Below are 72,089 nucleotides of genomic sequence, written 5' to 3'. Positions count from 1 at the left end.
TCCATGAAGATCATGGAGAACTTTGTATTGAAGATCCAAGAGAGAGAAAAGGCCATCTAGCTACTAGCTATGGACCCGAAGGTCTATGGTGAACTACTCATGCATCATCGGAGAGGTCATGGTGTTGATGAAGAAGCCCTCCATATTTGAATCCCCCTCCGGCAGGGCACCAGAACGTGCCCCTGATGGGATCTTGCGGAGACAGAAGCTTGCGGCGGCGGAAAAGTATTTTCGTGGATCTCTTCTTCAGTTTTGAATTTTTTCTGAATTTATAGGTGGAAGAGGTAGAGCAGACGAGCCACACGGGGCCCACAAGCCTGCTAGGCGCGCCCCCTGGCTGCGCCTAGGGGGCTTGTGGGGTCCCGTGTTGTCCCCTGCCTTGGTTCTCAAGTCTGGTGGGTATCTTCTGTTTCGGAAAAAATCTTTTCGGAAGTTTTATTCCGTTTGGACACCGTTCAAAATCCTCCTCTAAAAAGGGTCAAAAACACGGAAAAAACAGGAACTCGCACTTGTCACTGAGTTAATAAGTTAGTCCCAAAGAAGATATAAAACGCATTCAAAACATCCAAAGTTTGAAAAGATAATAGCATCGAACCATAAAAAATTATAGATACGTTGGAGACGTATCAAGCATCCCCGAGCTTAACTCCTGCTCGTCCTCGAGTAGGGAAGTGATAAAGAGTGAATTTTTGATGTGGAATGCTACCTAGCATAATTGTCCTTTGTAACTTCTTTCATGTGACATGAATGTTCAGATCCGTAAGATTCAAAACAATAGTTTGCTATTGACATGAAAACAATAATACTTCAAGCAAACTAGCAAGATAATCATGAACTTTCAAAATAACAAGGCCAAAGAAAGTTATCCCTACAAAATCATATAGTCTGGCTATGCTCTGTCATCCTCATACAACTAATTTAAATCGTGCACAACACCGGTATTGGCCAAGTAATTGTTTTTTGCACTCTTACTTTCTCAAACCTTTTACAACTATCACGCAATACATAAGCGTGAGCCATGGATATAGCACTATAGGTGGAATAGAGTGTGGTGGTGGTTGTGAGACAAAAAGGAGGAGATGGTCACATTGACTCGGCATATCAAAGGGGGTGGAGATGCCCATTAATAGATATCAATGTGAATGAGTAGGGATTGCCATACAAAGGATGCACTAGAGCTATAAGTATGTGAAAGCTCAAAAGGAGAACTAGTGGGTGTGCATCCAACTTGCTTGCTCACGAAGACCTAGGCCAATTTTGAGGAAGCCCGTCATTGGAATATACAAGCCAAGTTATATAGTAAAGATTTCAACTAGTATATGGTGGTGACAAAACGAGAGGCTCTCAATCATGAAGAACATGGTGCTATTATGAAGCACAAGTGTGGAAAGAGATAGTAGCATTGTCCCTTCTCTCTTTTTTTCTTTTTTTTGTTCGGGCTCTTTGGCCTCTTTTTTTATGTGGGCAACTTTGGCCTCTTTTTTTTATTTCCTCACATGGGACAATGCTCTAATAATGATGATCATCACACTTTTATTTACTCATAGCTCAAAGCTTAAAACGATGATCACTCTATAGGAAATGCCTCCGGCAGTGTACCGGGATCTGCAACGATCTAGCTTGGCGCATGACGTTGAAACATCTCGCTAGTTATCTTACGATCATGCAATGGCAATATGAGAGTGACGGCACAAGTCATGAGACGGAAGGTGGGAGTTGCATGGCAATATATCTTGGAATGGCTATGAAAATGCCATAGTAGGTATGGTATGGTGGCTGTTTTGAGGAAGGCATATGGTGAGTTTGTGCACCGGCGAAAATTACGCGGTACTAGAGAGGCTAGCAATGGTGGAAGGTGAAAGTGCATCTATACCGTGGACTCACATTAGTCATGAAGAACTCACATACTTGTTGCAAAAGTTTTTTTAGTAATCGAAACAAAGTGCTAAACGCATACTCCTAGGGGAAGGGTTGGTAGGTGTTAACCATCGCGCGATCCCGACCGCAACACAAAGGATGACAATCAATAGATCAATTATGCTCCGACTTCCTAACATAGCGGTTCACCATACATGCATCTTACGGGAATCACTAACTTCAACACAAGTATTTCTAGATTCACAACACCCTACTAACATAACTCTTAATATTACCAAATCCACGTCTCAAAACTAATTGAGAGGAATCAAACATTTCTTTCTACTCAATGCACATGAAAATGGAAGTTTTTGTATCCTATTTGGGTACCTATCACCTTTGGGACTACTTTCATAGCACAAACCAACTACCAAGTCATGCACCGACGTGCTCTAAAGATCTAAGTGAAGCACATAAAGCAAAATTATCTAGCTCAAAAGATATAAGTGAAGCACAATGAGCATTCTAGCAAATTCACGATGAGTGCATGTCTCTCTAAAAAGGTGTGCAGCAAGGATGATTGTGACACAACAAAAAGAAAAAACTCGTACGATACAAGAATCCCCAAGCAAAACACATATCATGTGGTGAATAAAAATATAGCTCCAAGTAATGTACCGATGGATTGAAGACGAAAGAGGGGATGCCTTCCTGGGGCATCCCCAAGCTTAGGCTTTTTGGTGTCCTTGAATTTGTCTTGGGATGCCTTAGGCATCCCCAAGATTGAGCTCTTTCCACTCTTTATCCATTTGTCCATGAGAACATCACCCAAAACTTGAAAACTTCACAACACAAAACTTAAACAGAAACTCGTGATATCATTAGCACAAGAAAACAAACTACCACCTCTTTAGGTATTGTAGCAATCTTTATTTCTATTTATAGTGGTGTTAGATTACTATATTCTCACTTTTCCATGGCTAATACCCCCCCCCCCCCCGCCGATACTATCCATAGTTTCATCAAAACAAGCAATCAACTCAACAAAAACAGAATCTGTCAAAAACAGACCAGTCTGTAGAAATCTGTATACTTTGTATACTTCTGGTACCTCAAAAATTCTGAACAATTACGACTGCCTGGGTAAAAGGCATATCAACCAGCAGCAAAAAGAATCAACTCGAAAGCTCTTTCTTAATAAAAATGAAAAATAATCTCGTGAGCGAAAATTTTCTTTCTTTTTCCAGCAGGATCAAAAAATCATCACCAAGACTAGTCATAAAGGTTTTGCTTGGCTCAAACACAAAAAGAAACACAAAAGACACAATCGTAACATAATTATGATGGTGTGACGCAACAAAACAGAAAGAAAAAGATAAATTCATTGGGTTGCCTACCAACAAGCGCTATTGTTTAACGCCCTGAGGCCCGGCCCTGGGGCAGGGCGAGCGGGGCGGCCGCCCTGGGCCCCGACCGTGAGGGCCCCCCAGCTATCACGTCAGCCTTTTTAGTTCTTATCGGTGTTATCCTCTGGGCTGCGTTACGAAAGAAATACTGGGCCAATACACTTGACTTGGAGCAATCTACGAGGAGCCTAAACGGAGAAAGAAAGTAGATCGAGGAGCACGCGCACGCACGAGGCGGGACGTTTGGTTCTTTCCCGATATGATGCCCTAATCATCTTCGTCGGCTCGTCTCAGCGGTTGTGCGCCTTCGCCTCAAGGTCGTAGCATCCGACGGGACTAGCGAGTTACGCGCCAGGGTCCCCGCTCACGCCAAAACTTCAGTCAAAGACGCCCCATGCATGTAACTCGTCAACTTGCGGCCACGATTTCCCCCTAATTAACTTGTGCGATGGGGATTTTGCCATGGTACCTCCGTATTTTTCAGTCATTGTAGTACTATGTTAGATATAGCATGTTTATTGTTAGATAATTAAGGTTGCCTCTTCCTTTGTTCGGTGTATCAGATTCGAATTTAATATCAATTTGCTACAGAGATGTGCACCTCACGATGTGGATTGAAAGAAGGCTTTCTAAACAATTCAAGACTAAGTTTAGAAAACAAAATGCACAAGACTTACTAATGCTTACCATTAAGACGAAGAGATTAACATGATTCGCGAGGTATAACATGTTAAGCTTCTATTCCCCCAAAATCTTTGCCACATTTTTTTATTTAGAATCCATCATGTGAAACTCTCACATGACCCTCAAGGTTGTTGTTGATTGCCGAGAATTTTGCTAGATGTTACAGTTTTTAGCATCCCAAACTCTAGAAAAAATTTAGGTCTCCTCATGGCTGGTTCTTCTTGATTAATAAATAAATATAGTTCTTAACATGCCCAATTCATTCTGTTAAAACTACTAGCTTGCGTTACCTCATAAGTAGTACTAGTAGTTAGGAATTGCACCGGTTGATACCCTTTATGGGGAAATGTGACAAGATAGGTAAAATTTTGCATGAAACTTAACTTTCGTTGCTTTTTCCCATCATTTCTTGACACAATGATGCTTTGTTATTTTAAGTGTTTATATTATGGGCCTCATGTTTAAGTTTTGCCCTGGGCCCCTCAAATCTCACGACCGGCCCTAAACGCCCTTAGCTAGGCATAAGGCGATAGAATCACGTATCGTCGTCTTTGGTGCTCAAACCATAAGTAGCCCTCATCATAGATTCATAAGGCAATCTTATTTTCTTTCTAGGAAAATGCTCCATGCCCTAATTTAAAGGAAATTGAAATCTAATATTCCCTTCCTTCATATCGATGATAGCACCGATAGTCCTTAGAAAGGTTTACCAAGAGTGATAGGGCATGTAGGATTGCAATCAATGTCAAGCACAATGAAATCCACGGGTACATAGTTCCTATTTGTAATAATAAGAACATCATTGATCCTTCCCATGGGTTTCTTGACAGTAGAATCCGCAAGATGCAAATTAAGAGAACACTCCTCAATCTCATGAAAACCCAGAACATCACATAAAGACTTTGGAATCGCGGAAACACTAGCACCCAAATCACACAAAGCATTGCATTCATAGTTTTTGATTTTGATTTTGATAGTAGGTTCCCACTCATCATGAAGCTTTCTAGGGATAGAAACTTCCAATTCAAGTTTCTCTTCAAGAGATTTTATCATAGCATCGACGATATGGTCGGTAAAGGCCTTGTTTTGGCTATAAGCGTGTGGAGAGTTTAGCATGGATTGCATCAAGGAAATGCATTCAATCAAGGAGCAACTATCATAATTGAATTCCTTGAAATCCAAAGTGGTAGTTTCATTACTACTCAAGGTTTTAATATCTTCTACTCCACTTTCAATGCTTTTAGCATCAAGAAAGATGGACTCCGAATCATTGGGGCATTTTTCAACCAAAGTGGATTCATATCCAGCCCCATCATCATTAGGTTTGACACAAGAAAACAAAGATTCAATGGGAGTCACACCAAGCACCTTATGATCTTCGTGATTCTCATCACAAATTTCAGGTTTAGCAGCCATTTTATTGACTAAGGTAGCTTGTTTATCAGAAATCTGGCCTACCAATTTTTCAAGACGAGCAAACTGAGAATTTAGCGCAAGGAATTCTTTGGCCATATCATCAACTTATTTATTCATAAAAGCCAAAAAAAATTCTCCTTCAATTCCCTACGGAAGTAACAGTTATAATCAAACTGTGTAGACATGAAGCCTTTAACACAAGTTTCAAGCTCTTCCAACCTCGCATTGTAAGCATCAAAATCCCTTGGTTGGCCATACAAGTCTTAGCAGGCATACAAGCGAACAGAAAGCAAGCGAGAGAAAAAGGGCGAACGAAAAAGGCAAACGAAGAAAGGACAAATATTTTTGTAATTTTTTGTTTTTCAGAAGTGGGGAGAGGAAAACGAGAGGCAAAAAAAAGTAAATGCAAGAGAAGAGTTTGCGACACTTACTTGGATGAGTTCTTAACTTGATCGTCCCTGGCAACGGCGCCATAAATTCTTCTGCTACGGCGACAGAAATCCTTCTGTTACCTCTTGACTTGCGTTGGTTTTTCCCTTGAAGAGGAAAGGGCGATGCAGCACAGGAGCAGTAAGTATTTCCCTCAGTTTGAGAACCAAGGTATCAATCTAGTAGGAGAATCGCATCAAGTCCAGAGCATCTGCGCAAACACAAAAGAGCTTGAACCCAACGCTTTAAAGGGGTTGTCAATCCCTTCAAGATTGATTGCAAAGTGGGATCTGAAGGCGGAAAGTGCAACGAAGTAAAATTGAAGGCTGAAAATATGGTGTGAAGTAGACCCGGGGGCCATAGTGTTCACTAGAGGCTTCTCTCAAAATAGCAAATAATACGGTGGGTGAACAAATTACTGTCGAGCAATTGATAGAATCGCGCAAAGTCATGACGATATCTAAGGCAATGATCATACATATAGGCATCACGTCCGAGACAAGTAGACCAATACTTTATGCATCTACTACTGTTACTCCACACATCAACCGCTATCTAGCATGCATCTAGTGTATTGAGTTCATGAAGAACAGAGTAAGGCCTTAAGCAAGATGACATGATGTAGAGGGATAAACTCAAACCAATGATGAAAACTCCATCTTTTTACCCTTGATGGCAACAACACGATGCGTGCCTCGCTACCCCTTCTGTCACTGGGTGAGGTCACCGCACGGTATGAACCCAAACCAAACACTTCTCCCATTGCAAGAATCATAGATCAAGTTGGCCAAACAAAACCCACATCTCGAAGAGATTTACAAGGATATGAAATCATGCATATAAGAGATCAGAAGAAACTCAAATAAGATTCATAGATAATCTGATCATAAATCCACAATTCATCGGATCTCGACAAACATACCGCAGAAGAAGATTACATCGGATAGATCTCCATGAAGATCATGGAGAACTTTGTATTGAAGATCCAAGAGAGAGAAGAAGCCATCTAGCTACTAGCTATGGACCCGAAGGTCTATGGTGAACTACTCACGCATCATCGGAGAGGTCATGGTGTTAATCAAGAAGCCCTCCGTATCCGAATCCCCCCTCCGGCAGGGCACCAGAACGTGCCCCAGATGGGATCTTGCGAAGACAGAAGCTTGCGGCGGCGGAAAAGTATTTTCATGGATCTCTTCTTCAGTTTCAGAATTTTTCTGAATTTATAGGCGGAAGAGGTAGGGCAGACGAGCCACAAGGGGCTCACAAGCCTGCTAGGCCCGGGCCCCCCTGGCCGCGCCTAGGGGGCTTGTGGGGTCCCCTGGTGGCTCGTGCCTTGGTTCTCAAGTCTCGTGCGTATCTTCTGTTCCGGAAAAAATATTTTCGGAAGTTTTATTCCGTTTGGACACCATTTAAAATCCTCATGTGAAAAGGGTCAAAAACACGGAAAAAACAGGAACTGGCACTTGGCGCTGAGTTAATAAGTTAGTCCCAAAAAAATATAAAAGACATACAAAACATCCAAAGTTTGACAAGATAATAGCATGGAAGCATAAAAAATTATAGATACGTTAGAGACGTATCAACCACCTATCGAAGAGATCCATTCTCTTCATAGATTCAATGAGAGTGATATTCCTTTTGATAAACCTGCTAGCTTATGCCTGGATGAATTTGATAACTTTGTTGCCAAACAAGAGGGTTTCAATGATTATGTTAGCAGACAATTGGAACAGAATGCTCGTATCCTTAGTCATTTAAGTGCTTGTGTGGACAGAAACATCAATGTTCTTAAACTCTTGAGTAAACATGCCTCTGTGGTTACTACTCAAGTAGAACAAGTACTTAAGGCTCAAAATGACTTGCTCAATGAGTTGAATGACAATTATGTTAGAGTCATCACTAGAGGCGGTAGAATGACCCAGGAACCTTTGTATCCTGAGGGTCATCCTAAGAGAATTGAACAAGATTCTCAAGGAGTTAGCACTCATGCACCTAGTCATCCTAGAAAGAAAAAGAAAGATGACAGGAACTTGCACGCTAGCAACCCTGTTACACCTGAGAATCCAAACAATGTCTCTGTTTCTGATGCCGAAACACAATCTGGTGATGAACATGAGCCTAATGATAATATCGATAGTGATGTTCATGTTGATGCTCAACCTAGCAATGATAAGGATGTGGAGATTTAACCTGCTGATCTTGATAACCCACAGTCTAAGAATAAGAGATACGATAAGAACGACTTTGCTGCTAGGAAGCATGGTAAAGAAAGGGAACCATGGGTTCAGAAACCAATGCCCTTTCCTCCCAAACCATCCAAGAAAAAGGATGAGGAGGATTTTGAGTGATTTGTTGAAATGATTAGACCTGTCTTTCTGCAAATGCGCTTGACAGATATGCTCAAAGTGTCTCCGTATGGTAAGTACATGAAAGATATTGTGACTAGTAAGAGCAGGATAACTGAGGTTGAGATTTCCACCATGCTCGCTAATTACACCTTCAAGGGTGGAACTCCTAAGAAACTAGGTGATCCCGGAGTGCCCACCATACCTTGCTCCATTAAAGGCAACTACGTTAGAACTGCTTTATGCGACCTTGGAGCCGGTGTTAGTCTTATGCCTCTCTCTCTTTATCGTAGACTTGAACTGGATAAGTGTTGGGGAACATCGCAAGGGAAACAAAAAATTTCCTACGCGCACGAAGACCTATCATGGTGATGTCCATCTACGAGAGGGGATGAGTGATCTACGTACCCTTGTAGATCGTACAGCAGAAGCGTTTAGAGAACGCGGTTGATGTAGTGGAACGTCCTCACGTCCCTCGATCCGCCCCGCGAACAATCCTGCGATCAGTCCCACGATCTAGTACCGAACGGACGGCACCTCCGCGTTCAGCACACGTACAGCTCGACGATGATTTCGGCCTTCTTGATCCAGCAAGAGAGACGGAGAGGTAGAAGAGTTCTCCGGCAGCGTGACGGCGTTTCGGAGGTTGGTGATGACCTTGTCTCAGCAGGGCTCCGCCCGAGCTCCGCAGAAACGCGATCTAGAGGAAAAACCGTGGAGGTATGTGGTCGGGCTGCCGTGGAAAAGTCGTCTCAAATCAGCCCTAAAACCTCCGTATATATAGGTGGGAGGGAGGGGGGCCTTGCCTTGGGGTCCAAGGACCCTCAAGGAGTCGGCCGAGCCAAGGGGGAGGACTCTCCCCCCCCCAATCCGAGTTGGACTAGGTTTGGTGGGAGGGAGTCCCCCTCCCTTCCCACCTCCTCCCCTTTTTTTTCCTTTTCCTTTGATTTCTTATCCTTGGCGCATAGGCCCCTTTTGGGCTGTCCCACCAGCCCACTAAGGGCTGGTGCGCCACCCTTATGGCCTATGGGCTTCCCCGGGGTGGGTTGCCCCCCCCCCCCGGTGAACTCCCGGAACCCATTCGTCATTCCCGGTACATTCCCGGTAACTCCGAAAACCTTCCGGTAATCAAATGAGGTCATCCTATATATCAATCTTCGTTTCCGGACCATTCTGGAAACCCTCGTGACGTCTGTGATCTCATCCGGGACTCCGAACAACATTCGGTAACCAACCATATAACTCAAATACGCATAAAACAACGTCGAACCATAAGTGTGCAGACCCTGCGGGTTCGAGAACTATGTAGACATGACCTGAGAGACTCCTCGGTCAATATCCAATAGTGGGACCTGGATGCCCATATTGGATCCTACATATTCTACGAAGATCTTATCGTTTGAACCTCAGTGCCAAGGATTTGTATAATCCCGTATGTCATTCCCTTTGTCCTTCGGTATGTTACTTGCCCGAGATTCGATCGTCAGTATCCGCATACCTATTTCAATCTCGTTTACCGGCAAGTCTCTTTACTCGTTCCGTAATACAAGATCCCGCAACTTACACTAAGTTACATTGCTTGCAAGGCTTGTGTGTGATGTTGTATTACCGAGTGGGCCCCGAGATACCTCTCCGTCACACGGAGTGACAAATCCCAGTCTTGATCCATACTAACTCAACTAACACCTTCGGAGATACCTGTAGAGCATCTTTATAGTCACCCAGTTACGTTGCGACGTTTGATACACACAAAGCATTCCTCCGGTGTCAGTGAGTTATATGATCTCATGGTCATAGGAATAAATACTTGACACGCAGAAAACAGTAGCAACAAAATGACACGATCAACATGCTACGTCTATTAGTTTGGGTCTAGTCCATCACGTGATTCTCCCAATGACGTGATCCAGTTATCAAGCAACAACACCTTGTTCATAATCAGAAGACACTGACTATCATTGATCAACTGGCTAGCCAACTAGAGGCATGCTAGGGACGGTGTTTTGTCTATGTATCCACACATGTAAATGAGTCTTCATTCAATACAATTATAGCATGGATAATAAACTATTATCTTGATACAGGAATTATAATAATAACTATATATTTATTATTGCCTCTAGGGCATAATTCCAACAATAAGTTGGCACCCACTGAAATCTCTCTGCAAATGGCCGACAAATCAACTTCTTTCCCTATCGGCATTTGCGAGGATGTGCCTGTTGTGGTTGCAAACGTTACCATCTTAACAGACTTTGTTATTCTGGATATTCCCGAGGATGATGCCATGGAGGTCATCCTTGGAAGACCCTTTTTAAACACTGCAGGGACTTTATTGATTGAAACAAAGGCAATGTCACTTTCCATGTCAACGGTAATGAGCATACGGTGCACTTTCCGAAGAAACAATATCGAGTACATTGCATCAATGCTATTGAAAAAACTTCATCGATTCTTATTGGGAGCTTTGAATGCCCTATACCTACTATCAAGATGAAGTATGATTTGCTTGTTGGGGATATGCACATCCCCATTGAGGTAACCTAGTGACTATTCGAAAATTCTCCGTTCCTTTTTATGCGATTCAAAAAAGTTTGTCAAGGAGACTTGATCAACCTCATTGACAGATTTCTTTCGATGACCATGGGATGGATGAATCGAGGAGTCACAACCCTCTGTTCCAAGCTTTCACCTTCGGTTGCTTAGAAGAAAAATGATAGATTTAGCTTTAGTTTTCCCTGTTTTCTTCTTTTAGCGTCGCGTAGAAAAGTACCGTGAAAAGAAAAGTTCTCCGAATGTCCTGAAAATCAAGTATGATTTTTTCTGGAATTTTTGAAAAATTCTAAGACGGAGAGCTAGTCAGGGGGCTGCTCCAGTGGGCCACAAGCCTCGTAGGCACGGCACCCCCCCCCCGGTCGCGCCTACCAGGCTTGTGGGGCCCACGTGTACCCCCTCCACTTATTCTATCTCCAATATCCTTATCCTACCTCCAGAAAAAATCGTTTCGCAGCTCAAACCCGTGTTCTTGCTCTTCTTGCTGCGATTTTTGATCTCCTTGTGCAAAGCCCCATTCACCAAACTATTTTGGGGAAATTGCTCCTTGGTATGTGACTCCTCCATTGGTCCAATTAGTTTTTGCTCTAGTGCCTTATACATCGCGTATTTTTGCTGCCTTGGTGACCCTGTCTTGAGCTTTGCATGCTAATTTTGGCTGGTCCCAAGTAGTTTTGATGCATGATATGGCCTCTAGGCACTTGTCGGAGTAGTTGCCATGAGTTTCGTTGGGCCTTGTTCACTTTTCCTTTAAGTCACTGAAAATTTCAGAAAAGGAAGATGTTCAGGAGAAACTATCATGGTGGTTCCTCAAGCAAGAGGGGTCCCCATCTCACGATTCGGGAACCCGATCCTTACCAACCGAGGAATGCACACGTACAACCATGTGAATGGCCTTCTGATGAATTCATGATTGATGCAGGTATCAAAGACGAGTTTGATACACTTGTTCACAATGTTGGACTTGAAGAATTCATCTCCAATATATGTGAACAGTATGCTACTCTCACTGCCTCTTTTGTTCGTAGATTCAAATTTTCAGCTGGTCGTGACACATCCGTACTGTTTGATCTATGTGACAAATCGTATACCATGAATTTAGAGGACTTCAATAGAATTTGCAAGATACCTGTTTAGGGTAGTCTCAATGATCCTCCTAAATCTTCGGTTAGAGATTTTTTATCTAGTATAACTATTGGAGAAACTAGAGATATTACGCAGGCTACCATGGGGAGCATTCATTTTCCTGCCTTGCATTACTTTGCCCTCTTCATAGGTAGATGCATTAACGACAAGATCGAGCAACTTCACCTCTGCGCACCTGACCTCAGTATTCTTAAGAGCGCAGTAACGGGTGATAGAAGTTTCAACATGGGAGCTATAATAGCAAGGAGGTTGAATAATAATGCTAATGAAGGGGATTTCTTTGGTGGGATCTATGCCACTCGCATAGCAAATTTTCTTGGAGTACCCATCCGCGAAGGAGACCCCCCGCTTCATACAACTTTCCTCGATCGCGCCGCTATGACACGCTATCAGTTCCTTGAGAAGGATAATGAATCCCTCCTATACTGGTTAATATTTAACCGATAGTGTGTTTTCCATATTACCCTTCCTCGTCCTGCCTTCTTTGACTTTCAGGTAAAACTAAGATATTACATAACGAGAGGAGAGGCAGAGGAGTATGAGAGGGAGGCAAAGGTTGCTCGCCTCCGTGAGGCAACTATTCAGGCAGTGGCTGCCGCCCTCCCGTACAACCCCCATTATGATTTTGGTTATCGCCCGGACCATCCTTGGGAGTAGACCAACTTAGGCCAAAAGCCTAAGCTTGGGGGAGTACGTGTTTCTCACCGACTTTATATTCTTGCTCACACTTTCACTTTGTTAGTCGGTGTTCACACTTTGCCACTGTATCATCCATGCTAGTTTATTTCTTTTTCTCGCTTTCTTCTCGTGTGTTTGTCTAATTTGAGAAAACCCAAAAGATTTCATGTTCTTCTTTTGCTTGTTGGGAGCTTTCCGTGTAAATAGTTTTTTTGGGGTCAAGGTAGAAGACCATGGTTACAATATTTAGTGGCTCTCGCATGCATATCTGTTTATCTGTCAAAGAGCCATATTACTTTGTCTTCTCCTTTGTGTTTGCTTGCAGATTCCAGCTTAGTCCAATGCACGAGCACTCTTATTATTGTTCACATCATTTGGTTGTGCAAGTGAAAGGCAATAATGACGATATATGATGAAGTGACTAAGCCTGGAAAAGCTGGTATGAACTCGACCTATTTTGTTTTTGTAAATATGACCAGCTCATTGATACGTCTCCATCGTATTTACTTTTCCAAACTCTTTTGCCCTTGTTTTGGACTCTAATTTGCATGATTTGAATGGAACTAACCTGGACTGACGTTGTTTTCAGCAGAATTGCCATGGTGTTGTTTTTGTGCAGAAATCAAAGTTCTCCAAATGTCCTTAAAATTTACGGGGAGTATTTTTGGAAAATATGAAAAATATCTGCGCCAAGATCCACCTGAGGGGGTGGGCCAGTGGGCCACAAGCCCTGGCTCTACCACTCCCTGGTGGCGTTGGGCAAGCTTGTGGGGCCCACACGGCTCTGCCGCCCCCAATCTCAGCTCTATAAGTTCACTTTCGCCCCAGAAAAAATAAAAAGAGAAGATTTCATCGTGTTTGCGATACGGAGGCGCCGCCACATCCTGTTCTTCATCAGGAGGGCAGATCTGGAGTCCGTTTTGGGCTTCGGAGAGGGGAAATCGTCGCCATCGTCATCATCAACCTTCTTCCCTCTCCAATTCCATGAAGCTCTTCGTCGTTCGTGAGTAATCTATTCGTAGGCTCGCTGGGCAGTGATGAGTAGGATGAGATCTATCATGTAATCGAGTTAGTTTTGATGGGGATTGATCCCTAGTATCCACTATGTTCTGAGATTGATGTTGCTACTACTTTGCCATGCTTAATGCTTGTCACTAGGGCCCGAGTGCCATGATTTCAGATCTAAAATTATTATGTTGTCACCAATATATGTGTGTTTTAGATCTGATCTTGCAAGTTGTAGTTACCTACTATGTGTTATGATCCGGCAACCTCGGAGTGACAATAACCGGAACCACTTCCGGTGATGACCATAGTTTGAGGAGTTCATGTGTTCACCAAGTGCTAATGCGTTGGTCCAGTTCTTTATTAAAAGGAGAACCTTAATATCCCGCAGTTTCCTTTTGGACCCCGCTGCCACGGGAGGGATGGACAATAGATGTCATGCAAGTTCTTTTCCCTAAGCATGTATGATGACACACGGAATGCATGCCTACATCACATTGACGAACATGAGCTAGCCACATATCTCTCCGTGGTATAACTGTTGCATGATGAATATCATCCAAACAAATCACAGACCCATTGCCTACGAGTTTTTCCTACTACTGTCTTGCTCTGCTGCTACTGTTGCTATTACTTGTCTTGCTTTGTTGTTGTTACTTGTCTTGCTCTGCTGCTGTTACTTGTCTTGCTCTGCTGTTGTTACTTGTCTTGCTCTGCTGCTACTATTGCTCGTTACATTGCTACTACCTGCTACAATACTTTTTCGCTGGTCGTTGACGGGAACTGACAATTTCCGTCAACGAGGCAACTTGGCGCCATTGATACAATCGTTAGAAATAGTCTGCCGTGTCAACAGATCGTTTCTAACACCGTTGTTATCATACTACTTTGATGTTACTACTTTGCTTGCAAATACTAATCTTTCAGGTGTGGTTGAATCTGACATATTCAGCTGCTAATACTTGAGAGTATCCTGTCACCTCCTATAGGCGTTCCAACAAATTTGGGTCGAATACTCCACTCTCGAAAACTGCTACGATCCCACGCGCTGGTGAGCCGTCAACAACATTCTTCTAGTTTCGATTGTCGGAGAGTGCTAGCAGCATTCTTCTGGTGTCGTTGCAAGGGAAGTTTCTGGCACCGTTGCCGTGGAGGTATTGCTATATTCTCTGAGTTACTTGGGATTTATATCTGCTGATCACTATGAAGAATCTGAAGGATCTGAAAACCAAAGTCTTGCCCTCAACTACGAGGGGAGGTAAGGAACTGCCATCTAGCTCTGCACTTGATTCACCTTTAGTTATGAGTAAGTTTGCGACATCACCTCCTGCTAGAAATCTTGATATGTCGCATGTGCTTGATGATGTTTATGATGCTACTGCTAGAGATGCTATGCTTGATACTATGCCTGATACCGCTTTGCCTGATACTGCTAGAGATGCTAAGCCTGATGATACTATGCTTGCTACTGCTAGAGATGTTATGCTTGATACTGCTTTGCCTGATGATGCTAGAGATGCTATTTTGCCTGATACTGCTTTGCCTGATGTTCCACTATGGGTATTCCTTGATGCACATATTGCTAGAGTTACTGCCAATGCTCGTGATGCTTCTGAAACTGCCGTTACTATTGAGATAGAACCTGCTTTTGCTCCTGCTAGATCTAGCTCTCCTAGATATGAATTGCCTGATATACCTGAGGGTTACGTTATGGAGGGAGAGATAGCTGAGGATTTTCTTGCGTGTAAGGATGCCTATGACGCTGAGAAATTACTTCTCAAGTGGAAGGAAAAATCTTTGAAAGCTAGGATGAAATACGACCCGAAGTTTGCCACTTCACCTATCTTTATCACCGATAAGGATTATGAATTCTCTGTCGATCCTGAGATAATCTCTCTAGTCGAATCTGATCCTTTCCACGGTTATGAGTCTGAGACGGTCGTAGCCCATCTTGCCAAACTACACGATATAGCCACCCTTTTCACTAATGAGGAGAAGAGCCGCCACTACTATATCCTTAAGTTGTTTCCTTTCTCTCTAAAGGATGATGCTAAAACCTGGTTCACCTCTCTTGCTCCTGGATGTGTGAGTAGTCCCCAGAATATGGTCTATTACTTCTGTGAGAAATATTTCCCTCCCCATAGGAAGCAAGCTGCCTTGCAGGAAATATACAACTTTGCTCAACTCCAAGAAGAGAGTTTCCCACAAGCTTGGGGGAGGCTCGTCCAGCTACAAAATGCTTTGCATGATCACCCTCTTAAGAAGAACGAGATACTTGATATCCTCTATAACGGACTTACCGATGCCTCTAAAGACCACCTAGATAGTTGTGCCGGTTGTGTTTTTAGGGAACGAACTGTAGAACAAGCTGAGACCCTACTGAATAACATCTTGATCAACGATAATGCTTGGACTATTCCCGAACCACCTCCTAAGCCAACTCCGAAGAAAAGAGGTATTCTATTCCTCAGTCCCGAAGATATGCAAGAAGCCAAGAAATCTATGCAAGAGAAAGGCATTAGATCTGAAGATGTCAAAAATCTACCACCTATCAAAGAGATCCATGGTGTTGATAACCCGATACAGGTAGTAGAAGTGAATTCTCTGCGTAGGGATGAGAGTGATATTCCTTTTGACAAACCTGCTAGCCTATGCTTTGATGAATTTGACAACTTTGTTGCCAAACAACAGAATTTCAGTGATTATGTTAGCAGACATTTGGAACAAAGTACTCGTATGCTTAGCCATTTAAGTGCTTGTGTAGACAGAAATGTCAATGATCTGAAGCTTCTGAGTAAACATGCCTCTATGATTACTACTCAGGTAGAACAAGTACTTAAAGCTCAGAATGACCTGCTCAATGAATTAAATGACAACTCTGTCAGAGTCATTACTAGAGGAGGCAAAATGACTCGGGAACCTTTGTATCCTGAAGGTCATCCTAAGAGAATTGATCAAGATTCTCAAGGAATCAATGTTGATACACCTAATCATCCTAAGGAGAAGAAGAAGGATGATAGAAGCCTGCATGTTAGTTCACCAAATACTGTCACGCCTGAAGAACCTAATGATATTTCTGTGTCTGATGCAGAAACACAATCTGGTGATGAACATGAACCTAGTGACAATATGGACAGTGATGTTCATAATAATGCTCAACCTAGCAATGATGAGGATGTGGAGATTGAAACTACGGTTAATCCCGATAACCCACAACCTAAGAGATACGATAAGAATGACTTCACTGCTAGGAAGCATGGTAAAGAAAGGGAACCACGGGTTCATAGATCTATGCCCTTTCCTCCTAAGTCATCCAAGAAAAAGGATGATGAGGATTTTGAGCGTTTCGTTGAGATGATAAGACCCATCTTTCTGCAGATGCAGTTAACTGATATGCTCAAGATGTCTCCGTATGCCAAGTACATGAAAGATATCGTGACTAATAAACGGAAGATACCAGATCTTGAGATCTCCACCATGCTTGCCAATTACACTTTCAAAGGTGGAACTCCTAAGAAACTTGGTGATCCCGGAGTGCCCACTATACCTTGCTCCGTTAAAGGAAACTACGTAAGAACTGCCTTATGTGACCTTGGAGCCAGTGTTAGTGTTATGCCGCTCTCTCTTTATTGTAGACTTGAATTGGATAAGTTGACACCCACTGAAATTTCTCTGCAGATGGCCGACAAATCAACTGCTTTCCCTATCGGCATTGCGAGGATGTGCCTGTTGTGGTTGCTAATACCACTATCTTAACAGACTTTGTTATCTTGGATATTCCCGAGGACGATGCCATGGCTTTCATCCTTGGAAGACCCTTTTTTTAAACACTGCAGGGGCTGTTATAGACTGCAACAAAGGCAATGTCACTTTCCATGTCAACGGTAATGAGCACATAGTGCACTTTCCGAAGAAACGATATCAAGTACATTGCATCAATGCTATCGAAAAGACTTCATTGATTCTTATTGGGAGCTTTGAATGCCCTATTCCTCGTGTCAAGATGAAGTATGATTTGCTTGTTGGGGAGATACATATCCCCATTGAGGTGACTTAGTGGCTACTTGAAAATTCTCCGTTCTCTCTCGCGATTCGAGAAGGTTTTGTCATGAGGACTTGATCAACCCCATTGACGGATTTCTTTCGATGACCATGAAATGGATGAATCAAAGAGTCACATACCTCTGTTTTGAGCTTTCATTTTCTGTTGCTTAGAAGAAAAATGATAGAGTTAGTTTAGTTTTTCCTGTTTTCTGTTTTAGCGTTCTGGAGAAAAATACCTCGAAAATAAAAGTTCTCCGATGGTCCTGCAAATTTAGTATGATTTTTTCTGGAATTTTTGAAAATTACTAGGCCTGAGAGCTGGCCTGGGGGCCAGACCAGTGGGCCACAAGCCCTGCCACCGCCACCCCCTAGTGGCAGAGGGCAAGCTTGTGGGGCCCACAGGGACCCCCTTCACTCATTCCAGCTCCTAGCCTCTTCTTCCACCTCCAGAAAAAATTGTTTCGCATCTCAAACCCGTGTTCTTGCTCATTTGGCTGTGATTTTTGATCTCCTTGCTCGAAGCACCATTCTCCGAACCGTTTTGGGGAAATTACTCCTTGGTAAGTGACTCCTCCATTGGTCCAATTAGTTTTTGCTCTAGTGCTTTATCCTTCGCGTATTCTTGCTACCTTGGTGACCCTGTTCTTGAGCTAGAAATGTTGATTTTAGCTGGTCCCAAGTAGTTTTAGCGCGTGATACGGTCTCTAGGCACTAGTAGGAGTAGTTGCTACAAGTTGGGTTAATCTTTATTCACTTTTCCTTCAAAGTCTCTAAAAATTTCAGAATTTTTCAGAGCTAGAAAAAGGAAACGATGAGGAGGTTCTTGAGAGGCTCTTCAAACCGTAACCCCAAGGAGGATGAGAAGAACCACCCCAAGTACGTAGTCCCTCGAGTCACAGAAGTTCGAGCGTGCGAGTGGCCAAGTGATGAATTCTTGCGCGCCGCTGGGCTTTATGAAGACTTTTATTACTTGGTGGAGAACGCAGGTCTTACTACGTTCGTTGAAGATAAGTGCTCACAATACCTCCTCCTCGCCAATATTTTCATTCAAAGCTTCAACTTTTATCCGAGGAAGAATCCTCCCATGGTTGAGTTCATGATATACGACGTTCCCCAGTGCATGACACTACAGGATTTTTGCAATGTATGCAAATTACCTTATGTTGGGGATATCCGTGACCCTCGTCCACGGGACTTGGAGGATTTCATTGGTTCTATTGATGTTGGAGAGGAGAGAGGAGTGTCTCGCGCTAGAATTTCTAGCATGCATTTTCCTGTGCTTTGGTACTTCTCACTATTTGTGGGAAAATGTTTGATTGGTCGTGGGGAGGCTGGATCACTTAGTTCTCCAGACCTTGCGGTTTTGCGTGAAGGCCTTTATAACGATAAGACTTACAACCTAGGTGCTATAGTGGCCCAGCGGTTGAACATCAACCGTTCCAAGGGTGTCGTCTATGGAGGTATCTATGCTACCCGTCTTGCCAGACACTTTGAGATACCCATTAGACTGGGAGAGGAAGGAGAGATGCTTCTCCCCGAGAAATATTTGGATTATGACAGCATGGTTCGCCATGATTTTCTGGATAGAGATGCTAGTAGACGGATGATTTATAACCTGGTATTTAGTCAGGGTACTCGAGAGACTATTACTTTGCGTGCTCCTTCTTTGTTCGATCCTCATTCAGGCAGGTACACTATTATGCCCTCGGACATCTATGCATATTGGGGCTTGGCCCAACCACAGGCGCCCGTGCTCGAGCCGCCAGTCGAGTACCAGACGCCAGTTTATCAATGGGAGCTAGAGCAGCTCACACAGCAGTGGCATCCACAGTCTGCTCCGGAGTATCCTCGAGTTGGTGATTTGCCACCATGGGAGTAGACCAAGCTAGGCCAAAAGCCTAAGTTTGGGGGAGTACGTGTTCTCACCGACTTTACATTCATGCTTATGCTTTCAGTTTGTTAGTCGGTGTTTACACTTTGCCACTGTATTATCCATGCTAGTTTATTTTTGTTTTCTTGTTTTGTGTCCTTCTGAGAAAACCCAAAAAGATTTTTCTTTCTTCTTTTGCTTGTTGGGAGTTTTCCCGTGTAAATAGTTTTCTTTTTCTTTGGGTCAAGGTAGAAGATATTGGTTTCAATGTTTAGTGGTTCTTGCATGCTTAACTGTTTAGCTTTCAAAGAGCCATATTACTTTGTATTTTCCTTTGTGTTTGCCTGCAGATTCAGCTTAGTCCAATGCACGAGCACTCTTATTATTGTTCACATCATTCGATCGTGCAAGTGAAAGGCAATAATGATGATATATGATGAAGTGACTGAGACTGAAAAGCTGGTATGAACTCTATCTATTTTGTTTTTGTAAATATGACTAGCTTGTCGACCTAGATTCAGCTTTGTTGTGAGAGAACCATGTTTGCAATGACAACTTAGAAATCATAGTTTCTGATGCCATGCTTATTTACCGAGAGTTTATAATGGTTTGTCTTGAATGCCAACATAGATTTTGCGATGACTATGATGTAGTATGATAGGATGGTATTCTCATTTGAATGATTCAAGTGGCTTGACTTGGCGCATGTTCATGCATGTAGTTGAAACAAAATCAACATAGCCTCTATGATGTTCGTGTTCATGGTGATTTATATCCTGTTCATGCTTGCATTTAATGTTAGTCAAACTCATTGCATCTTGATGACTGTTGTCGCTCTCTAGTTGGTCGCTTCCCAGTCTTTTGCTAGCCTTCACTTGTACTAAGCGGAATATTGCTTGTGCATCCACTACCATAAACCCAAAAGTTTTTCCATGAGAGTCCACTATACCTACCTATTTGCGGTATCTACCTGCCGTTCCAAGTAAATTTGCATGTGCCACTCTCTAAACCTTCAAGAAATAATCTGTTTTGCATGCCCGAACCGCTCATGTGGTGACAGGGGGCTATTGGTATCTTCCATGCTAGGAGTGTTATCCTCGACATGTGTTTATTCACTGTCATTCACGAGAAAGGGGCCGGTAATTGGAATGCCCAGTTCCACGCTTAAATCAAAAACATAATTGTAAAACAAGACTCCCCGCGGATTGATGTTAGTATGGACGATACCCGAGGATTCGGCTAGCTGTCAGTGTGTTTGATTGGTGGTGGGGGAGTTAAAACTTTACTTTTCTGTTTGGGAACCGCCTATAGCATGAGTAGCATGGAAGATACTGAGAACTCTTTTTCATTGCGTTGACAATGAAAGCATGCCACCCAAAATTATTATCTCTGTTTTCAAAGCTTGAGCTCCGGCACCTCTACAAATCAATGCTTCCCTCTGCGAAGGGCCTGTCTATTTATTCTCCTGTCGAGTCATCCTCCTCTTTTACAAGCACCAATTAGAGAGCACCTTTGTCATTTTTATGCTTTGCTTTTGATTGATATTGAGTATGACTATGACTGGATCTTCGTTGCTATGAATTACAATGTTTAGTCAGCCCTTGATCTTTGAAAGTGCTCTGCATTTATGTTTTGCGGTCTCAAAAAGAGCTAGCGAGATACCACCTATTCATATTGCTTCATGCTTGTTTTGATTGAAGTGTTGGTATTTGAAACTCATTATTATTTGCTCGTTATCTGATTATGCCATTGATATTAGTTTACCATGAGACCTTTGTGTCACTTGCTTATGTGGTTAACTTGTGATCTTGCTGAAATTCTGGTTATGAGTTAGACATAGTTGCAACAACAAGATCAAACAGAGTTTGTCAAAGTTTTTCTTTCTCTCTCAGTTTGTCCACTGAGTTGCTTGAGGACAAGCAAGGTTTTAAGCTTGGGGGAGTTGATACGTCTCCATCGTTTCTACTTTTCCAAACTCTTTTGCCCTTGTTTTGGACTCTAATTTGCATGATTTGAATGGAACTAACCTGGACTGGCGCTGTTTTCAGCAAAATTGCCTTGGTGTTGTTTTTGTGCAGAAATCAAAGTTCTCCAAAACGTCCTGAAAATTTATGGGGAGCATTTTTGGAAAATATGAAAAATATCTACGCCAAGATCCACCTGAGGGGGTGGGCAAGTGGGCCACAAGCTCTGCCTCCACCACCCCTGGTGGCGGTGGGCAAGCTTGTGGGGCCCACACGGCTCTGCCGCCCCCAATCTCAGCTCTATAAGTTCACTTTCGTCCCAGAAAAAATAAAAAGAGAAGATTTCGTCACGTTTGTGATACGGACTTCATCGTGTTCTTCATCTAGAAGGCAGATCTTGAGTCCGTTTTGGGCTCGTGAGAGGGGAAATCGTCACCATCGTCATCGTCAACCTTCTTCCCTCTCCAATTCCATGAAGCTCTTCGTCGTTCGTGAGTAATCTATTCGTAGGCTCGCTGGGCGGTGATGAGTAGGATGAGATCTATCATGTAATCGAGTTAGTTTTGATGGGGATTGATCCCTATTATCCACTATGTTCTGAGATTGATGTTGCTACTGCTTTGCCATGCTTAATGCTTGTCACTAGGGCCCGAGTGCCATGATTTCAGATCTGAAATTATTATGTTGTCACCAATATATGTGTGTTTTAGATCTGATCTTGCAAGTTGTAGTTACCTACTATGTGTTATGATCCGGCAACCCCGGAGTGACAATAACCGGAACCACTCCCGGTGATGACCATAGTTTGAGGAGTTCATGTGTTCACCAAGTGCTAATGCGTTGGTCCAGTTCTTTATTAAAAGGAGAACCTTAATATCCCGTAGTTTCCTTTTGGACCCCGCTGCCACCGGAGGGATGGACAATAGATGTCATGCAAGTTCTTTTCCCTAAGCACGTATGACGACACACGGAATGCATGCCTACATCACATTGACGAACAGGAGCTAGCCACATATCTCTCCGTGTTATAACTGTTGCATGATGAATATCATCCAAACAAATCACCGACCCATTGCTTGCGAGTTTGTCCTACTACTGTCTTGCTCTGCTGCTACTCTTGCTGTTACTTGTCTTGCTCTGTTGTTGTTACTTGTCTTGCTCTGCTGCTGTTACTTGTCTTGCTCTGCTGCTGTTACTTGTCTTGCTTTGCTGCTACTATTGCTCGTTACACTACTACTACCTGCTACAATACTTTTTCGCTGGTCGTTGACGGGAACTGACAATATCCGTCAACGAGGCAACTTGGCGCCATATATACAATCGTTAGAAATAGTCTGCCATGTCAACATATCGTTTCTAACACCGTTGTTATCATACTACTTTGTTGTTACTACTTTGCTTGCAGATACTAATCTTTCAGGTGTGGTTGAATCTGACATATTCAACTGCTAATACTTGAGAGTATCCTCTCACCTCCTATAGGCGTACCAACAAATTTGGGTCGAATACTCTACCCTCGAAAACTGCTACGATCCCACGCACTGGTGGCCCGTCAACAACATTCTTCTAGTTTCGATTGTCGGAGAGTGCTAGCAGCATTCTTCTGGTGCCGTTGCAAGGGAAGGTGTGATGTTACGGAGTCACTCATCATTTCTAGTTCAGCTTTGTTGTGAGAGAAGCATGTTTGCAATGACAACTTGGAGATCATAGTTTCTGATGCCATGCTTAATTAGCTAGGAGCTTATAATGGTTTGTCTTGGATGTCAACATGAATTTTGAGATGATTATGATGTAGTATGATAGGATGGTATCCTCCTTTGAATGATTCAAGTGGCTTGACTTGGCGCATGTTTACGCATGTAGTTGAAACAAAATCAACGTAGCCTCTATGATATTCATGTTCATGGTGATTTATGTCCTACTCATGCTTGCACTCAATGTTGGTTAATCTCAATGCATTTTGATGAATGTTGTCGCTCTCTAGTTGGTCGCTTCCTAGTCTTTTGCTAGCCTTCACCTGTACTAAGCGGGAATACAACTTGTGCATCCACTTCCATAAACCCAAAGTTGTTCCATATGAGTCCACCATACCTACCTATATGCGGTATCTACTTGCCATTCCAAGTAAATTTGCATGTGCTACTCTCTAAACCTTGAAGAAATAATCTGTTTTGCATGCCCGAACCACTCATGTGGTGACAAGGGGTGATCAGTATCTTCCATGCTAGGTGTGTTATCCTCGATATGTGTTTATTCACTATCATTCACGAGAAAGGGACCGGTAATTGGAATGCCCAGTTCCATGCTCAAATCGAAAAGATAATTGCAAACAAAACTCCCCCTGGATTGATGTTGGTATGGACGGCACCCGAGTATTCGGCTAGTCGTGGAGTGTGATTGATTGGTGGTGGCGGAGTCAAAACTTTACTTTTCTGTTTGGGAACCGCCTATAGTATGTGTAGCATGGAAGATGGTGAAAACTCTTGGTCATTGCGTTGACAATGAAAGCATGCCACCCAAAATTATTTATCTCTGTTTTAAAAGCTTGAGCTGTGGCACCTCTGCAAATCAATGCTTCCCTCTGCGAAGGGCCTGTCTATTTATGTTTCTGTTGACTCATCCTCTCCTTATAAAAGCACCAATTAGAGAGCACCTCTATCATTTTTATGCTTTGCTTTTGACTCATATTGAGTATGACTGTGACTGGATCTTCTTTGCCATGAATTACAATGTTTAGTCAGCCCTTGGTCTTTGAAGGTGCTCTGCATTTATGTTTTGCGGTCTCAGAAAGAGCTAGCGAGATACCATATGTTCATACTGCTTCATGATTGTTTTTATTAAAGTGTTGACGTTTGAAACTTACCATTATTGCTCGCTAGTTGATTATGCCATTGATATGAGTTTACCATGAGACCTAGATGTCATTTCTTATGTGGCTAGCTTATAATCTTGCTGAAAATCTGGATATGAGTTAGGCATAATTGCAACAACAAGATCAAACAGAGTTCGTAAAAGTTTTTCTTTTGTCTCTTTCAATTTGTCAACTGAATTGCTTGAGGACAAGCAAGGCTTTAAGCTTGGGGGAGTTGATACGTCTCCGTCGTATGTACTTTTCGAAACTCTTTTGCCCTTGTTTTGGTCTCTAATTTGCATGATTTGAATGGAACTAACCCGGACTAACGCTGTTTTTAGCAGAATTGTCATGGTGTTGTTTTTGCACAAAAATAAAAGTTCTCGGAATGACCTGGAAATTTACGAGGATTTTTTGTGGAATATATAAAAAATACTGGCGCAAGAATCAACCGAAGAAGTGAAGCGTGGAGCCCACAAGCCCACCAAGCGCGCCCGTGGCCACGCCTAGCAGGCTTGTGGGGCCCACGTTGCTCCACCGCCTCCAATTCCAGCTCTATTTAGTCCCTTCCGTCCGAAAAAAAATCAAGGAGAAGAGTTCATCGCGTTTTACGATACGGAGGTGCCGCCACCACCTGTTCTTCCTCTAGAGGGTAGATCTGGAGTCTGTTCTGGGCTCCGGAGAGGGGAGATCATCGCCATCGTCATCACCAACCTTCTTTCATCGCCAATTCCATGATGCTCTTCACCGTTCGTGAGTAATCTCATCGTAGGCTTGCTAGACGGTGATGGATTGTATGAGATCTATCATATAATTGAGTTAGTTTTGACGGGGATTGATCCCTAGTATCCACTATGTTCTGAGATTGATGTTGCTACTATTTTGCCATGCTTAATGCTTGTCACTAGGGCCTGAGTGTCATGATTTCAGATCTGAACCCATTATGTTCTCGTCAATATATGTGTGTTCTTGATCCTATCTTGCAAGTTGTAGTCACCTACTATGTGTTATGACCCGGCAACCCCGGAGTGACAATAGCCGGAACCACTCCCGGAGATGACCATAGTATGAGGAGTCCATGTATTCACGAAGTGTTAATGCGTTGGTCCGGTTCTCTATTAAAAGGAGAACCTTGATATCCCGTAGTTTCCATTAGGACCCCGCTGCCACGGGAGGGATGTACAATAGATGTCATGCAAGTTCTTTTCCCTGAACACGTACGACTATATACGGAATGCATGCCTACATTACATTGACGAACTGGAGCTAGTTGCATATCTCTCCGTGTTATAACCGTTGCATGATGAATAACATCCGACATAATTATCCATCACCGATCGAATGCCTACGAGTTTTTTCCTACTGGTCCTTGCTACGTTACTTTGTCGCTACTGCTGTCACTGCTGCTACTGTTACTCTGCTGCTACTGTTGTCACTCTGTTGCTACTGGTTACCGTTGCTACTGTTGCTATCATACTACCTTGTTACCGATACTTTGCTGCAGATACTAAGTCTTTCAGGTGTGGTTGAATTGACAACTCAACTGCTAATACTTGAGGATATTCTTTGGCTTCCCCTTGTGTCGAATCAACAAATTTGGGTTGAATACTCTACCCTCGAAAACTGTTGTGATCCCCTATACTTGTGGGTTATCACTGGTTCCATCAAATTAACTCACAGGTCGTAGCATCGTCATTGTTGCTCCATGGTAGCCGGTTGTAGCAACTGTGACTGGCAGCTGCAGCTCTTCATGGCGGCTTGTAGCTTTCACCCACGCCGGTTGTAGCAAAAAACCTCGCTGATGGAAGCTCTTGTGGTTCTCGGTTGCAACAAAAAACATGGCTTCACCGTCGCCGACAGAAAGTAAATCACCCAAACCGAAGCAAAACCATACGCTCGTTCCAGCTCTGGATTTGACGGTTGCAACAAATCATGTGCTCCATCGCCGTCGCCGCAGAAAAACACTCCCACGATGCAGCAAAAATGTTGGTTCTTTCCAGCTCTCGCTTAGTAGGTTGTAGCAATTTTATGTGCTGGTTGTTTCACGACGTGACAATGGTTGTAGCAAAAAAATCCCGACACCGGCTTGTGCAATGTAGTAAAATCAGACACCGGTTGTAGCAAATGTCGACACCGACTGTAGCTCCCCGCGACAAGGTTGCATCTTCTGGCACGAGTAGTCCTAGCATCCCGCGGCCATGGGCGTTGCCGTTGCAGCTTGCCGGGCAGTGGCTGCTACAGGTCGCCGTGGTTTTGGTTCCAACAAAGCCGTCATTGTCAACGCAGCTCGCAACGACAAAGGAGACTTGGGCGGCCGCGCTCGCAAGCACATGTCGCTAATCGTCGACCCCATGGCACGATTGCGCGAGAGTTATCGCACGATCTTCAGCTCGCCGACAATGGGGACCGGTGATGGGGAGCGACAACGAGGAGTCGGAACGGGCGTGCAACTTGAGCTCTCCGACGACTAGCGGCTAGGTGGGAGAAGGATATCGGGAGGAAGAAGGAGCAGCCGGGTGGAAGCGAGCGATGCGGTGAGTGGCTCCTAGACGTAGCCTGACGAACGTGTGCATTGCGAGGAGTGGTTGCATGTGTTGCATGATTTGGATCGATTCCACGACTTGCATGAGTCCGACGCAACGTTCGGTCAGTGCATGGGATGCAAACACTTTCCCACCCTAAAACCTTTTGCTGGAACCATAGGACTGGCCGTGCCAGCTCCCCTCGAGGACTATTTCGTTTGTTTGTATTCACGGCCCTCGAGCTCAGAAAAACGCGGTGGGAGAGGAGCGAATCGGCGGGAGGTCCTATACGGCGCCTTCAGCACCGGTTAGGCAAACCGGCGCATGCAGCGCTCCTTCTCGTGGGTTGGCCCATGTAGAATGTGTTGGTCCTTAAAAATCGAAGAAAGGTAAGAGAATTTCTAAAAAATTCAGATTTGCGAAAAAAGTTCAATGATTATTAAAAAAGTTCACCGATTTTTGAAATATGTTTATGTATTTTCAAAAAGTTCACGGGATTAAAAAAAATCATTATTTTTCAAAAAAAGTTCATCAATTTTTAAAAATAGTTCATTGATTTTGAAAAAAGTTCACGAATTTTAAACTATGTTCACCAATGTTCAAAAAAGTTTATCAATTTCAAAAAAAGATTCATCGTTTTTCAAAAGAGTTCACCGGTTTTCAAAAAAGTTCATCGATTTAGAAAGAATTTCATCTATTTGGAAAAAAGTTCACGGGCTAAAACACAGATCGGATCTTTAAATAGGCCGACCCATGGTGGAGCTTTGCAGGCTCCGGTTAGCAAAATTGGCCTACAACCGGCGCCTGTGACCCTAAATAGGGTTTCCTCAAATCGGCACTGGGTCCTCGTTGCAGCCTATGCTTTGTACTTGGGCTTGAGCGACGGCCCGTTCCCATCGCGCAGCTGCCCACGGCACCAAGCCTTCTGGCGCCTTTATATACGAATCGCCCGCGGTTCCGATTCTCACATCCTCCTCGCCGCCGCAGCCGCAGAGACCTAAACCTAGAACTCCCACGAGCCTCCTGCTCGCGCTCGTAGATTGCGGCCGCCCTTGCTTGCATTCTTGATCTCTTCCGTCTCTCTTTGCTTTCTGCTTTTCCTCTCGATTCCGTTTCTGAATACGTGCTGTTAAAGCGCCTTCGAGAGAACCGGGCGGAGTTGATTCTCGTGCCGTCGCCGGTTCCGTTGCGGGCGTAGACCGATCTAGAGCCTCCACCGTGTCTCACCCTCCAATTCTCTTGCTGGGTGTCGGATTGGTTCTGGTACATTTTTCCCTTCGGATCTGTGTTTTTCGGTGCCTGGTTGTATCTTGTATGTCGTTTGGTTGGTGTTTTGGTTTCCGTCCATGGCCTCCATAATCCCGGATTAACTCGCTTAGCTGTTATTCTGATTCATGGGAGGCCGAGACCGATGTCTGGGAGTTTCGCTGATAGCTCCTTCTTTTTAACAGTGGAGGTGCTTCATTAGTAACTCGCCACACAGATGCACTGCTCAATTTCCCTTTTGTTTTGAGTAATAATTTGAGATGAGTATTGATTTTTATCCATTGCAGAACTCTGTAAATGTAGCAGCTAGTCTAGGATTCCAAAAAATTGATTGAAAATACAGCCATTTCCCTTTTAATTAGAATGTGTCAGATCTGCTCGCCAATGGGTAACCTGAATCACGAACGTAATCATGGTATCTGAATCACAAACATAATCATGGTTGATACCATGAGAACCTTCAGTTTTTAAAATCTACTTGTAAGAAACTAAGCAACACGGACCGAAACCAATAATGACTGAACATGAGACTGGTTTATCTCTGTTTTGTTGACAAAAGTAACAGATACAACTGAACTGCGCCATGCGTCCGCCATCTCGTCATCACTGGAATAAGGTTTTAGCCTGACTGATCTATCATGGCAATGAAAATGGGACGACGCCCATTTATGCTCTGGTCGAAAGCTCATACGCGATCCTTGTGGCTGGAACTATAGGAAGTGACTGGCTGAAACTGAAGAAAGGGGCCCAGATCAAGCTAGCCTATCTTCACCATAGACTTTTGCCACATCGTGGAGAAGAAATTTTGCCCAACGACAGTGCTGCCGTGCATTTTATCCAGTGACCTTTGTCGCCTGTATACCACTTCCACATCACGAGGAGCAGCGTCCACGTCCACATCTCTTCCAGAAGTCCACATCGGCAAAACCATAGCCATCATAGTTTTTTTCTCTAGCAAAAACAAGGGCTTTGTCTAATAGAACAAACACTAATACCTTAATTGAGTCGGTAAAGATCTAATCTGTTTATCAAAGTGTTCTCTGATTGTTAAAGACATCTCTTTTCAACCGAGGAACAATCCAATCTCATTTCTCTCCATTTTTAGTAAAATAGTGAAGGATATTTCATTAATAATGACAAAAGGGGTGGAGGGGATACGTATTTGTTAAATCCCTAAGAGCATCTCTAGTGGATGGTGTATATTTGAACGTGTATATGAAGATATACACGTCCATATACACGGCGTGGAAATTATACACGTCTAGTTTTTTAGTGGAACGTGTAAATTAGGACGTGTATATTCCCCTCATTCTTTCCCCCTCTGCAAGATAAGAGATTCAGTAGTTCAGAGAACAAGACAGGGGAGCTTCGCCGCATTGCAGCCGTCTCCCTCGTCGCCGGCAGCCTTCCCCGTGGCATCCAAGATGTCCATGGACTCGAGGATGCCTCCCTCGTTCCATTCCCATCGCTAGGGTGATCGGTGGGCCACCACAGCGACGGCCCCAACCTCGTCTCCGACGAGTACCCGAAGCTCTGCAGGCCGAACTGGGCGTCCGGGCACAGGGAGCCCCGGCCTTGCTTCTTAGGGAGGAGGAGGCGGCGGTGGACCGCCAGCCCGCCAGCAGCCCGCCCCGCACCGCCGCCGCCCCGCACCCCGGCCACCCCGCCCCGCCGCCGCCAGCCCGCACCCCGCAGCGCCGCCCCGCCGCCGCCCCGCACCCCGCCGCCAGCCCGCACAGCGCCCCGCCGCCTGTGCACGTGATGCAGTGGCGTGCGTTGGCCGGCGGCGCTGGTCCTGCCGATCCGATCCGCCGCCGCCTCTGCCCCCAGATCCCGCACCGTCTCCGCCTTCCGATCCGCCGCCGCCGAGCTCGGGCTCCCTGGACGCGAAGGCCGCGAGGAGGCGGGCGCCGGGGGAGGCCGAGAGGAGGGCCGGGGCGGACACGCGCAGGAAGAGGAGGGAGCTCTGGGACGCGGGCGTGGGACGACGCGAGCTCACGAGCGTGGCTGGCTCGTGTTTATTTGCACGACGAGTAGCCTCGTGGATGGACGTGTATAACTTCCACGCCCGTATACACGTTCCACTGTGAGGCATTTTTCTGCTAGCAACGTGTATATTTACCATCCACCTCCATATACACCATCCACTAGAGATGCTCTAAGGGTGTGTTTGGTTCGAGGACCGAAAGTCATGGAATGTCATGGTTCCGTCCCGAAGTCATGGGTTGGTTCCATCCTTATGTTCAGTTGATGATAAAAAAAGTCATGGATTGGTTCCGTCCTAGTGTTTAGTTGGAGAGATGAAATGAGAAGAATTTGATACCACTTACCTCTTTGATATAAATGGTGAGATTACATATCTGAACAATTAGAGTTATTTGCATTTAACAGGCCTATAATTTAAATTTCCAGCAACATTTTCTTTCTATTTTCAACACATGCAAATAAAAATATATGATCTCGAGTACATATCAAATATTTATGAAAAATAATCATGAAAATGAAAAAATAACCACGAAAAAATTTAATCACGAAAACGAGAAAAAAAACCACGAAAAATTAACCAAAAAAAAAAAACCACGAAAACTTTTGTTCGGGTGCGGGGATGAATGCGGTGAGAATTGCTTGGTTATTTCTTTTTTTCTTTGCTATCTCAAACGAATAACGAGTCGATTCCTCCAAATCGATGGAATCACTTGGTGAAGCATCTGGAGGGAATATTCCCTGCATGCGGATGACCTAATTCCGATTCCTAACCCAACTAAACACGAGAATGGCTGCTAGGGATGGAACCAACCCGTCCGATTCCGCCTCATCCTGAAACCAAACACACCCTAAGTCCCTGCTGTCGTCGGTGTCTTCCTTGTTCGCCTTGGCAACGAATGTGCGTACCAATGCTCCAGGCAAGATGACACTGAGAACACCGCGCCCCCATGACTGTCATTTGGATTTAGAGAGGATCCTAGTGCTAGCGATGCCATGGTAGGTGGGGGTGCATGCGAAGGAGGTGACGCGCCGACGGCAACAGCTGGCACCATAGCAAGAGGAGCTGCGTTGGCGGGGTGTCCACGTGGTGGTTGGACAAGATGCGCCACAGAAGATCAAGCAGCGGAGGCCGCGTACCAGAACGCGTTGGCGGCTGTCCTGCGTACAAGCGAGGAGGTAGCGCGCCTCAAGGAGGAGGAGGCAGCGGCCTACCAGAAGCATCTAGCGGAGGCCATGCCGGTGACTACGTCGTGCCGTTGCTGACCCCGGTGCCCCTCGCCGAGCCAGGGTGGCTGGTCCACACGCTTGAGTTGTACGCTTGTGACGGTGTGGTGTGTGGGTGGGTCAGCACGTCACCCGTCTGGCTGGGTGCGACATCGGAACTGTAGACAGCCTACCTGAAGCACTAGCGGGAGTGGCGGTTGTCAAAGGAGGGCGCAGAGGCCCGGTTGATGGAGGGTGACGCCAAAGTGGAGGAGGAGGAGGAGGATCGATGTGGTGCCGAGCGAGCGGAAGATGTCGCCGCCGCCTGGGAGACGACCTTCCCTTGGGCTGGCCCAGCGTCGATGCTCGTCGACCTCATCGGTCCCGACGACGACAATGACGAGGACGTCTAGGGCAGCACGCCTCCTCGTCTTTAGTTTATTTATTAATTCTATGTTTAATGTAAAATGGAATATCGTTGGCCTTTCAGGTCGACATTAAATGTTTAATTAATGTTTTTAATATTTAAAAATGTTTAATTATGTTTTTTTTGTCATGATCGTGTTGGACACAAGCGCTGGCTCAATTACAAAAAAGGCATGCATGTCCGTCAGACCGATCCAAAAAGATAAAATATGAACATAGCGTGCGTCCGTTTGAATTGACCGGTTTGAGTTGCTCTGACACTCGGCCTATACCAGGTTCCTTGTATGTCGGCCTGAAAGAAGTCCAGATAAACCCTCGTGGTTTCAGAAACTGGCTATCGCTAGATCAGCTTGAGGTCGAGATCATTCTAGCGTTTCTTCTGAAAGGATCACAATGCCATTAAGTATCAGGGTTGGACAAGTCGCCAACAACAACGTCATTTATAAGGTATGGATACTGGCCAAGCCAAATCTCGCATCTACGAGCTCCTAGTTTAGCACCATACGCAGCTAAACATTGCACAACTAAATTACAAGTCCGAGGACAAGATATAACAGTTACATCATTGAAACCGACTCTGAGTTGAAACTTAATATCTTTGAAGATAGCTCCTAGTGCATAAAGATCATAGTCTCCATGGGTCACCGCTGTCTTCATTTGCATAGTCTGGATGGCCGTGTTAATGGCATGCAATATTGTCAACGCCTCTGAATGAAGGGCATCCGAGACTTGCTCCAAATTTCCTGCTCCAGTTGCTATTACCATACCACAATTGTTCCTGATAACAAAACCCCAACCTCCAGAATTTGATTCCTTCAGAAAGGCACCATCAATGTTGTTTTTCAAGATTTCGGGTGGAGGTCTGGACCATCTTTCCTTCTGCTGATGTTCATGTATTCTCCCTTCCTGCTTTACCTTCGAGAACTGCATACAATGGTAATCAATAGAATGACACATTTCGTCAGAAGATTTGATTTCATTTCCCACATTTGCACTATTTCTCTCACGCCGCCAACACCAAAGGAGCAGGCACGATTTAATATTTTCTTTGTTATTGAGGTTTAAAATTTTCTCCATGCAGCTTAGTACATCAGTACAAGTTAGAATTTGCAATGTGACATGCAACAACTGAGCTTTCCTCGAGACTTCCTTCACCCTCTTACACTTAATGAAGCAATGCCCACCATCCTCATTGAGACGAAAATAGATAGGACAACGAGTGTCGACATGCATACCTATATGCTGGAGCTTCACGCGCAACGGTAAGGCATTTGTAGCCATGCGCCACAAGAAGTGACCAACCTTGCTTGGAATGGGAGGTGAACATAGCTTCAGACAATTAAAGCTGCTTGTATCTTCATTTGTACTTGAGGTAGAAGTTAGCCCTGAAATGGATTCACGAGCTACGGTGTCTACAACGACTCTGTAAGCAGATTACACCGAAAATATACCTTTTTTTATCATAGTGCCATGCTATGAAGTCATCATTATTATGACAAATCAAACTAATCGATTCCATTGACGATGGTTACAGGGACTTTATATATCTCCTGGAGAGACGCGACGATCGGAGGGAGGTGCGTCGGTTCCAGGGAGTCGGAAGAGAGAGACGTCCGTGCGGGAGGAACCGCTCGAACGGTTGGGCAAGGGGAGATTTTCCCCTAATTTACATAATTAGTTTTAACACTCCCCTAATCTACGCTTGACTATGTAGAGTCATCTTCATGATTGTCCGGGAAGCTTTATCATCTCAAAAACTCTTCTTCAAAAGTTCTTCGTAAAAACTCTGATGAGAACCTGAAACATAAACTTCACAAAAATAGCATAATATGATGTTATTGAACAAGGATATCTCAAGGAGAGACTCCCCCTGTTGCCTGCAAGTCTCTAAGTCGTCGCATACCAATTCCATGAACATATTTCTGGAATGTTGAGTTTGGTAGAGACTTAGTAAATAAATCAGCAAGGTTATCACATGATTTGACTTGCAGAATGCTTATTTCCCCGGTTTTCTGAAGATTGTGGGGGGGGGGGGGAAACCATTTAGGAGAAATATGCTTAGTGATATTGCTTTTGATATATCCTGTTTACATCTGTGCAACAAAAACCGCATTATCCTCATAGATAATGGTGGGTGATTCAACTGAACCAATTCCACATGACTGTTGTCTGTGGTTTATCATTCTGCGAAGCCATACACATTCACATGATGCTTCAAATAATGAAATTATTTCAGAATGATTGGTAGATGTAGCCACTAGAGTCTGTTTTGAAGACTTCCATGATATAGCTGTACCACCATGTAGGAACACAAAACCGGTCTGAGATCTGGCATTATGGGGATCAGATAAATAACCGGCATCGGCATATCCAATCATATCAGAGTCCAGATTGCTTTGAAACTGGAAAAATAGGCCAAGATCCTTTGTGCCTTGGAGATATCGAAAGATATTCTTTACTCCAGACTAATGTCGTTTGGTGGGAGCTGCGCTGTGTCTAGCAAGTAGATTCACTGCAAATGAAATACCAGGTCTTGTGCAATTTGCAAGATACATAAGCGCTCCAACAACACTGAGATATGGAACTTCAGGTCCCAACACCTCTTCTCCATCGTCCCTCGGTCTGAACGGATCTTTCTCTACGTCTAGAGATCGAACCACCATAGGAGTTTTAGATGGATAGGATTTGTCCATATTGAATTTCTCTAATATTTTCTGGATATAGGAAGCTTGGTGTACCATGATTCCTGAGGGAAGGTGCTCAAGTTGAATACCTAAGCAAAATTTGGTTTTACCCAAATCCTTCATCTCAAATTCCATCTTTAGATGATTGCGTGCTTCATCAATATCTGGTGTGTTGCCAATGATGTTGAGATCATCAACGTACACAAAAATGATGCAAAATCCTGTGAGGATTTCTTAATGAAAACACATGGGCAATCATCACTATTGGAGTAACCTTTCTGAAGCAGGAACTCACTTAGTCAGTTGTACCACATCCGTCCCGACTGTTTTAAGCCATACAATGACTTATTCAGCATTACACAATACATGTTGCGTTTTGCACTGTTATTCGGGACAAAGATTCCGTCAGGAACCTTCATATATATGTCCGAATCTAGTGACCCGTAAAGATATGCGGTCACGACGTCCATCAACTGCATGGATAGACGATTTTGTACTGCCATAGATATAAGATATCGGAAAGTGGTTCCACTCATTACTGGAGAGTATGTCTCATTGAAATCAATGCCGGGTTTCTGCGTAAAACCTTGTGCTACGAGCCTTGCTTTATATCTCACCACCTCATTGTTCTCATTCCGTTTCCGGAGGAAAACCCATTTGAATCCCACAGGGAAAACATTGGGAGGTGTAGGTATTGCTTCAGTGAATACCTTCCTTTTGTTAAGCGAGGCAATTTCTGCTTGGATTGCATCCTTCCATTTAGGCCAGTCGGAGCGCCTTTGGCACTCGACGATAGACCTTCGATCATGATCAGTGATAAGGGTATCTGCAATCTTTTCAGCAAAATATATGTCGAGAGTTGTAGTCTTGCGGTCAAATGATTCTCCAGAATCAACATAGTTGATGGAAATTTCCTGCACCCCTAGAGACTCTACGTGATTTCCCAATACGGTTGAGTCTGGGTGTTCCGATGTTCCAGCCAGTTTGTGCACACTGGAGCTGGGTTGTGGAGCTTGCCCTTCCATTGGGTGTGAACTACCCATCAGGTGTTTGTCAACGTTGAGTTGACCTGCATTTACTGACTCCGAGGATTTTTTCCTCGATTTCCTTTGCTGCTTGCTAGAAGCTAGCTCCAGGTCAGAAGCCATACTATCCCCCTCTTTTTGGGAACAGGGAGTTGAGTGGTTTTTATTGGTACCTCCACTCTTTCTGGCGCGTTTCTGGCCGGATTTAAGGATTTTGTAACACCTTTTAGATTAGTAAATGTATCTGGCAGATTATTTGCAAGATGTTGCAAATTAATGATCTTCCAACTTGAAGTTCGGTCTCATGGGTACGTGGATCAGAGGATGAAATGGCATGAGCATTCCAATCGATTTCCGGGCATTCTTTCTGGTACTTGAAATCTCCCCCTAATGCCGAAAAATGTTCCTCATTAAATATGCAATCAGTGTGACGGGTTGTGAACAGATCCCCAGTTAGGGGTTCCAGGTACTTGATAATCGATGGCGATTTGTACCCCACATAGATCCCCAACTTTCTGTGTGGGCCCATAGATGTTCGCTGTGGTGGTGAGATCGGGATGTATGCAGCACATCCGAACTTACGCAGATGGGAAATGCTTGGAGGATTTCCATGTACCAATTCCAGAGGGGAGAACTGTGATATGCAGTTGGCCTCAATTGTATCAAGTCAGCAGCGTGTAAAACTACATGACCCCAACAAGAGGTTGGCAAGTTGCAATTCGTCAACAAAGGTCTTGCGATGAGTTTAATCCACTTAATAAATGCTTCAACCAAACCATTTTGTGTATGGACATATGAGACACAGTGCTGAACTTCAATCCCCAAAGCCATGCAATAATCATTGAAAGCACGTGAGGAGAATTCTGCAGCGTTGTCCATTCGAATTGTCTTAGTTTGACTTTCAGGATAATGGGCTTGCAACTTAATGACTTGTCGCATTATCTTGGCAAATGCATGGTTCCGTGTGGATAGAAGACACACATGTGACCATCGTGTAGATGCGTCAATGAGAACCATGAAATACCTGAAAGGTCCAGATAATGGTTGAATGGGACCACAAATGTCTCCTTGAATACGTTCAAGAAACTGAAGTGGTTTAGCTTGTATTTTGAGATGCGAGGGTCTCAAAATTAGCTTTCCCGTGGCACAAGATGTGCACACAAAATCAGAAGATTGAGGAAATTTGGACTCAAGCAAATTATGACCAATGGAATTGCTAGTAATTTTTCTCATCATCCTGATTCCGGGATGGCCCAGGCGATCATGCCAGGTTTGGAATGCGTCAACATTCTGAAAAATTACTTTGTATACAACATGTTCCACGGGTTTGATGTACGTATAGTACAAACCAGACGATAGAGAAGGAATTTTCTCATGTACCTTTTTGCCATATCCGTGATTTTTAGTAAAGAGTAGATACTCCTCTTTGTTGTCTTCATGGGTTTCAATATGAAAACCATTCTTACGGATATCTCGGTAACTGATCAGGGTACGTGAAGAATCAGGATACAATAAAGCATCCTCGATTGTCACTTGTGTACCACCTGGGAGGGTGAATATGGCACGTCCAGTACCAACAATCACTGTATCGCGTCCAACGATAGTTAGAATATCTCCAGTCATCTTTTTTAGAGTTTGAAAATATTTCATCTCCCTCAATATGGAGTTTGTGGTACCACTATCCACAAGGCATAATTCCTCTTCCATCGGATTGTCCCCGTAGAAAAACTATATAAAAACGAAAGAATTTTAAATAAGATAGAATACAATCTTTATTATATCAAATGTGCTGATACAATACAATATAAAGACAACAACAAACTTATGTTCTTATTACAATCATCACAAATGGACATAGTTAAGTAGATCACTAAGGAGGTCGAGGGACTAGTCAAAGTCGCCAAACACATCGTTTGAGGTGTACTCAAGTAACATTGCCTCCGTTTCAGCAGGGTCCTCAAGTGGATAAGGAATCTTGGCCTTGGCGTTGCTCGGTCCACGAGGAATATCCTGTGAATCGCCAACTCCATTTGCGCTATGCGGATGTAGGTTGAAGTTAGCTTCAAGCCTTTTCCCTTGAGGTGCTTTGCGTCCCTGAGATTGCCGGTACAACATGACCAGATGCTTGGGCATTGAGCACTTTTCAGTAGAATGCGAGTATGAAAGTGCAGTTATGCCCTTAATCATGTTTTGGTGTTGCTGACAACACACATATAGATAATTAATCACTAACCCTTTTTAAGCTACTGTGAATGATCATGTGTTGATAAGGACAAGCTCATGTGCTAACAAGGACAAGATCAAGATAAGCATTCCTGAGCACTACATGCTTGATCCTTGTGGATGTTCACATGGTGGACAAATGAAGATAAATATATAAGCTAGGCTTTCCACATTGTGTATGGGAGATCTACTTGAAGACTTCATCATGTCTTGCTTTCAACATTGAGCCAAGAAGAAACAACAACATCAAGCTCAAGTGAAAGGGCTAACTCAAGGTATCAATTACTTTGATGTTAGCGGTGCAGAGTGATGATCAGCGAATAAAAGTACACACTCAAGTATGGATCATCGGTATCCCTTTTACAATTCTTGAGTCTTTAGGGATCCCACACTATTAAGAGGGGATCACATGTTTTTGTGATGAACTTGCTCAAACTAGATATTCACTATCCTACTCAATACCACATATTCTCTACTTTGCTCCTATCTCAGAACAGGTCTATTGCCTCGGACTTCCGGCTCCCTCCGGACGTCCGTGGGCGGACGACCGGCAGGCTTCGGAAATCCGGACCCCTCCACCAGAAGAAATTGAGTTCTATAACTCGGATTTCCGGCCCCCTCCGGACATCCGAGCGCCGGACGTTTGACCAGCTTCGGAAATCCGGAGCCCTGCACCAGAAGAACATAATCTCTATAACTCGGATTTCTAGCTCCCTCCGGACGTCCGAGGCCCGGACGTCCGTCCCCTTTCGGAAATCCGGAACCTCCCACCAGAAGAAGTTGAGTCGAATAACTCGGATTTCCGGTCTTCTCCGGACGTCCAGTCGCTGTTCATTTCACAGGGGTTCCAGTCATATCTACAGCCCTCGGACGACCGACCCCTGTCGGACGTCTGACCCCTTGCGGACGCCCGGACTTCCGGCAACTGTCGGACGTCCGAACCCTGTGTGACTTAAAGTGTCCCCAACGACTGTTTTACACTCCCCACTATATATACCCCTCTCCCACTTCGTGAGAGGGTGCCCAACACAGCCATATCCTCATAAGAACACATTTCCACCTCACACACATTTGCTCACATCAAATCTTAGATCCCAAGAGCATTTGTGAGCCCCTTTGAGAGTTGTTCCAATCAAAAGATAGATCGTATCCCTCTCCTTCTCTCAACCCAAGCTATTTGAGATTTGAGCAAGTTTTGAGTATTTCCCGTGATCTTGTTACTCTTGGAGGTTGGAGACTCCTAGGCGGTAGGAGTTCTTCGGAGAGGAATCAATCCGTGTGATTACCCCCGGAAAAGTTTGTGAGGGTTTGGAAGCCACCTCAAAGGCTTACCACTAGTGGTTGAGAAACGCCTTCGTGGTGTTATCTCAAAGGGAGAATAGGGTGAGCCTTCGTGGCGTTGGTGTGCCTTCGTGGTAACATCCACCTCTCTAACGGTGACTAGTTTCCCTCCAAGGAAGTGAACATCGGGATACATCTTCGTCTCAGTGACCTTGGTTATCCTTAACCCTAACTCCTTACTTGTGGTTTACTTGTGTTACTTGAGCATACATACATTGCATATTGTTTGTGCTCATTATATTGTGTTGGCTATTTCTTGTACAAGATTAATCATTCAAGCATACCTTACATATTCACACGTTCATACTTGCAGCTTTTGATATATCGTGTGATATAGTGTGATCTAGTATCTTGTGTTGTTCACCTACTTGTCGTGTGATATAGCTCAAGTAAGTTTGTGTAACTTACTTGGGCTTGTTAGTAACTGTATTGTGTCCATCTTGGTAGATCGTGTTGTTGATACACGTTGCAGTGCCTAGTGCATTTAGGATTTGTGCTTGACAAGTACCCTCTTAGTTTATTTCCGCATTAGTTTCAAGCCAAATTCGAAGAAGTTTTTAAATAGCCTATTCACCCTCCCTCTAGGCGTCATCGAGGTCTTTTCAATTGGTATCAGAGCAAGGTCTCTCTTTAATTAGGTTTCACGACCTAGAGAGTATCGATGTCGACTATTGGATTAGTGCACAATGACACCTTTGACTTTGATGGCACAAATTATACCCTATGGAGAATTCGTATGCTTCATTACTTTTGGGCCATGGGCCCAAATACTTTACGAATTGTTCTTGTAGGGATTGCCGACAAAAAGAATGGTGCATCTTCATCTACTAATGAAATGTATCTTGATTGTGAGGCTTTCCTTGCCATTCATCGAACCATAAGTCCCGAAGTGTTTAAGTCTATCTCGACTTGCAAGTCAGCTCATGAAGTTTGGACTAAACTTGAAGATATATATGGTGGGTCCAATCTTGATGAAGACGATATTATGATGAAGGAGTTGGTGCATGAGCTCTTCACTCTTTTCGATCATAAAGAGTCCACCACTACTTCCATATTCGATTGCTTGCACACCTCAGCATCTTCAATATCACAAGGTAACGATATGGTGAGTGAAGAAATACATGTTGATGAAAATGTCATTGCCTCCATGGACACGAGCATATCTAGCACCACACATAGTGTAAACTACTGTGCTGATAGGTCATGCATTTCACCTAAAGATCCCTCGACAAATGTCTGTGGTGATATGCCTGCTTTCCCGTGTCCTCTTGATCAAAATATCTTGTTTCTCCCTAGTTGTTCTATGACTAATCATTTAGGGGAAACCAAGAAATATGAAGTACTTTTGACTAATGAAGAATCTGATTCACCAAAAGAATCATCATCAACTCCTCCAGTTCACATGTGCCTCATGGCCAGAGGTAATAATGAGGTATCATCTTCCCTGTGCAATAACGATGATATTTGTGATGAGGATGATGATGATGACTTGACTGAAAACATCTATGTGATCAGCAAAATTCTTCATAAAGGTAAAAATAACGCTCTTCAAAGATTCCAAGATATTCTTGCTTACTCTGAAAATTGTAATGATTCACTTAATCATGAACAAGCTAAAAGTGAACAACTTGAACATGAACTTGAGAAGAGTCACCAAGCATGTAGAGACTTAAGATCTTCAAAAGGAGATATTGAAGTTGCTCATGATAAACTTAAAAAAGGATTTTGAGGTCCTTCTCCTTGAATGCAAGAGTGTCAAGGGAGAGCTCATCAAAACCTCTAAGATCTATGAGGAGCTTCAATCTACTCATGAGAAGTCTCTAATCGCTACTTACTCCTCTTATATTGTTGATGATACTTGTATACCTAACCCTATCTCTTTTGAAGTATCAACATTGAAGGAGAATGTTGAGCTACGTGCTCAATTTGATTTACTAACTAGCAATTATGGGAAGTTGGAAGAAAACCATGCAATGCTCACAAGCTCTCATGCCGATCTTCTAACATCCCATAATGTGCAAAAGTTAGCTCATGAGGCTATCATCACCAAGGTAACATCAAGTGAGACTCATGTGGACAATGGCACCACTTCTAATCAAAGTACTATATCTCCATGTGCCAGATCTCGTAATTCGTCTACTCATAATGTTGCTACCTCGTGTGATGAATTACTTTCCTTGCCTTGTTGCTCTAACAATGAAACTTACACTTCCTCTAGTACTTTTATTGACACTAACCGTGCAGAGGAAATCAAAGAGCTCAAGGCCCAAGTCACTTCTTTGAAGAAAGACTTGGAACAGTGTCATGAAGGGATGTCCACACTCAACAACGTCCTGTGTGAGCAAACATCTCCGAATGACAAAAATGATGTTGGAGTAAACTCAAACAAGAACAAGAGTGGCCTAGAACGAGATAAGAATTCGGCCAAAATCATTTGCTTCAAGTGCAAAGTTAAAGGGCACCATGTTAGATCTTGTCCTCTGAAGACGAAGTCTCAAAGTCACAAGCAACAAGGGAAGCGGCCACAAACTCAATCACACACTCAGCTACAAGTTGAAGGAAGGTCTCTTCCCAATAAGACCCAAGCCAACACTCCCCGAGGTGAGAAATCAACTGGGAAGAAAACAAAGGGTAGATGTTGCTACTTATGTTGTGAGAAGGGTCATGTCGCTTCATCTTGCACGAGAGGTAACTTATCCAACCCAATTACTATTGATGATAGCTATTCCCTTGGGAAGGATAAGGTTGGCAATGTGTTTGCTAAGTTTGTTGGAACTCAAAATGGTGTCAAGAAAAGAACCATTTGGGTTGCCAAGCCTATTGTGACTAACCTCCTAGGACCCAACGTGGTTGGGGACCAACAAGCTCAAACTTGATCAATAGGTGACTCTGGGGGACATTGGAGACTTGGATACACAATGAAGATTTGAGGACTCTTCATCATTCGTATCATCTCAAGCCAAGTCACTTGGATTATTGAGACCATATCACATATCCAATGTGCCTCTTTGCGGTGACTTGTACTTAAATTGTTTACATTGAAAGTTGCTTGCCCCACTCCCTCTCATGTTTAGGTTTGGCTCCTAGCATGTACTTTGACATGTTGCGCCTACTAGTATGATTGTTATATGTTATCTATCATGTGTAGGTCGTTACGTATGTCACATAGTTGTGTGTAGTCCTGATCATTACTTGCATCCTAGTTGCACCGTTGTGTGGGTCTTTTGCGACGTTAATGGCTCATCACATTAAGGGGGAGTGTTCTGCTCTACGCACACCACACCCAAAATGTGTACATATGTGTTGGACTCCATGTAGTATTCGGTGCAAGATTATCCAATCAATTAGTTTGATGTCAAGGCCATCCGAAGTTTAAATTGGCATCCACCATCACCTTAGTTGGATGATTAATTGCCTTGTATGATAAATACATGGATTATCACATTATGTGAGGATGATATGCTTTGTGCATGTCACATCCCCTGGTAAGACAAAACATCCGATGTATGCCACTCAGAATCCATCACATGTGGTTATGCTATAACTGTGTGGTGTGTCATGCTACACATATCTTAATTCGCTAATAAGCCCTGTTGGCATCTAAATTCCTTAGATGTGCGTGAGTATAATGTCCTACTACACGATTGCTCATGGCTTAGCCGCTAGATCGTATCTAAAAGAAGGGCATTGTTGATGCATGCCTTTCGAATTAATCCTCCACACTATGATCTAACTAATTGGGATGTTAACGTATGTCATCTAAACATTATGCTTATGGTTGAACTCCCATATCACACTTGTGTGAGTATGAAACGATCCTTGTGCTCATTGGCACCTACCACCACTGATAACTCTAAATGTCATGTGTTCTCTCACACATGGTATCTCTGGCTTGGTAGTGTTTTTCATGGTCACTTTATTTCGGCTCTATCTTCAGCTGACCTACATAACGTGCCAAGAAATTCATGTGTCTCCCGGTAGAGCTCGCACTACTTATTTCATAATGTTGTGGGAGTTATAATCATATTACCTACACCTATAAATCTACTGGGGTGAGACATGCATGTAAGGTTATGCAAAATGCATGCCTTACATGGCTTGATGCCTTGGCCAGTTCATGTGTTGAACTTGGGGTGCTACCATGTGTTGATTTGTCACCCTTATCCATTTTGGATGACATGAATGTTCTGTAATAGAAAATTATGTGTTCATTTGTCCAAATTGTATATCCTTGGATTTTGATAGGATTGTGTAAGCATATCTACTATGTGTAGATGCACATGCCGTGTCTATCGTATCTTTGATCCAATATATGCATATGGTAAATTAGACATATTCATTAAAAAGGTTAGGGTGTGCTTGAAAGTAAACCTTATATCTATATGCACATAATTGAGTGATCTTACCCTATATATATATATATTGTAGTTGGACTAACTACTTCGGACCCAATAAGTTTGGGGACCATATTGTGCTTAATTGGTGGTTTAGGTACTTTGGAGAAGCATTGCTATTTTGACTTATTCTCAGAAAAAAGATGGTGCGAGTCACGAAGAAATTAGAGTCAAGACAGGACTCGACTACTTCTACGTCATACCAATGCTTTTCCGGTAACAAGTATTTACTTCATGCATGTACAATATTAGAGTCAACACTGTGTAGGTTGCATCATGGCATGAACATAATACTTTTTCCACTTTGTAATTTCCTGCATGTCCTTGTCAATCACATTGATGAAATGCTTAGTGTTGGTGTTCTCTTAGCTTTTCATGGTCATATGAATGAGAAAAATTTGTGCCATGACCCTTGTGTCATGTGCCTTGCTCTTATAAGAGGATAACTTGTGCATGATTCTATGCACTCATGCGTTTGACGTATTTTGGACCCACATTTACCGTAGTAATCGTATTAAAAGACTTACATCAGACCATGTCCAAAATATGTTTGTTGAGAGGTCTCTTTGGCTGCTACACATGCGAGAATACTTAGTATCACCTCATCAGATTTTTTTTGCAGAATCAGCTTCTGCCTCCTCCTCTCTCTCTCGGTTGTCCGACTTGTCTCGGACGTCCGGCGGCAAATCTCCTTCCGGTCGTCCGACCAGTGTCGGTCGTCCGGCGGCACAATCCTCTACGGACGTCCGACGCATCGGGGCCTACAAATAGCTGGGCACGGGGTGGGCTTTGCCCTAGCCCTCACGCGCCCCCTTTCTCTCCTACAGCCGCTGTCGCCAGTTCCAGGAGCTCCCGCCAGCGCCGCCAGACTCGAGATCGGGCCGATCTCCTCCGCGGATCCTCCTATTCTTCCTCCTCTTCCTTCGCGGGATCCATCTACACGTTGCTCCTCCGTTCCCTTCGTGTTTGTTTTGGTTCCCTTTTTGGTTCCCTCTCTCTCCCAAGTCTCCATGTTCGTTCCTTATTTGGGATTTTTTCATCCACGTAGGATATTGTGCACCATGCCGAAGACCAAGCACACCGCTCGGAAGAACGTGGCTGGCTCATCATCTCGTGCCCCTCCTAGCACGGGGTCGGACTCGGATGGGCCACGCCGTCCCTTCAAACGGACTGCCCGGCGTTCTCCGGCCCGACGTTCTTCGTCTCCACAACTCCCCTCGTCGTCTGATGGTGATGACCCCGACTTCGAGGAGGAGCTTGCCGCCGAGGACCTTGCTGACCAGCACGCCGACCAGAGGTCCAAGCCAAAGCCCGGGACTCGCAGGGCGTCCTACATGCCACCACCTCCTCGTGCCCAGCCCATAGGTGAAGCCCGTCGCATCTCACTAGAACCCCCTGCTACCTTAGATCGTGCAATCACGAACTTCACCACACTTGCCAAGTCGTCATACCGCACTTTCCGCCGCGACATTGATCAATACGCTGTCGTACATGACTCTACGGACTCACGTTTCCGCACGCACGTCCAGGCGGACATTTTTACCACAGTCATAGTTCCTAAGGGTTTATTTGTTCATCTCTATATAGATGTTGAGCATATTCGCATGCACCCGGCGAAATATCCGGGTGCCATTGAGCTTATTGAGGCATCGGGGCTTGCCGCCCCGTTTGCCTTTCATCGCGACTTTAATGCTGCTGCCATTCACCAGTTCTATGCCACATGCTACTTTGCTCCAAACCACACTGTCAGCTGGATCACCTCTGACGTTCGCTTCACAACTTCTTATGATACATTTGTTGCCGCACTTGGTTTCCCCAACTCCGGCTTCAAAATACATAGGGATGATCCTAACCATGCGCCTAAGTCCATTGAGGCGTGTGGGTATCTTCTCAAACCACTAAGTGAGCTTGATGCGGATGAACACATGAAGGACCTTAACCAGGTATCCATCTGGCGCTCACCTTACTTCATCATTTTTCAGTGTCTCATCCGCACCATCTATCCCAAGATGGGTGATAAGGGTTCTTGCAGTGGCTATTGTATTGACATCATGTCTCACTTGTACGAGCACCCCAAGAGCAAAATTAATGTGCCTCACTTTCTATGGCATGAGATTCGGCTTGCTAGCTTGCAGTACAAGCAAGCCTTTCCTCATGCCCCTTCATCCAGGCTCTTATTAATCATGTTGCTGATTTCTCTGTTGCTGTCACTCACACACATCGCAAGTGGGTCATTCCCGCTCACATGGCAGATAACTATGCTCCCAAGAAAGCCCCATCCTCCACATCCACTCGTTGCACTGCTGCCCAGTCAGCCACCCCCTCATCTAGCTCCGCTCCGCTCGGTCGCATTGCCAAATTCCTTGGCAAGGCACATTCTGCTATGATGAAGGCCATCTCTTTCCAGTGTGGTCAAACCCATGATGTGGTTTCTCGCTTAGTCTCCTCCAAGAATGCCCTCAAGGCTCGTCTGAGAGCCTCGGGCGCTCTTGATGTGAGTGATGATGAGGCCCCTCCTGCTGCTCCTCCTTCTGACTTTGGCTTCGCATCTGGTCCGGAGTGGGCTGATTTCCTTGACGAGGCTGGTGGCAGTGGTCTTCCTGATGATGAGGATGATGATTTTGAGGATGATGCCTGATTAATGATGATATTGATGAGGGTGATCCTTGAGTATGTGATGGCATTGCCGGTTTTCCCTCCTTTTTGGTCCTTGATGCCAAAGGGGGAGAACATTATCTTATCTTAGTTTTCGATTTTAGTTCCTCTCACAATGTATGGTATGATGTATTATGTCGAACTTAATGATGTATCATCATGTAACGATACTTATGGATGGTGTGCTATGCCATCACCTATGGATGATGTAGTGTTGAACTATCATGTGGAGTTTTATGCTATCCTACTGATTCATATGATATGCTATGTATTGTCGAACTATTATGGTGTTATATCATGCTATTATCTTCAATGCACACATTAAGGGGGAGCTCCGGCACTTACCTATTTTACTATGCATATAATAAGGGGGAGCTTCATCAGCATCGTAACAAAACTCTCCTAAGCCACACGTGTCTATTACTATTGTTGAGAGCTATATGTATGTTGTCATCAACTACCAAAAAGGGGGAGAATGAAAGTGCAGTCATGCCCTTAATCATGTTTTGGTGTTGCTGACAACACACATATAGATAATTAATCACTAACCCTTTTTAAGCTACTGTGAATGATCATGTGTTGATAAGGACAAGCTCATGTGCTAACAAGGACAAGATCAAGATAAGCATTCCTGAGCACTACATGCTTGATCCTTGTGGATGTTCACATGGTGGACAAATGAAGATAAATATATAAGCTTGGCTTTCCACATTGTGTATGGGAGAGCTACTTGAAGACTTCATCATGTCTTGCTTTCAACATTGAGCCAAGAAGAAACAACAACATCAAGCTCAAGTGAAAGGGCTAACTCAAGGTATCAGTTACTTTGATGTTAGCGGTGCGGAGTGATGATCAGCGAATAAAAGTACACACTCAAGTATGGATCATCGGTATCCCTTTTACAATTCTTGAGTCTTTAGGGATCCCGCACTATTAAGAGGGGATCACAGGTTTTTGTGATGAACTTGCTCAAACTAGATATTCACTATCCTACTCAATACCACATATTCTCTACTCTCCTCCTATCTCAGAACAGGTCTATTGCCTCGGACTTCCGGCTCCCTCCGGACGTCCGTGGGCCGGACGACCGACAGGCTTCGGAAATCCGGAGCCCTCCACCAGAAGAAATTGAGTTCTATAACTCGGATTTCCGGCTACCTCCGACCATCGGAGCGCCGAACGTCCGACCAGCTTCGGAAATCCGGAGCCCTGCACCAGAAGAACATAAGCTCTATAACTCGGATTTCCGGCTCCCTCCGGACGTCCGTCCCCTTTTGAAAATCCGGAACCTCCCACCAGAAGTAGTTCAGTCGAATAACTCGGATTTCCGGTCTTCTCCGGACATCCGGTCGTTGTTCATTTCACAAGGGTTCCAGTCATATCTACAGCCCTCGGACGACCGACCCCTGTTGGACGTCCGACCCCTCGCGGACGCCCGGACTTCCGGCAACTGTCGGACGTCCGGACCTGTGTGACTTAAAGTGTCCCCAACAGCTGTTTTACCCTCCCCACTATATATACCCCTCTCCCACTTCGTGAGAGGGTGCCCAACACAGCCATATCCTCATAAGAACACATTTCCACCTCACACACATTTGCTCACATCAAATCTTAGATGCCAAGAGCATTTGTGAGCCCCTTTGAGAGTTGTTCCAATCAAAAGATAGATCGTATCCCTCTCCTTTTCTCAACCCAAGATATTTGAGATTTGAGCAAGTTTTGAGCATTTCCCGTGATCTTGTTACTCTTGGAGGTTGGAGACTCCTAGGCGGTAGGAGTTCTTCGGAGAGGAATCAATCCGTGTGATTACCCCCGGAAAAGTTTGTGAGGATTTGGAAGCCACCTCAAAGGCTTACCACTAGTGGCTGAGAAATGCCTTCGTGGTGTTATCTCAAAGGGAGAATAGGGTGAGGCTTCGTGCCGTTGGTGTGCCTTCGTGGTAACATCCACCTCTCTAACGGTGACTAGCTTCCCTCCAAGGAAGTGATCATCGGGATACATCTTCGTCTCAGTGACCTTGGTTATCCTTAACCCTAACTCCTTACTTGTGGTTTACTTGTGTTACTTGAGCATACATACATTGCATATTGTTTGTGCTCATTATATTGTGTTGGCTATTTCTTGTACAAGATTAATCATTCAAGCATACCTTACATATTCACACGTTCATACTTGCAGCTTTTGATATATCGTGTGATATAGTGTGATCTAGTATCTTGTGTTGTTCACCTACTTGTCGTGTGATATTGCTCAAGTAAGTTTGTGTAACTTACTTGGGATTGTTAGTAACTGTATTGTGTCCATCTTGGTAGATCGTGTTGTTGATACACGTTGCAGTGCCTAGTGCATTTAGGATTTGTGCTTGACAAGTACACTCTTAGTTTATTTCCGCATTAGTTTCAAGCCAAATCCGAAGAAGTTTTTAAATAGCCTATTCACCCCACCTCTAGGCGTCATCGAGGTCTTTTCAGAGTAGCATCCACACTTGTTGCAAAGTTTAGTTTTATCAAACTTTGGCTTTGCAGTGCCTTTGCCCTTGCCCATGTTTCTGAATTTTCTGTTCCCATTGCGCTTGTGCTTGTGCTGAGAATTGGAATGTTTACCTCGAAAGGTACCATTAAACTTCTGTCTATTCGCGATATTCAAATGAACTTCAGGTAAAGGTTGTGCCCCAACTGGGCGCTGAGAGCCATTCTTAGCGAGTAGATCATCATGTTTTTCAGCCTGAAGTAACATGTGAATAAGTTCGGAATAGGCAGTATAGTTACGAGCACGATATTGCTGTTGGAGGATCCTATATGAAGGGAGCATAGTAGATAAAGTTTTCTCTATCTTCTCCCCCTCAGTAGGTTCCTTCTCACAAAAGCGAAGTTTGGAACATATCTTGTGAACAGCATGATTGTACTCACCAATGGACTTGAAATCCTGAAGACGGAGATGAGTCCAACCATGGAGTGCTTCTGGCAGGACTACTGCCTTCTGCTGTTCATACCTCGTTTTGAGGGTCAGAAACAGAGTACTAGGAGATTCCTCCTGTAAATACTCAGACTTGAGATCTGGATGAATATGGTGCCTTATGATGTATAAGGCAGCATAACTTTGTTGTTCTGTCAGCGGCGTGGCTCCAGCCGGGAGAGGAGTCTCAGGAGGCTGGATTGCACGCGCAATCCCACGGGACGCAAGACTGATCTTGATGTCCATGGCCCATGTAGGATAGTTATGGCCATTGAGGGCAAGCTCCTCAAACTCTTTGGCAGTCATCTTTGCCTACATGGAGAACCAGAGATAATTAATTTACGGGTGGTAAATTAAAAACCATCATGGTTGTGTAATAAGAATGCAAAAATTTGATACTCAAGTGAAAACTTGAAAATAAATAAATTCTCAACCTCAATTGTGTGAACATACACATTGAAGATCACTTAGATCTCACAGTAATAGGCTACATTGCTATTACCTTGTGTATGCTACAATTTAAATATAAGGAATGCATGATGGAGGTAATCGTTTGTCATGTGACAAAACGCAGGCCTCGCAGTAAGAGGAGATAGTCTGCAGATGAGCAGTAGATCTCAACTCATTACCTTGTGATTCCAAATATATGAGGGAGAAAGATTCAAAAATTTGCAAGTTTGATATGCGAGAGAAGATGATCTCAATCGCAAGCACATGTTCAAGAGAACTGAATATGTGGTAAACACATAGAACATGTCATTCTTCCGAGATGAAATCCGGTACTTTATTTATATGCAATCCATTACATAATATAAACACACCTACTAATAATTACACAAGTCCTAACATAGAATAAATCTAAAACAGGACTAAAATGTAAGTAGTTGTCAAACTAAGTACTAAACAGTACTAAACATAGTCTAAAATTGCACAAATACAATAATTAGTACTAATGTTTTAAGAAAATAGAGAAAAAAAACAGTTTGGCCGGCCCATGGAGCCGCTGCGCCGCACAGGGGAGTTCGCAGCCGCCTCGGGCGCCTGGAAATGGGCCTGCCCGGCCTTTGGCCGGCCCACTCGCCACCGCACCGCATAAGGGACGGGGGGAGAGGGTGGATCGGATAAGGGTCAGAATATCCAACCCCCGCACTACCTCTGCTCGATCCCCACTGCCACACAGCGGCGCCGGCGAGGAGGAGTGGCCGCCGCATCCCCTTGCGACTCCGGTGGTCACCGGCACAGCCCCGCCGAGCTCTCCTCGTCCGAAGAAGATCCGATGAAGACGGCGTCTGGGCGCGCAACCTCTGGCGCGGAGCTGGCGAGTCCGAGGCGCCCCGGGGCCCACGAGCTGGCGCGGCGGCCGGGACGGCGGTCGATGGCGGCGACGGCGCGCCCGAAGAGTCGGCCGAAACGCCTCTTCGCGCGGCTGCTCGAGCCCGCGGCCGTTTCCAGCGGTGGCGGGGCGCTGGTGTCCGCACCATCCATCCCCACTCCGAGGCGGACGACGCCAGAGGCGCCGGTGGGTGCAGAGACGAAGCCGGATGCGGCCTCCTCGTCCACCATGACCCGCATCGGGACGGGCGCATAGCTAGGGGGGCCACGACTCGGGACAACTTCTTCGCCGGCGGGAGTCGGCGTCGAGGGCGCAAGCCACGCGGCCGGTGGAGTAGGGGGTGGAGGAGGGGACCCCGGAGGGGGGGGGGGGGGGCTGCTGCGGCGCCGTGCACTGTGGGGGCGCTCGGACCTGCCACAAGCCATGGGTCAAGCCCCCTGTTCACCGACGGCGCACGTGCAACAGCGCCGATAATGTGTCCGTGGGCGCGGCGAGCACCAAGAGCGGTGTGTCCGTCGATGCCGTGGCCGCGTCCAGCGGCGCGGTGACCACCACGGGCGAAGCGGCGGACGGCCTGCATCCTGCGACGGAAGCGCCGGAGTCCGGCAACACCATGACCGCGACGACGGTAGCGACGGCCATCCGCACGAATCAGGCGGAGAAAGAAGGAAACAAGGCCAGGCATCTCACCGACAAGTTTCGATCTCTTTTTCTTTCCGTGTTCTTCTGCTCGTTGGTCGAGTTCTACGTGCTGATAACGTATGACCAATCAAACTAATCGATTCGATTGACGATGGTTACAGGGAGTATATATATCTCCTGGAGAGACGCGAGATCGGAGGGAGATCCGTCGGTTCCAGGGAGTCGGGAGAGAGAGACGTCCGTGCGGGAGGAACCGCTCGAACGGTTGGGCAAGGGGAGATTTTCCCCTAATTTACATAATTAGTTTTAGAAATTATGCGCATGAATTGGGATTTGTAGAATAATCTTCACATCTTCAGGGAGAAAAGTTTGTCTTACTATGTCTCCATCCCAATTTTTTGTGGCATGATCAATCAAATCTTTTACTTTAGATATGACATTCGTACCCTTATGAGTGATGACACTTCTGGTACATCCTCTCGGGATCCAGGGATCGGACCAAATATTGATGTTATTACCACTACCTACTCTCCATATGATCCGCTTCTAGAGCAGATCTAACCCTTTTTGTATACTGCACCATGTGTAGGAGATGCCGCTTCTAGGGCTGGCTCGGAGAATTGAGCCAGCTGGATAATACCTTGTCGATAGGGCCCGCGCACATAAGGAAGTTCGGCCGTAGATGAGCCTCCATGCTTGTTTTGCAAGCATAGCTAAATTAAAAGCATAGAGATCCCGCTTTCTTTATTTTCGTCAACTTTCCCCATCTAACACAGTGTATTTTATTTTATTTATCCATTTGGCTCCACCAGTATCTGCTGATCATAGTGCTCAACTCTCCGCACAGTTACTTGGTCAAATGAAAGCAAGCCATGGAGTGCATCGAGATTGCTTGTGCTACTGCTTTCATGAGAATTTCTTTCCCTCCTTTGGACATGAGTTTTTCCTTCCACGTTTTTGCCTTGGCCTTTCCTACATAGGATGGGACACCAAGATATTTCGAAGATAGACCTTGTGAAGTTCCCTGCAGAATGCTTCTCATTTCCTCTTTAGCAATTGCCTTGTGTTTGCACTGAACAATATTTAGGATTTATCTTTGTTAATCACTTGTCCAAAAGCAGCTTCATAGAGATTTAGGATTCTATTGATTTCTCGAGCACTCTGAGCATTTGGCTTCATAGAGATAAGTGGTGATTGTCTGCAAAGAACAGATGGCTTACACTGGGAGCATCCCTACATATCTTAATTCCCTTTAGTGATCCCCTCATCTCAGCTTCATGTAACATGGAGGAAAAAACCCTAGCACAAAGGAGAAACAAATATGGGGAAAGTGGATCTCCGTGGCGCAGTCCTCTTTGTGGTATAATCATATCAGTTTTATCTTGATTCACCTTGATTTGGTACTTGACAGTTGACACTCACTTCATTACAAGTCGAATCCAATTCCTATCAAATCCCAATCTTTGCATCATATTTTCTAAGAATTTCCATTTGACACGGTCATAGGCTTTGCTCATGTCCAGTTTGATAGCCGCATAGCCTACTAAGCCCATTCTTCTTCTTTGTAAGAAATGTGTTAGCTCATATGCGAGTAAGATATTGTCTGAAATTAGTCTCCGAGGCACAAAGGCGCTTTGTTTTGGGGAGATGATGTGAGGGAGGATTACTTTGAGCCTATTTGTGATTATCTTTGAGACCACTTTATACACCACGTTACACAGACTAATAGGTCTTAGGCCCTTTACGCTCATTGGGTTGGCCTTCTTTGGAATAAGCACTATTAGAGTATCGTTCCATCCATCACACATATTGTCGGTGAATACTCACAACATATGCCATAGGTAGGCCAAAGTCGGTAAGAACCGAAGGGACAAAGGAGGGCGCTGGGAACGAGGTTGGTACAAGCATGGAACGCACGATGTACCCAGGTTCAAGGCTCTCCATAGAGATAAAACCCCTAGTCCTGCCGGAGTGTTTGATGTGTATGAATGGATTACAATGTCGCTCTTGGAGCTGTGTTGGGAGGAGGAAGAGGGGAGCTGTCGGCTCGTCTCTGTCTCTCTCGATGTGGTTGGTGAGTGTGAAGTGTTGATCGACCGACCTCCTGCATGGAGGGCGCCCGGGGGGTTTTATAGACGAACCCACCGGCCTACAATATGGATAAAGGGTACAAGAGTGGGACCAGGCTGGCAGCCTCGCCGGCTGACGAGGGGCCCACTAGAGTCTTGTCTTGTCGCTTGAGGGGCCCGCCGGCTGGATGGTCTCGATTGGCAGTGGGACCCCCCGCTGGCCAATGAAGCTCTCGCGTAAGGTTGACGCCGATCACGCACGGTACGTGGAGCGTCGTCCAGCGAGATTCGTCATGGGCAGGTAGTACGACCGCCTCCATTGTTCCCCACGTCGAGTGTAGTAATGGAGTGGGAGTGCGATGGTCCGACACTATGCTAGGTGATGGATCAGAGCCGGGGTAGGTCTGCGGCGTGGCCGCCGACGCTCGTACCTGCCGGACGCCCCGATCCAGTACCTTTGCTGACGCGTAGCTACCTTTAATCGTAAGGTCTCATCCTGTTACGATCTGATGTGACTTGTGATCCCCGGCCGACTAGCGTGCTTGGCCAGCCGGCTTCGACGCGGCCGCCTCGTTCCTAGCCGGCTCGCTGGACCAGGTCGGCCCAGAAGAGGCAACCGCCTCGACTCTAGCCGGAGGGGTTGCCTAGCTGGCCACAGAGATGGCCGCCTCCTCCTCTAGCCGGTAGGCGTAGCCTAGCCGGCCAGAAGACTTGGGCCTTAGGAAACTGTATATGTTCATGTCCTTTGAGCCAGAAATGAAGGAGCAGGCTTGATGAGCCTACCCCGGGGTTATCCCCCCGACAGTAGTCCCCGAAGCTGGAGAGGCCTGCCGCCTGCGGGCGGGCGGCCTCACCGGCTTGATGATTTGTCTTGGTATTTTTGCCGCCATTCGTGACGAGGAGCGCCGGCTTCGAAACCGGCTGGCTTCGAAACGACGTCTCGGCTTCGTGGTAGGTCGCCCAGGGAGCGCCACGTGTCAGGCCCCGCCTGACGTAATGATGGTGATTACTGGTGACGGGACCGGGCATGGGCCCTGGGTCCTGCCACGACGCCCCCTCGGCCTTCGCGCGAGAGATCCTGTGCGGATTTACTCCGCGACGGTTGGGCTTAGGGAAGCGTTCCCGCCCGTAATACACGGGGTTGGTGTAGTGCCCCAAGTGTAAGACTTTTCCTTTTTGTAACCTTCCATGTGGGACCACCTTGACTTTGTCATGAGAGTTATCTATGCATGTATGATTTCATGTGTCACCTTGTGTTCTTCTTTTGCATGCATGCATCCATGTCATACCATCCTTGCCATACCTTATGATGCTATGTCTTGATATGGTTGCATGTGATATTGCTAGGTGTGATTTATGTGATCTTGTGATTTCATGCTTGTGTGGCTTGAGTGGAGTTGTGCATGTGTTAGCAAGTGTTTAGTTTTCAAAACCAGCCACCTTCTCCTCCTCTCTATTTTCCCCCTATGTAAAATTCCACCTCTTCCTTTCCCTTTTAAAATAATGCCCATGTTTTAGCTAAAATAGTGATGGATGAGAGATGTGAATTGCCGGTTTTGAATGGGTGTTAAAGGTGCATATGAAATTACAAAACAGATCAAACTAATGCTGTTTTGTAAAATATCTACTTGCTCCTATATCCTTAGTCTTATTTTTATTAATTAGGAGTTGATTTGCCAAGTCCAGGGATGTGCTTGTTATATTTTTTATCACTTGTATATACCCATGTGCATTTCTTTCTTCCCTGTTATTATTTTTGTAAATAGTTAATCAATAGGAATGGTTTTCCCTTATCTGCCGCCACAGGTGGGCTCTCTCCCTCCTGGCCGGCCCATCTTCTCTCCCTCACGTGCACAGAGCCCACAAGAGCGAACCTCTCTTCCTCCTCTCGACGTCATCTCTGTACGACCGCAGATCAACCTCCCGATCGCCTCCCCTTCGATCCTGCGGACCTAGAGCCTCCCCCGAGGTGATATAAGGTGGAGGGAACCTTCCTCCTTCCCTAGGGTTCCCCCCTCCTTCCTCCAGCGCTGCCGCCACCTCCCTCCTTTTCTCTGCCCTCTCCCTCGTAAGCTCTCTGTAGAGTAGGAGCAGAGAGAGAGAGAGAACCCTCCGTCGTCGAACACCGTCCTCCCGTCGTCTCCGGCACCGGTGGCCATGTCCAGGGGCACGGGAGGTCACCCCGCGCTCCATTCCCGCCATCGCTGAGGTCGAGGAGCGACCTCAACGATTGCCAGGACCTCGTCATCGCCTCGGTCCAGGAGCTCTTCTTCCTCTTCTTCGGTTCGACAGCAGCAGTTCGTCTCCTTCCTCTCCATCATCTCGTCGCCGTGGGGTCCCCTCCTTCCTTCCCCAAGGTGAGGTCGTCCTCCCCCTTCCTTCCTCCTCCGTGGTCAGCCCGGACCCGACGAGGGCGTGGGCATTCTCGCTGCTCGAGCAGCAGCAGTAGCAGGTTGACATTAGTGGTAGGAGATGCATGAGCTTTTGTGTGTGGGTGTGTGGCGCAGGTGGATGCTCCCTCTCCTCTCGTAGTAGTAGAAGCACCGAGGCTTTCGGACCCCTCGCCGACGTAGAGCCCCCATGCCGCCATAATCTCTGTGAGCAGAGAGTTGCAGGTGCTTCGCGCATGGGCGTTGGTGTGTGTGTTGTAGCGCAGGTGCAGTCAGGGTAGGAGGCGTGCCGCAGCAGCTTCGTCGGCCTCCCTGACGCGTTGCAGCAGCAACAGTAGAGCGGTGCACCGGCGGCCTCCCTGTCGCCGGCGCTTCCCTGTGCCGTGCAGAGCACCGCGTGCTCGCGTTAGCTTACCTTGCCTTAGGTTCCATCTCGGTCAGTCACCGTTTCGTAGCCCAGTGGTAACTAGCGTAGCGTGCCTGATGAAAGGCGTGGGTTCGATCCCCCCTCGGCACTCTTTTGTGTTTTGCTGATTTATATTGCACAGTAGCAACAGGGACAGGTTACCCTCTTTACTTCCCCTACCCTGTCGACACAGTGGCGGTGGTGTAGTGGCTAGGTGTTGTTGCTGTGTATCAGAGGTACTGGGTTCGATTCCCAGGAGCCCTGATGCATATTTCTATTTTTTTGCTTTCCTTTTATTTCTGTTACTTCTTTTTCTTATGCATAGACATCAAGGTGTCCTTTTTAATAATTTTCCTGCTAGTGTAGATGGGTGCAGGTTGTATTTGTGTGTGTGTTTTGCACACACTAGAATAGTGATATATGTGTGTTTGTGGCTTAAGTGATATGTGTGTGTATGTGATCTTGCTAGTTTATGTTGATGGTGTGATTGCAAGTAGGCATGTGTGCATAGGGGTTGTAAGTGAAGTTGATGGTGTAGGTATGGAGATGTGTTTGTAGTGAGTGCACACCTACTAAAAATGTTTGAGAGGTGATGCTTCCAAGTTACTTGCTTAGTAGTTTTCCCCCCTCATGTTGTTCTTGGGTTTAAGAGCTTGTTATGGGGTTTGTGGTGATGATATATGTGTGTGTGTGGAACTTCTCACCTTGCAAAACTATGCACCTTCACATGTCCATATGTGAGAGGGCATGATGTTGTGGTGTGGGGTGACTTGTGAGAAGTAAGTGTGTTGTTGATGTGCATGACACAAACGTGGGGTTCAAACCCCCATGTCACTTTGTCATTGTGCACATGAACTCAACCTTTGTAGTTGTTGTCTTAGTAGGATACCTTATGGAGTTGACATATTCAGTTTTGTTGCAAGTTTGATCTTTGATTCCATGGAGTAGGTGGAGCCCAAGGGCATGAGCTTTTGTGTGATAGTAGTAGGGGTTTTGCTCTACACCATAGTGGTGTCATTTATCACTTGGTGTTATGTGTGTGCAAACTATGCCTAGACAAAGTGGGCATGTGACAAGTCTGGGATTCTGGAAAACATTTTCTTCCCCTATAGATGAGGATGTGCTGGTTATTCTGTTGAGAACTAGCCTTAGTTCAGTACTAGGATTTTGAACCTGGTATGTTTGTTAAGCTTCCTGTCAAATTGCAAATCATTTGGAGTCCAGTAGGTTGTGTTTCGATTGCTGTCAAAAAGCTTCAGAACAGAGACAGATACTCAGGTGCAGGAATTTTCACTAAGTCCCTGAGATCTGATGGTTTTGGGAAAGTTTGTGGCCTTGTATCTTCTAGAGTTTAATTCCTTTTTCTGTGATTCTTGCTGGTTCTTGTAGAGTTCTTGGTTGGAAAGAGCCACATATATTATTTGTCATGTTTGGAGACCTGTAGCTATGTTGCATGTAGCTCCCAAAGAGCTAAGATGCAGATTATGGCAGATTATGTAGTTTTGTCATTTTGGTCAATGTGCGTGCTTAGTTGATGTTGTGGTGTTCTTCCTTGCTCCAATCCATTCATGTTGGGTTGTTACTTGTCTTGGCAACCTGGGAATACCAGATTCGTGTCAATTGTGAGTGTGGTGTTGATTCTTCCACGTAGAGGTTCATATCTTGTTTCGTTGATTCCCGTTGATCCGTAGCTCCGTTTGCAATGTTCTTTACATGGTTTTACACCGTTTTCACGAGGCGCATCTGTTCATGTCATTCTCATGCATGTCAAAATAGCTTAGTGTACAGTTCTGTCCAGAAACTTGCAGTAGTTTATTTTGCTTGTGCTAGTGATAGAAATAGTGGTGCATGCTCAATTTTCATCTCATGCATCATGTGATTGTTGCATCTTGTGGTGCTGCTGTTCATTGGATGTTATTATTTTGTTGGGTAGCACCGGGATCGGAGAACGAATACGTGGAGTCAGGAGAGTACGTGCAGGACGAACCAGAACCATTCCAAGCTGAGGATACCACAGGCAAGATGATATGACCTTGATTCCATCTCTAACTTGTTATGTTAGTTTCGTTTCCATGTCATATTGCTTGCTGCCTACCACTGAAATTAAATTGCCTCTTTAAATGCCATGAGCCCAAACACCGTTCTCCTTCCTAGCAAACTTGTGTGGCTAAGTAGGCTTGCTCAGCTACTAATGTTAGCATTGCTAGTTGCAGGTGTTTTACACTCATGTGATGACATGAGCTTGATATCATTATATAAAATTCTGTTATTTATTTAATGCACCTATATACTTGGTAAATGACGGGAGGCCTAGCCTTTTGCCGGGTGCTTTGTTCCGTTATTGCCGCCTTAGTTACCGGTTACCGGTGTTTGATTCCATAATGATCGCTCCTAACACGTTCGGGGTTGTTATGGGGACCTCCTTGATAAATCGCGTAGTGCTAAGGCTTGTCCGGCAGGACCCAACATTGGTGTTAATTTGCTAATAAGTTAATAATAATCTGCATAGGGAGTAGCTACCCCGAGGATCTTGAATCAACAACCCGGGCCAGTGCTCCTCATGAGTGTTGGTCCAAACTGGTTTGCCTGCGGGGCCACCACAAGGAAACTTGAGGTTTGGTACCTGTAGCTAGTTCCATCCGACGTGTCCTGAGACTGAGATACGCGGCTCTTATCGGGGTCGTCGACACGTCGGGAGGTCCTGCTAGCCTTGTCTTACCTTAGCGATATATCTTGCGTATAGGAATCCCAGTGAAGCTTTGGTTTCCCCCAGAGTTGAGGTTTTCCTCTAAGGAATCCGACGAGATCACGAGATTCGTGATAGAGGATGCCTTTGCGGCCTGTGTTCGTTTGTGATGGACTAGTTGGAGCACCCCTGCAGGGTTTATCTTTCGGAAAGCCGTGCCCGCGGTTATGTGGCAACTTGGAATATTTTGTTAACATCCGGTATTAGAGAACTTCAACATAAACTAATAAAACTGCCAACTGTGTGCGTAACCGTGACTGTCCCTTCGAAGATCTTTCTTTGATCGGGAACACGGTGGGGTTATGGATGCCGTAGGTAGGTGTACATGATCACTTACTGATCAAGTAATCCCGACCGTTAGCTTAGACCACCTTCACTTCTACTTTGCGTAAGTTAGCCACTTAATCAAGCATAGGTTGTTGCAGCCTGATACACTTCTACCTTACCCTACCCAATAACATGACTAGTTCTGGCACCAAGGTCTTAGATTGCTGAGTCCCCGTGGCTCACGGATTCCTCCGAAACTCCCAGCAGGTACAGGTACCCTAGAGACAGATGATCCCGACGGCACCCAGCTGGCGTGGCAGTACGACGAGGAGACAGACCGCCTCTACGTGAACTATCCAGAGGACTGAGGCGTGGTCGTGATCGTGGGCCTGCAGCAGGGTAGCATAGCATTTTCCATGTTTCGTAGTCCGTAGCGGAACTACCTTGATTGTATCTATGATGTACTCTGAGTTATTAATAAGAAGACAGTTGAATCCCGAATTGTCTACTTGTATTATTATTTGTGCTATGTTATTTGCTTGCGAAACGCTTAGATGCGCTTCTTTCCTATTCGGGGGCCTCGACCCCCAGATAGGGAAGGACCGCATCTTGGTCGTTACAGTTGGTGGGGGTCCCGCGCGCACCGTATCCCCTCCCCACTAGGCCTGGGCATAAAAACCGATGAACCGAAGACCGAACTGATACCGAAACCGAAAAAACCAAAATTTCGGTTTTTGATGATGGAACAGAAAAAATCGGTTTTTAACTCTCCAAACCGAACTTACTTCGGTCGGTACAGGTGTTAGATCGATTAGCTGAAAAGGAAACCGAACATGGGTCACGACGTGTGAACCTCATGTAGTTTGCCCAGTGCTACATAGCCTGTGCAGCACGCGTGGGCAACAACGAGAAGAAAATTTAAATGGCCCAAGTCTACCAACCAGCGTGGAAGGCCCAAGCTATTATGGGCTTTATTTTTCTCTACTCGAGCGTGCATGGAGTAGTGAAAGCACTGTACGTGCGTCCGGCCTGTTGTTTATTACTTAGTTTTAGTTTAGTCCCACCTCGGCTGGACATACGGAAGGAGTTGGAGTCGTAGCTTATATAAGAGCGCACGTGGATGGCCACTACCTCAGAACTGAAATTCTTATTTCATTCAGCTAATACGGTATAAAACCGAATACCAAACCAAAATCTTGGTTAACCGAATTTTCGGTTAGCTATTTTGTAAAGTATTTTTCGGTTTTCAAATTTGCTAACCGAAATTAGTAAAAAACCGAATGGTAGAAACCGGATTTTTGGTTTATACCGAACGCCCAGGCCGGCTCCCCACGACGCTTCGTGGGGGTTTAAATGGGATGCGGGGGTTCCGAGGAGGCCATTCGCCCCCCTTCTCGCCCGCATCCACGCTCTCTTCCTCCCTGTGCCCAGAGAGAAAGAGCTCGCCTTCTTCGTCTTCCTTGCCTTCGTCGCCGCAAAGCCACCAACCCCTTCGAGTTTCAGCCGCCCACAGCCATGGCCGGCGGCTCTTCCTCGAAAAGGTCCTCGTCGCAGGGAGCCTGGCTGGCAGCGAGGTCGGCGAAGAGCACATCGAGGCGCTCCATCATCACCGGCTGCTGCCCCCAGCCTCCCAGGTGCTGGTGCGACTCCCTGGCGCTGAGACCGCTCCCACACCTGCCGTGGGAGAGGTCATGGTCTTCACTGAGCATTTCTAGCGGGGTTCGGGCTTTCGGCCAGCGCCTTCTTCTCCGAGTGGCTTCGCTTCTTTGGCGTGCAGCCGCATCACCTGGCGCCGAACGCCATACTGCAGCTGTCGGCCTTCGTGATCCTGTGCGAGGGCTTTGTGGGGATCGAGCCCCGCGTCGATTTGTGGTGCATCTTGTTCTTCTTCAAGCAGCAATCCATCGGCATGGAGAAGTCTGAGGTGGAGAAGCTCAAGGGACCGCGCCCGATGACACCGTGCGGAGCCGCGCTGGTGCATCACCACTCGAAGTCGGGCTTCCCCCCGATGCCACTGCAGGAATCCATCAAGTAGTGGCAGAAGGGCTTCTTCTACGTGAGGAACGCCGACACCGCCCAGGACGCCCCAACATGCCCCCGTTCAACATCGACCCGTCGACGAGGTTGAACTGGGCGGCGAAGACCCCCAAGCCGATTCCCGAGGTGGCGCTGATCTGTTCCCACCTCGAGATCTTGGAGAAGAGCGACCTCCTTGGCCGCGACCCGCTCATCACTATGGTGACCCGCCGGATCCTGTCGTTGCAGAGGCGACCGCATCTGGTCTGTCAGATGAGCGGCCGGCATGATCCCTACAGGCTGTCCACCAAGAGGTTCACCCCTGGTGCGGTAGCGCGAAGGGTGAACCTGATCTCCATCGCCCGCATGGACGACGACGGGGAATGGACGTGGGGGATGACCCCGTTCTACAGGCCTCGTCCGCCTCCAGTGGTAAGTGGTCTCTTTGTTCTTCGTTGTTCGTCTTGCAGCCGGCCGTGTTGCTGAGCCGGCGATCGAATCCCTTTTCGCAGCTGTTCGAGAGTCTGCAGGGATCCCTCCGTCCGCCTGCTCCCGACGTGGATATGTCCGACGCCTCGGAGATTGAGGACGAGGGCATGATTGAATCCCGCTCGGACTCCACCGCAAGCTCGGAGAACCCACTGGAGTCGGAAGGGACAGAGCTGTCTGGTGAGTACCCACGGCCCTCCGTCGCAGATTGGACGGATGACGATGAGACTCCCTCATTCTTCTCTCGTGCAGCCTTCGAGGAGGACTCCGACGGGGTGGAGGAGGTCACCAGCCCGCCATTGACGCGCGGCCGGCGTCAAAGGTCCGGAGCAACCGCCACCGACGAGGCGGCCGGGAGGAAGGGCAAGGGTGCCATGCTACTACGACAACAGACCTTCCCTGGCAATGGCGCCAGGAATCCTTCTGTCACGGGCTACGCCTTTAGGGACTTCCGTGGCAAATATGCAAAGGATTTCCCCACGGCATTGGAGCCTTGCGTTGGTGTTCCCTTGAAGACGAAAGGGTGATGTAGCACAGCGGTGGTAAGTATTTCCCTCAGTTTTGAGAACCAAGGTATCGATCCAGTGGGAGGCGCTCGTCGAATCACAAGTACCTGCACAAACACAAAGACCTTGCACCCAACGCTATGAAGGGGTTGTCAATCCCTTATTGCAAAGTGAGAACTGAAAGCAAAAGAAAACAAAGCAAAGTGAAAGCAAAAGTGGAGACGATAGTTCTGAATAGACCCGGGGGTCGTAGTGTTCACTAGTGGCTTCTCTCATGAAAGCAAGTAGACGGTCGGTGAACGAATTACTGCCGAGCAATTGATAGAACCACGCAAAGTCGTGACGTCATCTATGGCAATGATTATATCTTTAGGCATCACGTCCAAAACAAGTAGACCGATACTTTCTACATCTACTACTATTACTCCACACGTCGACCGCTATCCAGCATGCATCTAGTGTATTAAGTTCATAAGAGCAGAGTAACGCCTTAAGCAAGATGACATGATGTAGATGGACAATCTCATATCTACGATAAAAGCCCATCTTGTTACCCTTGATGGCAACAACATGATGCGTGCCTTGCTACCCCTTCTGTCACTGGGAAAGGTCACCACACGGTATGAACGCAAAACCAAGCACTTGTACCATTGCAAGAATCATAGATCTAGTTGGCCAAACAAAACCCAAGACTCGGAGAGAGTTACAAGGATACCAAATCATGCATATAAGAAATCATCAAAGACTCAAATATAAATCATAGATAATCTGATCACAAATCCACAATTCATTGGATCTCGACAAACACACCGGCAAAGAGGATTACATCGGATAGATCTCCATGAAGATCATGGAGAACTTTGTATTGAAGATCCAAGAGAGAGAAGAAACCATCTAGCTACTAACTATAGACCCGTAGGTCTGAAGTGGACTACTCACGAGTCATTGGAGAGGCGATGATGTTGATGTAGAAGCCCTCCAACTCCAAAGTCCCCTCCGGCAGGGCACCGGGAAGGGTCTCCAAATGAGATCTCGCGGAAACGGAAGCTTGCGGCGGCGGAAAAGTGTTTTCATGGATGCCCTGATTTTTTTTATGGATTTTAGGGAATATATAGGTGAAGGAGCTAGGTCAGGGGGCGTCAGGGAGGCCACAAGCCTGGTAGCCGCCGCCCCCTGGTGGCGGCTACACGGCTTGTGGGCCCTCTGTGGCTCTCCTGCCTTGGCCCTCAAGTCCCCCGATCTTGTTCTGTTCTGGAAAATTTATTTCGGGGGTTTTATTCCGTTTGGACTCCGTTCCAAAATCAGATCTGAAAAGAGTCAAAAACATAGAAAAAATAGGAACTGGCACTTGGCACTGAATTAATAAGTTAGTCCCAAAAAAGATATAAAAGGTACATAAAACATGAAACCATCAAAAATTATAGATACATTTGAGACGTATCAAGCATCCCCAAGCTTGACTCCTGCTCGTCCTCGAGTAGGGAAGTGATAAAGAATGAATTTTTGATGCTTTCATGCTACCTAGCATAGGTGTACTTTGTAACTCCTTTTATGTGACGTGAATGTTCAGATCCATTAAATTCAAAACAATAGTTTGCTATTGATGTGGAGACAATAATAATTCAAGCAAACTAGCAAGGTTATCATGAACTTTCAAAATAACAAGGCCAAAAGAAAGTTATCCCTACAAAATCATATAATCTGGCTATGCTCTATCATCCTTGCACAACGAATTTAAATCATGCACAACCCCGGTATTGGACAAGTAATTGTTTTCACACCTTTACTTTCTCAAAACTTTTCAACTCTCACGCAATACATGAGCGTGAGCCATGGTTTTAGCACTATAAGTGGAATGGAATGACAAACAAGGAGAAGATGATCACATTAACTAGGCATATCAATGAGCTATGGAGATGCTCATCAATAGATATCAATGTGAATGAGTAGGGCTTGCCTTACAAATGATGCACTAGAGCTAAGAGTATGTGAAAGCTCTTAAAGAAAACTAGTGGGTGTGCATCCAACTTGCTTGCTCACGAAGACCTAAGGCAATTTTGAGGAATCCTATCATTGGAATATACAAACCAAGTTATATAATGGAAATTTCCCACTAGCTATATGGTGGTGACAAAACGTGAGACTCTCAATCATGAAGATCATGGTGCTTAATAAGCAGAAGTGTGGAAGGATAGTAGCATTGTCCCTTCTCTATTTTTCTCTCATTTTTTTTGTGGCCTCTTTGGCCACTTTTTTTTGGTGGGCATCTTTGGCCTCTTTTTGTATATGGGCTTCGCTGGCCTCTTTTATTTCCTCACATGGGACAATCCTCCATCAATGATGATCATCACACTTACAACTCAAAACTTAGAGCAATGATGACTCTATACGGAATGCCTTCGGTAGTGTACCGTGACAATGATCTAGCATGGCATAGACATTAATGGAAATATCATGCTAGCTATCTTACGATCATGCAATGGCAATGTAGAAGTGGTGGAACATGTCATGGTTGTAGTTGCATGGCAATATATCTCGGAATAGCTTTGAAAAAGCCATAGTAAGTAGGTATGGTGGCTGTTTTGAGGGAGGCTATATGGTGGGTTTTGTGCACCGGCGAAAGTTGCACGACACTAAAGAAGGTAGTGATGGTGGAAGGTGAAAGTGCATCTAAACCATGTACTCAACATTAGTCATGAAGAACTCATATACTTGTTGCAAAAGTTTTAGTAGTAATCGAAACAAAGCATTCAACGCATACTCCTAGGGGAAGGGTTGGTAGGTATAAACCATCGTGCGATCCCGACCGCTACACAAAGGATGAAAATCAATAGACTAGTCATGCTCAGACTTCATCACATAGCGGTTCACCATATGTGCATGCTACGGGAATCACTAAATTCAACACAAGTATTTCTAGATCCACAACACCATACCCCTGTGGATAACTACCCCTTTTGAGACTACTTTCATAGCATAGATCAACTACCAAGCCACGCACTTTCGTGCTCTAAAAGATATAAGTGAAGCACACAGAGCAAAACCAACTAGCTCAAAAGATATAAGTGAAGCACATGTGAGATGAATTGTCTACCAAAGGATATAAGTGAAGCTAGACAAAATCACGGTGAGTGCATGTCTCTCTCTCTAGGTGTGCAGCAAGGAAGATTGTGACACAACAAAAATAAAAGACTCCTACGATACAAGACGCTCCAAGCAAAACACATAACATGTGGTGAATAAAAATATAGCCCCAAGTAACGTTACCGATGGATTGAAGACGAAAGAGGGGATGTCTTCCGGGGGCATCCCCAAGCTTAGGATTTTACGGCATCCTTGAATAAACTTGAGGTGCCGTGGGCATCCCCAAGCTTGAGCTCTTGCCACTCTTTGTATCTTTTTCCATAAGAACTTCACCCAAAACTTGAAAACTTCACAACACCAAACTTCAACAGAAACTCGTGATAACATTAGTATAAGAAAGCAAACCACCACTTCTTTAGGTACTGTAGCAAACTTAAATTCTATTTATGTTGATGTTGGGTTACTGTATTTTCAATCTTCCATGGCTAATACCCCCCGATACTATCCATAGTTTCATCAAAATAAGCAACCAACTCAACAAAAACAGAATCTGTTAACAGCAAACCAGTCTGTAGCAATCTGTATACTCCGTATACTTCTGGTACTTCAAAACTTCTGAAAAATTACGACAGTCTGAATAATTTGCGTAGCAATCAGAAGAAAAAAGAATCAACTCAAAATCTCTTACAGAAAAAAATGAAAATTCTTTTAGTAAGCAAAAAGTTCCTGTCTTTTCCAGCATGACCAAACGATCATCCCAAGACTAATCATAACGGTTTTACTTGGCACAAACACAAAAGGAACACAAAAAACACAATCATAACAGAATTATGAAAGTATGGAAAACACAAAACAGAAAGAAAAAGGATACATTCGTTGGGTTGCCTCCCAACAAGCGCTATTGTTTAACGTCCTTAGCTAGGCATTGATAATTCAACGATGCTCACACAAAAGACAAGAATTGAAGCACAACGAGAGAATCATAAAGCATGTGAAAATCACATCTAAGTCTAACATACTTCTTATGCATAAGCATTTTATAGGAAAACAGAATGTCAAGACAACCAATAACTGCCAAATGCAAGGAAGAAGAAAGAGACAAGAGCAATCTCAACATAACGAGAGGTGACTTAGTGATATGAAAGTTTCTACCACCATATTTTCCTCTCTCATAATAATTACATGTGGGATCATATTCGAATTCAACAATGTAACTATCACATAGGATATTCTTTTCATGATCCACATGCATGCAAAGTTAACGCTCTTCAAAAATAGTGGGATTATCATCAACTAAAGTCATGACTTCTCCAAACCCACTTTCAATCTTATGGCAAATGTCATATTCATCATGGGGCTTAAACAAATTTTCAAGATCATAAGAAAAATCATCGCCCCAATCATGATTATTGCAACAAGTAGTGGACATAGTAAAACTAGCATCCCCAAGCTTAGGATTTTGCATATTTTTAGCATGATTAATACTAATAGAATTTATAGTGAAACCATTGCAATCATGCTTTTCATCCAAGGAGCCCTCGTGAATCACTTCATAAATTTCTTCATCACGATTTTCAAATTCACGCATCTCAAGCAAAACTCCATAGAGAAAGTCAAGTGCACTCAACTCGCTAGCAATTGGATCAACATAATTGGATCTCTTAAATAGATTAGCAAGTGGATGAGGATCCATATCACTAGATTTTCAGCAAGCGAAGATGCAAGAACATTCAAGGCACATAGCACACAAGCAAAGGAAAGGAAAGCGAGATAAAAGGGCGAACGAAAAAGGCAAACAAAAAAGGCAAAAAGCGAAAGGCAAATGAAAACGGCAAAGGAAAAAGGCAAATGAAAACGGCAAATATGAAGTGGGGGAGTGGAAAACGAGAGGCAACTTGCAAAAAAGGTAAATGCAAGAGAGGAGTTTGTGACACCTACTTGGATAGATCTTGACTTGATCCCTCCTCCCCGGCAACGGCGCCAGAAATAGGCATGTTGACGAGAGATTATTCTTGTCTTGATCTTCCTCGGCAAGCGATCCTCCTCCCGGGCAACGGCGCGAGAAATCCTTCTGCTACTGCGACAACAGACCTTCCCTGGCAACGACGCCAGGAATCCTTCTGTCACGGGCTACGCCTTTAGGGACTTCCTTGGCAAATATGCAACGGATTTCCCCGCGGCCTTGGAGCCTTGCGTTGGTGTTCCTTTGAAGAGGAAAGGGTGATATAGCACAGCGGCGGTAAGTATTTCCCTCAGTTTTGAGAACCAAGGTATCGATCCAGTGGGAGGCGCTCGTCGAATCAAAAGTACCCGCACAAACACAAAGAGCTTGCACCCAACGCTATGAAGGGGTTGTCAATCCCTTATAGATTGTTTGCAAAGAGAAAACTGAAAGCAAAAAGAAAACAAAGCAAAGTAAAAGCGAAAGTGGAGACAATAGTTGTGAATAGACCTGGGGGCTGTAGTGTTCACTAGTGGCTTCTCTCATGAAAGCAAGTAGACGGTGGGTGAACGAATTACTGTTGAGCAATTGATAGAGCCGCGCAAAGTCGTGACGTCATCTATGGCAATGATTATATCTATATGCATCACGTCCAATACAAGTAGACCGACACTTTGTGCATCTACTACTATTACTCCACACGTCGACCACTATCCAGCATGCATCTAGTGTATTAGGTTCATAAGAACAGAGTAACGCCTTATGCAAGATGACATGATGTAGATGGACAATCTCATATCTACGATAAAAGCCCATCTTGTTACCCTTGATGGAAACAACATGATGCGTGCCTTGCTGCCCCTTCTGTCACTCGGAAAGGTCACCACACGGTATGAACCCAAAACCAAGCACTTGCCCCATTGCAAGAATCATAGATCTAGTTGGCCAAACAAAACCCAAGACTCGGAGAGACTTACAAGGATATCAAATCATGCATATAAGAAATCAGCAAAGACTCAAATATAAATCATAGATAATCTGATCACAAATCCACAATTCATCGGATCTCGAGAAACACACCGGCAAAGAGGATTACATCGGATAGATCTCCATGAAGATCATGGAGAACTTTGTATTGAAGATCCAAGAGAGAGAAGAAGCCATCTAGCTACTAACTACGGACCCGTAGGTCTAAAGTGGACTACTCACGAGTCATTGGAGAGGTGATGATGTTGATGTAGAAGCCCTCCAACTCCAAAGTCCCCTCCGGCAGGGCACTGGGAAGGGTCTCCAGATGAGATCTCGCGGAAACAGAAGCTTGCGGCGACGGAAAAGGGAATATATAGGCCAAGGAGCTAGGTCAGGGGGGCGCCAGGGAGGCCTCAAGCCTGGTAGCCGCCGCCCCCGTGGTGGCGGCTACAGGGCTTCTGGGGCCCATGTGGCTCTCCTGCCTTGGCCCTCAAGTCCCCCGATCTTCTTCTGTTATGGAAAAATTTATTTCGGGGATTTTATTCCATTTGGACTCCGTTCCAAAATCAGATCTGAAAAGAGTAAAAAACACAGAAAAAACAGGATCTGACACTTGGCACTGAATTAATAAGTTAGTCCCAAAAAAGGTATAAATGGTACATAAAACATCCAAAGTTGACAAGATAACAACATGAAACCATCAAAATTATAGATACATTTGAGACGTATCCTGCCACAGCATCCAGGCCGGCTCCTAAGCGGTCGGCCCCGGGTCCTCCAGCTAGAGTACGGGCCGGTGGCATCAAGAAGCGCCGTGGCGCTGGCCGGAGGCACGTGCCCATGGTCGCGGGGTAAGATTCCCTCCCCCTTTTCCTCGCTTATCTTGTGGGAAGCTTCGTTCCTTAAATCTTCGCTTGACAAGGAGGCGGAGGATGTGGAGGAAGACACCGCCTCCGCAGCCGAGCGGGCTGGCTGGGCAGCAGCCGATGCTGCCCAGAGGGAGCTTGAGATGTAGTCCAAGCACCGATGGGACATGGCCGCGGGGAAGACGGCCGTGGGCCAGTCCCGCCCTAGCCGGACCGAGTAGCCGCCGGAGGAGCGTGCGAAGGCTAGACATGACCCCTCCGTGCATGCTCGCGCGGAGGAGCCAGCTAGCGAAGCGGCTTCAAGGCACGCCTCGAGGGCCGAGGGGGCCCAGCCCTCTGAGCCGGATGCCTCGGCGCCGGTGGATCTGGAGACGATCCCTGACTCCCCCAGGGCCGAGGCAGCGCCCAACGCGTCGGAGCTGATCCTGAATGCGCCAGACGCAACCCCTAATGCGCCAGGGGTGGCCATGGATGCGACGGATGCGGCCCATCTACCTCCCGTTGAGGAGGCAGCGGCTGCCGGGATGATGGCAGAGCCGGCCGCCGAGCCGGCACCTGGAGCCGGCGCCATCGTCGTTCCCCACCACGGCCAGTCGCGCCGGGAGCTAGAGGCCGGGTCGGGAGCCGGCCCATGAAGACATGGCGGGCGGCCAATCTGGCGCGCCTGCAACTGCCCGCCGGCACCGCGCTCACCGGCGTCCCGGAGCTGGTGTCGCTGTTTACCAGCGGCCGGTCCAAGGTGGAGCAGTCGACCCACGTGGTGTGTAGCGATATGGAGCGCATGGAGGCCCGCACCCAGGTAAGTGCCTCCTCTTTGGGTTTTGAATTTCTCCTCTTTTTTGCGTCAGTGGGGGCGCAACATAGCGCACCTACTGGGTGTAGCCCCCGAGAATCGGGCCGGCCGATTGTCGGCCGGTCCGAATCTCTTAGAGCTTCTTTTCCTTGTTTTGCTTCATTAGTGGGGGCGCGCTAGCGCACCCACTTGGTGTAGCCCCCGAGAATCAGCTGGTTAATTTTTAACCAGGCCGAATCTTAATCCTGCTTCTTTATTTGCTTTTTGGTACGAGCTTTATGATGCTCAGGCGCAGGCCTATAATGAGCTGTGAACTCAGCATCTGACAGCTGATGGCCAGATCGCCGAGCTCGAAGTCCGGCTGGGCGAAGTTGCCACGGAGCGGGACGCTCTGCATGGTGCCGGCAACCGGCTCCAGGAACAGCTGGCCCTTCTTCAGACAAAGAAGAAGGAGCTCGAGGCGGCCAGCCGGGTCGAGGTGGAGCAGCTGCACGGCACGCTGCAGGAGAAGGAGGGCTCCTACTCTGCTGACGTGGACCGCCTTGCGTCGCTTCATCTCAAAGATATGACCCTCAAGGAGGCCACCTTGAGGGAGAAGGAGGAGGCCCTTGTCCAGAAGCAATCGAAGCTGGCCAAGGCCTTGGAGTCTGCGGCGGCTCTCCAGGAGGAGGTTGACCACCTTACTCATGCGAGCAAGGTGCGGGAGCTCGAGGTCCTCGAGAGCGCCCATGAGACCGATGGCGCCTTCCATCGTGAGTCTCTCTCCTTTGTTTTGTCTTCAGCTTTTTGGTCGTCTCATTTTCTTACTGCGCCCTTGTGCCCTGGTTTTGCTGTCTCAGGTCTCTTCCCTGCAACCCAGGTCGCAGCCGACACTGCCGTCGAGGTGAGCCATGAGGAGCGCCGCGCGGCTGGGAGGAGGTAGATACTACCTCCGGTTGGAGTGTGGAGGAGATCGGGGTGGGCCTCCGGGCCCGCCTGCATGCCCTAGGCGAGTCTGTGGCTCAGCTTCAGGTTGCAGGCTCGTCGATGGTGGCGGCCCTGTGGCCGGAGGGCGTGGAGCCGGTGTCGATGAGTCGACTCGCCCGCTGGCTTGCAGCTGGCGAGGAACGCATGGACGCGTGGCGTGCCTCTGCTGCGCGCGCTGGAGCCTACATGGCCGTGCGCTTGGCCAACTCCTGGTATCGGAACCTGGACTTGGGCAAACTCGCTGCTCAGCGCGACGGCTCGGAGGCGGAGCTGCAGGGCGTGGAGGAGGCGCTGCGCATGAGGGCCAGCGGCATCGCCGATTACGCCGCTTGGGACTATTTTGTTTTGGAGCGGGGTGAAGATGGCGGTGTGATCCCTGAAGATCTGCACGGCCTTCAGCCCTATGACCCCGATGGTAGCTCCGGCGAGGCGGCCCACGCTGTGGAATCTGCTGCCGCCTCTAGTGGTGCAGCGTACGCCGACTCCTATGAGGATGGAGCCGGGAGCCCTCGCGAAGGAGACGGCGCAACCGCCTCGGGAGCAGCCGGGGATGGTGAAGCCACCACTTCAGAAGCAGCGGCCGAGGCGACCGATAAGGCTACAGCCCTGTAGCCGGTGTCCTTTTTTGTTTTGTTCCACCCACTGAGGGATGTAATGAACGTGGGCCGTGGGCCAATGCTTTTTTGAATGTATGTATTCAACATTATATTCGTATTGCCATGCGTGTTGTTTTATATCTCTATCTTTTGATTCCTGGTTGACTCCTTTTTCTCCAATCCTTGTATTCCCATGCTTCCACCCCGCCAGCCAGGAGCCAGTCTGTGGCTCGGTCGAGGTTTCTGACCTTTAGAACACAAGACTTAGATTTTTCGAAGCCATCAAGACTTAAAGATTAATACATAAACCAACAGAGTCCGGCTTGAATGAGATCGTAAATTTGATCGAGCCGGCTCGAGCCGGCGACCCTTTTGTAGCTGAACTTTGCATGCATCCGGCCTTACCTGGTGTCACCTCGCAAGCCAGACGGTCGGAGCTAGTCCGCAAGCTCGTACGAGGTGACCAGGGATCGGCCGGCTTACACTATGAGTTCTCCTACAATATAGGGAAGGCATCCGAGCGGCTAGCGATCCCCCGAGCTTGTTAAAGCCAGCAAGGGGCATGCACTGCGTAGCCCCCGAGCTTGATGAAGCCAGCAAGAGGCGTACGCGGTGTAGCCCCCGAGCTTATTGAAGCTGGCAGGGGGCGTACATGGAGTGAAAACTCTCAATAAAAAGAAACATGAGCATGCTCTTTTTATTGCATTTATTGAGGGTCCCTGAAGAGGGAGAAAGATACATATGCATGCTCTTTCCATTGTTTGATACTTGCCTTCTAGCAATAGAACGGGCGAAGCAGCGCCGTGTTCCATGGATGTTCCATCTCCTGGCCGGAGTCGTCCCTCTTGCGCTTCCTTGGCTTTTGGGCATCGATCAAGTAGTAAGCGTTGTTGTGCAACGCCCTACTGATGATGAAGGGTCCCTCCCATGGGGATGAGAGCTTGTGCTAGCCGGCAGTGCGCTGGATTCTTCTGAGGACCAAGTCTCCCTCCCTGGAAGAGAGATGCTTGATTTTTTTTGCTGTGGTAGTATCTCAGCTTCTGTTGATAGATGGCCGTCCGGCTCAAGGCCAAGTTGTCAC

The 72,089-nt window shown here is 45.9% G+C and overlaps 1 protein-coding gene and 1 non-coding gene across 2 annotated transcripts; both read left to right on the top strand.

The window, feature by feature from the left end:
- The first annotated feature begins 28,128 nt into the window (after positions 1-28,128).
- On the top strand, positions 28,129-28,255 carry LOC123445867. The gene has a single exon (XR_006631226.1). It is a non-coding gene; the product is annotated as a small nucleolar RNA snoR83 (small nucleolar RNA).
- Positions 28,256-50,489: 22,234 nt separating this feature from the next.
- Positions 50,490-51,337, top strand: LOC123441461. Its single transcript, XM_045117888.1, has 3 exons — positions 50,490-50,510; positions 50,599-50,957; positions 51,065-51,337. Exons 1-3 carry the CDS (start codon positions 50,490-50,492, stop codon positions 51,192-51,194), a joined length of 510 nt encoding a protein of 169 aa, XP_044973823.1. The 3' UTR covers positions 51,195-51,337.
- Positions 51,338-72,089: the final 20,752 nt, after the last annotated feature.

This window comes from Hordeum vulgare, chromosome 3H (assembly GCF_904849725.1).
Source record: "Hordeum vulgare subsp. vulgare chromosome 3H, MorexV3_pseudomolecules_assembly, whole genome shotgun sequence".
Classification (NCBI taxonomy): Eukaryota; Viridiplantae; Streptophyta; class Magnoliopsida; order Poales; family Poaceae; genus Hordeum; species Hordeum vulgare.
The sequence above is the reverse complement of the archived record's forward strand: the minus strand, read 5'-3'. Positions and strand labels throughout refer to the sequence as shown.

Coding starts and splice junctions, on each gene's coding strand:
- LOC123441461 (XM_045117888.1), top strand. CDS start 50,490: ATGACCCGCATCGGGACGGGC. Junction 50,511..50,598: donor TGACCCGCATCGGGACGGGC/GCATAGCTAGGG, acceptor CCGGTGGAGTAG/GGGGTGGAGGAGGGGACCCC. Junction 50,958..51,064: donor GCCAGGCATCTCACCGACAA/GTTTCGATCTCT, acceptor CGATGGTTACAG/GGAGTATATATATCTCCTGG.